At 34.8% G+C, this 60,948-nt stretch overlaps 4 protein-coding genes and 1 long non-coding RNA gene across 5 annotated transcripts; 3 read left to right on the top strand and 2 right to left on the bottom strand.

Annotated features, from left to right (window-relative positions):
• Window positions 1–5,525: 5,525 nt before the first annotated feature.
• LOC133877088 (uncharacterized) lies at window positions 5,526–6,856 on the bottom strand. The gene is made up of 2 exons (XR_009901653.1): window positions 6,217–6,856; window positions 5,526–5,903 (listed from the first exon to the last, which is right to left on the bottom strand). It is a non-coding gene; the product is annotated as an uncharacterized LOC133877088 (long non-coding RNA).
• Window positions 6,857–9,369: 2,513 nt separating this feature from the next.
• LOC133878673 (AT-hook motif nuclear-localized protein 9-like) lies at window positions 9,370–18,681 on the top strand. The gene is made up of 5 exons (XM_062317256.1): window positions 9,370–9,741; window positions 15,626–15,693; window positions 15,811–15,927; window positions 17,188–17,349; window positions 17,991–18,681. The coding sequence occupies exons 1-5, from the start codon at window positions 9,432–9,434 to the stop codon at window positions 18,165–18,167; spliced, it is 834 nt and encodes a 277-aa protein (XP_062173240.1). The 5' UTR covers window positions 9,370–9,431; the 3' UTR covers window positions 18,168–18,681.
• Window positions 18,682–19,176: 495 nt separating this feature from the next.
• Window positions 19,177–24,340, bottom strand: LOC133876672 (GABA transporter 1). The gene is made up of 7 exons (XM_062314928.1): window positions 24,033–24,340; window positions 23,607–23,837; window positions 21,795–21,892; window positions 21,501–21,687; window positions 20,914–21,044; window positions 20,600–20,833; window positions 19,177–19,654 (listed from the first exon to the last, which is right to left on the bottom strand). Exons 1-7 carry the CDS (start codon window positions 24,160–24,162, stop codon window positions 19,274–19,276), a joined length of 1,392 nt encoding a protein of 463 aa, XP_062170912.1. The 5' UTR covers window positions 24,163–24,340; the 3' UTR covers window positions 19,177–19,273.
• A 5,026-nt stretch (window positions 24,341–29,366) lies between these two features.
• Window positions 29,367–34,924, top strand: LOC133877142 (uncharacterized). The gene is made up of 2 exons (XM_062315389.1): window positions 29,367–29,653; window positions 31,817–34,924. Exon 2 carries the CDS (start codon window positions 31,834–31,836, stop codon window positions 33,742–33,744), a length of 1,911 nt encoding a protein of 636 aa, XP_062171373.1. The 5' UTR covers window positions 29,367–29,653; window positions 31,817–31,833; the 3' UTR covers window positions 33,745–34,924.
• Window positions 34,925–50,359: 15,435 nt separating this feature from the next.
• Window positions 50,360–57,202, top strand: LOC133877357 (glucomannan 4-beta-mannosyltransferase 2). Its single transcript, XM_062315628.1, has 9 exons — window positions 50,360–51,019; window positions 51,153–51,251; window positions 51,593–51,845; window positions 53,406–53,516; window positions 54,538–54,674; window positions 54,824–54,937; window positions 55,073–55,272; window positions 55,378–55,602; window positions 56,521–57,202. Exons 1-9 carry the CDS (start codon window positions 50,693–50,695, stop codon window positions 56,681–56,683), a joined length of 1,629 nt encoding a protein of 542 aa, XP_062171612.1. The 5' UTR covers window positions 50,360–50,692; the 3' UTR covers window positions 56,684–57,202.
• Window positions 57,203–60,948: the final 3,746 nt, after the last annotated feature.

Here is a 60,948-nt window from a genome sequence, read left to right as displayed (position 1 = left end):
CCCACTGAGGCATTAGCTGACTTGAACGGCATGACTAAAAACTCATAATGGCCATAACAAGTGGTAGATGTCATCTTCTGAACATTCTCACTCTTGATCTTCAGCTAATGTTCTCCCTTGTTTTACTTTTGTTACAAGACTTGCCGCTTTCCATTTGCTTTTTTGTTGTAGCATCACTGTATCGTTTTATATTATTCCCATACAATATCGTTGGTGATTGAGCCCGAAGCCACACTCTGTATTGCTTGTTTTTCTCCTCACCATGCAGCGCAATGATTTACAATTAGTAGTTGAGCAGGTATCAAGAGAGTATAAGGACATGGAGGAAAGAATGAAGAGATTCAAAATTGAGAAGTATCAAGAGAGTAGAATCGTCAGGCAGATCAGTTAGTCTGACTAGCCACAGCACGGAAGCCGATGTGGAAAAAGCCGAAAAGGTGCACCTATTGAGTACCTCGACAAGCCCGCAATAGCTTAATCAGAAAATATAATTGTTTTTGGATTAAATGGTTGAGATTTTGCCATATTAACATTTGTAACTTTTAAAATACAAAAAATATGATTCTCTTACTTATAAAAAAAAAAAAACAAAAAAACAAAAAATATGATAAATAGTAAGGTAATAGTCGTTGAGTTGTTAGAAGTGATAAATGTTTGATATGGTAAAATTCTAATTATTTGATTTGAAAATAGTGATGGTATTTTAGAAAATCTACATGATAGATTACCTAAATAATTCTAAAAGATCCTAGCTAGTAAAACTTGGCATATATGTATGATAGTAAGTTGTATGTATGGAACAAATGATGTAAATAATTTAAGAATGAAATTGAATATGTTTCAGTTTAGTGTCCTAGTTGATATTGGTACAATATATTCTGTTGCTTGATAAAGTAGTAGTAGCACCACGTGGATATTGTAAATAATATGATTATCCAAATATGGCGTTACAGAGGGTGTAGAGTTCTACTGACCACCCTTTGCGATGGTGGAAAAAATTGAGATCCACCCCAATAGAGGGTGAGGGGGATGTAGTTCCATACCTCAACACCACCCTCTGACGAGGTAGACACCAATGATAGGGAGGAGAGACCCACCTCCTGAAAGGTAGCTTCCACCTCTTATTTTCAAAATAAATAAATAAATAAAAAATTACAAGTGGCAAGACTAGTCTCCACATCTGAAAAAACGAACATGTTTTTTTAACACATTCTTATATGAAGATGAGAGATATTTTTTGAAAAACATTGTGTTTTATTTTTTATTTTGTAAAAGGGGTTAATGGTAAAAGTCACATTTGAAAACTCATTTGGATTATGCTTGATTGGCCGTTTAAACGTTGTTTTTGCTATTAAAAAAATACCACTTTTCAGATATGATCCCAAATAAAACAATTTTCAGTATTGGTTTTTGAAAACACTTTTCTAAACAAAAACCTTAAATTACCAAAAAAAAAAAAACCTTTTTTTAAAAAAACCTTTTTTAAAAAAAACTTCTTTCCACTTCCATAGAAGAATATTTCAAAACAAATGCTCAATTTTATTTTTTTTTAAAACAAAAGAAAAATGCTTTTGAAAACACAATTATTATTATTATTATAAAATTGATTAGAGTAAAAAATTAAAAAAAAAATGAAAAAGACAGAAAAGAAACAAGAAAAAGAGAAACAGAAAAAGGTTGTAGTTGTTGGGTGCCCAATGGTTAGGCATGATCCATCCGCGACCATAGCTGGGTTGACAAGCCGTTGTGGCTGGGTTGCACATCTTTTGCGATTGGGTTATACCTAGCCACTGCAGTGGCTAGATTCTCTAGTTTTGGCTACGGCTATGGCTATGTGGGACGTAAGAGTGTATAAGCGGTTACAATTAGTGGTTATTGACTAAATCCGCTAAACACCTAAAATGGTTATTTAATTTTAATAACTGCCTCCGCCTGGGCGGTTAGCGATTATTATATTTATAACCGATGATTTGAAAACCACTTTTTAATTTGAGCTTTGAGCAGGTTTTTGGGTAAGTTTTAATTTTTTCAAAAAAATAAATAAAATTGGACCTTTTGATACAAAATTAACAAATCTAAATACAAATCCAAATCTAAATATATATATATAGAGTAATGATTCACTACCACCTAAATATACAATTTTCCACCACCTTGTCTATGTGGCAAGGTGGTCCCCCACTTTAATTTATTTTTAAAAAATAAAAAAACTCAAAAAGTAGTGTGGCAAGGTGGTGAAAAGTTGTATATTTAGGTGGCATTGAATCATTATTCATATATATATATGAATAATGATTCAATGCCACCTAAATATACAACTTTTCACCACCTTGTCTATGTGGCAAGGTGGTCCCCCACTTTAATTTATTTTAAAAAAATAAAAAAAAAAACTCAAAAAGTTGTGGGGGACCACCTTGCCACATAGGCAAGGTGGTGAAAAGTTATATATTTAGGTGGCATTGAATCATTATTCATATATATATATATATATATGTGAGGGTAGGCGGTTAGCGGTTACTAACCGCCTCCACTTACCCCTGGAACCGCTAATCGCCTAAGCGGTTAACGGTTATAAGCGGTTAGCGGTTGTGGAGTGGTTATAACCACCCCATTTATACAAGCCTAGTGCGACCTAGCCACCACCATGGGCAGGTATGACTTAGTCGTCGTGACCGTCAAGTGTAAAATGAAGTTATTACTCTAAACTAAATTTAATGTCATTTATCAAATTCAAACTTATTAAACTTAACTTAGAAATGTCTAGTTTTATTGTCTTGTATATCTCTTGTTCATCTCCGTATAAGAAATGCGTAAATTCATCATTGAATTTATGAGACCACATGTAAATTTCACATATTCAACGGTGAATTTGCAAAAGAAATATGCAAAAGAATGACACTAAACACATCTCTAAATTTAATTTCACCTATAAGAGAAATGCTTATTTGATTCTGGCGTTTATCTCGTGTGCATCTTTGTTGAGTTAGCATGCTCCATTCACCCTTAATTAAAATGAAAAAAAAGAAAACACACACACACACTATAGTGGATGAAGCATGCCAACTCAACAAAAATGTATGCAAAATGAAAGCCAAAATGTAAAAAATTATTTTTTATTATACATAATGATTAAAAGTAAAGCCTTTAACGAGTAATTCTACCCGGCGCTTAATTTTCCATCAAGCGTCCATCGATGCTGACGTGGCATGGTGCCATGCCACGTCAGCACTTACTTTAAAAAAAAAAAAATTGGAAAACCTAAAACATGCGTGTGTTTAAAACCAAAAGACCCAAACCAGTTTTCCCAAAATCATTTTCCCCCCAAAAACCTCCCTCTCGTTCTCCTCCCTCAACTTTGCCGTCGACGGGCTCCATCTCACGCCGCGCCATCTCTATCCAGCTCCATCGCCACTTTTCCCCTCAAAAACCTCACTCTCTCGATCTCCTCCCTCAACGCCCCCGTCGACGGGCTCCATCTCCGACTGTTCATCTCCACGCCACCGTTGATCAGCTCCATCTTTGGTCGTTCAATCTCCACGTCCAGCTCCATCACACTCTATAAGTCACAAATCTTCCCCTTTCTCTCTTGGTGTCGCATCACAGGAAGAAGGGGAAAAAACTGAAAAAAAAAAAAAAAAAAAAAAAAAAAAAAAAAAAAAAACCCTAGAATTTTACAGTTATTGTTTCTTTCTTGATTTACTGTTTATTTCCTTTTATTTTTTTCCCCTTTATGTTATCTGCTTAATTATTATATATATATATATATATATATATATATATATATATATATATATATATATATATATATATATATATATATATATATATATATATATATGTATGTATGTATGTATGTATGTATTTTTTTTGCTTAAATGTTGGTTTATTAACTATTTTTGCTCCTCTGTCAACATTTGTCAGAAAATAATTGGAAAGGCATATTAAGATCTTCCTTCACTGTAATCCGTTTATACTATTCCTTTCTGTGGTTGGAGACAAACCCAGTTTGATCATATAAGCATATGTTGTTTTGTGTTTGAAAGTTTTTAAAAGGGGTTGCCTTTCAGGCTGGAGTTCTTGTTCTAGGATTGTTTTTTTTCATTTTTTTGGTAAGTAGTCCCTCATCATTTTTTTGATAAGTAGTGCCTTATTATTTTTATAGTGACTTTGTTTTCTTCATGCTTTGGATTTCATCAAGTGTTTATGGTTTTGTATTAACTTGCTTAAGCCAAGTTGAATTGAGATGATTCTACGAAATATCTTTTATCTATGTTGAATTGGCAAGTCTATGTATCAATCAAATTAATTTCGTTAGGATGGGGGCCAATTCAATTAGGGTCGGTTTTGAAACAATTCATTGCATTTATATTTATATTTATAAAATCCAATCTTAATAAACCATTTTTGTTTTTTTTTACCCATACACTGCAGTTCTGGTGGTGGACTGTTACGATTTTTCGTTTGCCTGTTGTGATCACTATATTTGTGTGCATGTTGAATCTTATTGAGAAAGGAAGCTAGTAATCAAGTTTGTTTGATGGATTTACAATAGAAATGGAATAGTTGGTGAAATTTCAATTGTTTAATGTAAATTCCATCGAATGTAGCATGATGTCTCTACAGTTTCATGTCTCCTTATTTTGATTGTAGCACCACTTAATTGAGCAAATTGTTATGTGAGTTTGTAATTTGTGATTTGATTGCAAATTTTATTTTGCTGTAAAAATGCTTTTATTGCAAACTGCATTGCTGCTATGGGTTTGGTTTCACGGTCAGGGAGATCTAAAGGAGACAACCATGACAACACATTCACATCCAGAGGCATCTAGTGGTTCAGATCGTGAAGGAACTAACTCTTGTTCAGATTTGATGGAATTAACTGATTGATCCAATGCTTCTCAAGGACTCATCTTATTTTCCTTTGTAGATCCTGTATTTTTTTTTCCACAAAATGTAGATATGTGGCTGTAGCTTTACCTTTTTTAATTTGTAACTAATGGAAAATCCCAACATTTGTTGTTCTCGTTTTTGCACCAGTTGTACTAGTCCTTGATTAAAATTTGAATGAAAATTGGATTTTGTTTTGGCAGCAAATCTTTCTTGTTCTCATGTAGAACAATGGATTTTGTTTTGGCCTTAAATAATTGGAGGCTACATGTACAATGAGATTAAAGGCAGTAAACCAGGCAAAGGACCCCCTCCATTTGTTATCTTTCTCTGTATTTGATTGTTTTGAATTATGAAATATATAATTTATGTTGTAAACTGGGGCCTGGAATCTGTTGCACAGTGTCCTCTTAAGCTTTCTGCTATGGTGGCATTTTTAAATATATCAGTATTATGTGATAGGGGTGAGTATCAGTATGCCCTGATGATCTCTCATTCGAAGCCAAATTATTTATGTTTCTAAATTTTTTTATATAAGGATAGTAAGATGCCCTGTTTTTTCTATAGCAAAATGCCCTGTTAAAGTACACGTTACTTCTGATCTGAGAGCATTCATGTGTTAATTTTATAAGAGGCACTTCTCAGAGGACTGATTTTCTGTTCATAAATCAAAAAAAAAAAAAAAAAAAAGAAGCTACAATCATCTGTTCTTCTGATAGACAGACTCATAATCTATCCCTGCCTCCTACACTCTCGGCCTCTGATCCCTCACATACACAACACAGAATCTACCAATCAATCCATACAAAATACAGGCTATTGTCAATACCCGAAGATTCACTTCAAATCCAATAGGTAATAATCCCAATAAGAAGGATCCAAGAACTTGAACAGAAAACATCACTTAGTTTCAGGTGAATACAAAGCGCTCCTGAAGCCCAAGAGCTCTATTGACTATTGAGTGCCTGATGCAAGATCATGCCAAGCATCTCTGCCAATCTGTTGAGGCTCCTGATCTGGTTGATGTAGCAAATCCAAGAGAAGGTATTAGAAAGAAAATTAATGAATCGAATAATTTGAAGAAAAAATGAGTTTAATTGATAAAAGCAACATGCTAATTGACAACAAAGCCTTCATATTAGAGCATAGATTTATTTCACTTTCACCAGCAAAACACCTACATAATTTCTAGACATTTCTCAGAACCTCACTTCTAAAACCATGGATACTAGAAACATGACTAACTAGGTAAAGAACAAAAGACATAAGCTGGTCATTCAAGAAATATACACTTCTCCATTCAATATTCAATGTCAATAAAGTACGTACTTGACTCCTCAGTCTCATCAGTCCCAAAAACCGGTGGCAATGGAAGTTCTACAACAATAAGCGAAAGTCAAATTAAACAAGTGGGCTACAAAGAAATAAGGGAGACATATTTCTTCATGAATGTTTATGGGCATGTCCAATTGGGAAGGGGAGCAAGAACAATTCCATCATCAGGCAAGGTCTCTCTCATCCACAATATCTATTAGCAAGAACAAATGTTGACAGAGGAGCAAAAATACAAAAATAGTTAACAAACCAACATTTAAGCAATAAAATAAAATAATTAAGCAGATAACACAAGGGGGAAAAAAATAAAAGGAAATAAACATTAAATCAAGAAAGAAACGATAACTGTAAATTTCTAGGGTTTTTTTTTAGTTTCTTTTTTTTTTCTTCTTCCTGTGATGCGATACCAAGAGAGAAAGGTGAAGATTCGTGACTTATAGAGTGAGATGGAGGTGGACGTGGACATGGAACGATCGAAGATGGAGCTGGTCGACGGTGGCGCGGAGATGAATGGCCGGAGAGGAGCCCATCGACGGGGGCGTTGAGGGAGGAGATCGAGAGATTGAGAGGGAGGTTTTTTTCGGGAAAATGATTTTGGGGAAACTGGTTTGGGTCTTTTGGTTTTCAACACACGCAGGTTTTAGGTTTTTCAATTTTTATTTTTTTTTTTAATTTTTTTTTCTAAAAGTAAGTGCTGACGTGGCACCATGTCACATCAGCATCGATGGACGCTTGATGGAAAATTAAGCGCAGTGTAGAATTACTCGCCTTTAACACATAAGTTGAGCAACTACTAAAACTTACCCATTATAGTATGACACACTCAAGCACGCCATTGCACTTTATGATAATGCCTTTCAAAAGAGTGAATATAGATAAATTATTATGGTTGATAACAAGAAAGATATACTCAGTAAATGGCATAGGAAAATGATACATATACATCTTCTACATATTTTTTAAGACATAAATTTTCTACAAATCAATTTATATGAAATTTTATACAAATCACATATAAAATTAACATGTGTCCATTTGCATGTAAGAAGCACATATTGTTTTAATAGTATGTATTTTTCACATGCTTTTTAATAGCATTAATAAAAAAAAACATGCACTTCTCACATATTTAAAAGACGCATGTTACTCTTATATGTGGGTTGTATGAAATTTCATACAAATCGATTTGTAGGAAATTTCTGTCATATTTTTTATACATCTAAATGCAATCAAGTTTAAATCTATTATTAAATTTGCGAGACTCAATGTAGGTCCATCAATCTAATGATAAATTTAAAAATAAAATGCGTAAGAAAATATATTTATATCATTTTTCAGTGGCTTAACAACTATAAAAGAATAATATAATTTAAAAATTCAAAATCAAATCTCAAAATAAGCACTAATTTGTAATTAAATAATACATATATTCCAATATTAAGGTTAATATATTTGGAAATAAAATCCCTTAAATATTAAACCAAATTAAGTCAGTGTTTATTGCCACAATTATATATTTATTAAAATATTACTAAATAAGATCAAAATACGCCCAACACCATAAATCCACCAAAACTAGCAAGCAAGACTTAAAAAAAAAAAAAAAAAAAACCAAACAAACAAACTAGCAAATTATATCGGAAATTCCTCCCCCCCCTCTCAAATTCCAAGTTCAGAAATTGTCAAAAAGGTATTATTCAGAGGGTTGGCAATTCGGGTTCACGGGTCGGGTTCGGGTCAACCCGGCTGACCCGATTATATAAACGTGTCAACCCGAACCCGACCCGATTATTAATCGGGTTGCGACACGTGACCCGATTAATAATTGGGTAACCCGAACACGACCCGACAAACCCGACAAAAAAATGTGTCACACGTTTACCCGACACGGCATCAATTTCACTGTTTTCACATGTTTCAACCTTCAATTTTTTTTTTACCTTCAATTTTTTTTTAATCGGGTTATAATCGTGTTGGCGGGTAATCGTGTTATCGGGTCAACCCGTGCAATCGGGTCATAATCGAGTTGGCGGGTCAACCCGCGAGTTGACCCGTCAAACACGATTATAATCGGGTCAACCCGATTATGACCCGAACCCGATTATAATAAACCCAAACTCAATTTTTTCGTGTCGTGTTCGTGTCGGGTTTGCGGGTCGTGTCAAAAATTACCAACCCTTAATTTATTTTATTCTTGGGATTCGAGAAAAAAAGGGTCTCTGTATAAAATACGTGCCGACCGAGCAATTCTTTACTCACCATTGCACTACTTTCCGAGAATCCCAATTGAATCGCCAAAAAAAAAAAAAAAAAAGATTTTTCTCTTCTGGCGCCTTTTGCACTGGGACGTACTTCTTCAAAATCTTTCTTCGTCTTTGTCAGAGCTGAACACGTCACTCTCCCTCTCTCTGTCTCTGTCTCTCTCTCTCTCTCGCTCTGTTAACTTGGTTCTCTTTCTTTGAGAATTCTCTTGGTTTTCTTGGTCCATGGAGGACATGACCGGCGCGGTGGTGCCTGAGGAAATGGTGGTAGGAGGGCCGGGCTTGGGCGCAGAGAGCGCTGGGCCCGTCGTGGTGGTGGGCTCAGGAGAAGAGTCCTCGGGCCCAATGGGGTTGGAAGGCGCAGTGAAGAAGAGGAAGGACATGACCGGCACGGTGGTGCCTGAGGGAATGGTGGTAGGAGGGCCGGGCTTGGGCGCAGAGAGCGCTGGGCCCGTCGTGGTTGTGGGCTCGGGAGAAGAGTCTTCGGGCCCAATGGGGTTGAAAGGCGAGGCGAAGAAGAGGAAGGGACGGCCTAGGAAGTACGAGTTCGATGGGGACAGAGTGGGCCTTTCGTCTTCAATGCCTGAGAGCCTACCCAGGCGGGGCCCAGGAAGGACTCGAGGTTCTGGTAGACGGCAATTCTTGGCTTCTATGGGTGAGTTTCTTGCGCTTCGTGCAATTTTTTTTTTTTTTTTTTTTTTTTTTTTTTTTTTTTTTTTTTAAAAAAAAAAAAAAACGAGTCTTGATATCTAATTTTGCGTTATATTCAATATTTTGTTGCATGGTATTTATCCGTTTTGAGTCTCTTTCTTGAGTTTCTTGACTCTCCTATATGGGTTATTTTGAGTTTTTGTATGGTGGGTATGGAAGTTTGATGTTACGGGCTTGGGCGCAGAGAGCGCTGGGCCCGTCGTGGTGGTGGGCTCAGGAGAAGAGTCCTCGGGCCCAATGGGGTTGGAAGGCGCAGTGAAGAAGAGGAAGCACATGACCGGCACGGTGGTGCCTGAGGGAATGGTGGTAGGAGGGCAGGGCTTGGGCGCAGAGAGCGCTGGGCCCGTCGTGGTAGTGGGCTCGGGAGAAGAGTCTTTGGGCCCAATGGGGTTGAAAGGCGCGGCGAGGAAGAGGAAGGGACGGCCTAGGAAGTACGAGTTCGATGGGGACAGAGTGGGCCTTTCGTCTTCAATGCCTGAGAGCCTACCCAAGCGGGGCCCAGGAAGGCCTCGAGGTTCTGGTAGACGGCAATTCTTGGCTTCTATGGGTGAGTTTCTTGCGCTTCGTGCAATTTTGTTTTTTTTTTGTTTTTTTTTTTTTAAAAAAAAACGAGTCTTGATATCTAATTTTGCGTTATATTCAATATTTTGTTGCATGGTATTTATCCGTTTTGAGTCTCTTTCTTGAGTTTCTTGACTCTCCTATTTGGGTTATTTTGAGTTTTTTGTATGGTGGGTATGGAAGTTTGATGTTATGGACTTAAGTTTCTAGTTAACGAATAATGTTATATACCACATTTTGAAATAGAACGGAGTGACCCACACAATAAACTGATCCAATACAAAGAAATAACAAACCAAGTGCGGGAGATATCACTGATCAATCATCCATAATCCTTTTAGTTAGAAGTTTGATGCCATGGATGATTGATTGAGCTACAAGGATGATAATTCAAAGGAAGAAAGAGTGAGACCAGAATATTGAATTTACTTTCGTAGCTTGGATTCAGATGGCTACATAACCTGGTGCATTATTATTGAAAAAAAAGGCTCAATCTTTTCCATTTAGTCTTTGCCTTTTTTTTATAGGTCTATGATGAGGCTGTCTTCTCTCATTATATTTTTAATGAATGGTCGACATGACAACACTCCAACAATCTGGAACCCTGACTGTAAATCAAGAGACCCGAATTTTGCAAGATTTTTCCTTGTTCTTGTGTAACAGGGGGTGAATGTTCAGTTATAACCCAGACCTGCCTTTTCTTGGACCAGTGATTACCCTCCATTTTAGTCAAGGTGAACTTTATTAGTTTAATGTCTTCTAGGGTTTTTCATTGCTTCACTTAGTAATTGTTGAATCAAGTGAATGGAACAAATTTTGGTCCATTTGATTTAAGTCTCAAATATTTTATTGATTTTGTTAACTTATATATTGCTTTTCAAGATCTTTTTTGGCTTGTTTTTTATTTTTCAATTTCAATAGCATTTGTATGGAATAATGAAAATTTTATTTTATTTTTTTGAACGGGGACTAGAACTTTCATTAATAAAAGCCCAAAGGCAAATACAACGGCCCGAAGGCAAATACAACAGCCCCAAAGCTAGAAACACAAGCCCGTAGGCTCAAGGTAGTGGCCAAAGATAAAGAATCCCTAACCACTAAGCTAGGAAAAAACCTAGCTTGAAGCAGCTACCTAAGCAACAAAACTAAAATTACATGAACATACAAATGAGTCCTCTTTTAACATTCAAGCACAACTCAACTAAAATAAGAGAACCTAGTCTAGCATACATGCCACCAAAAATGTCCAAGTAATTTAAAGTTTATTACAAAGGTAAGTTGTGAAAGATAAGAATATACAGAAACAACAACAAAACTGCCAGAAAACCACAAAAACAGCAGCATCAGAAAATGACGTCTTCGGAGCCGGCGCGTGCAATGCACGCGCCATCATCAGAAGCCCTCCAGCAGCGGACAACAACCATAACCACCGGTCGACACCAGCCACCACTGCACATGACAGGCAGTGGCCCTCACGCGCAAGAAACAGAAGAAAAGCACCCAGGTGCGTGCTGACCACGCGCCGAGCAGGGGGCACCACCACGGCCGTGGCTGAACACTACCCGACCGGAAGAAGCCGACGACCACCACGGAAGAGCGCGTGATGAGAGAAATCTAGCCGAAAGCTACAGATCTAGCTCTAAAGAAAATCGCAAATATTACACAGCCAACCATAACCTTCGCTAGAAAAAACTCACCAGATGACACTTCCTTCTACCAACAGCAGATGTAGTTTCTGCCAGAAACCAAGAAAAAAACAACAGAAGGAAAAACAGGAAAAAACTCTATAGCTCAAAAGCTAGGAGAAACCACAGCCACCACCGGCCAAAGCCAGGGGGAACAAAATCCACAGCCCAAGAGGCTAGGAAACAACTAGCCTCCACTGGTTCACACCAGGGAGGGCAAAAACCACCCTAGCCTAAAGCTGGGGGGACAGATCCGGGAGGAGGGAGACGAAAAGCCTCCCTCCCCCGGCACAAAGACACCAAATCTAGCTTTCTCTCTCTAGAAAAGTAAGCGAGACCCTCAAGAGAAGAGAGAGAGAGAAAAGGTATTAATAATGAAAATTTTATAAACCACTAGCATATGATGGCAATAAGCAATTTAATGCCATTATAATATTTGATATCCATTAAAGGCACTGGAACTCAAAAATCTCCTAAAGAAGTACGTACGGACTGATCATGGCACTGCACTGTATGTAGGAAATATGGGTTCAAAACTTGTACACAATTGAGTTTCATGAAGTTTTCCACCAAAAAGTAAAAATAAAAAGGAAAAAGAGAAAAGCTCACATCTCCAAAGGTTGTGCCTTGCAATTTAAATATACCTTTGGCTTGTAATTATTCCAAAAAAAAAAACGAAACTAGACATGCCTTAACTGATGCCACTGTGAGCCTGTGACCAAGATTTAGATGTCTCTTTCTTTAGGGATCACCACTGTTGAATTGGCTGTTGAAATCACATGAACTGCCTGAACCATTGACTGATCCTTTGTTGTCCTATTAATCGAAAAGGAGAGAAAAAGGTAGTAGTAATTCTAGCTATAACTTCGATTCAAAATATGAAAATTTCAATAATCTGAGTTCCTTGGAACCTTACTAGTGGCTAGAAAAAGATCTGTTGATTGATATTTTGGTGAGCAACAGTGCTTTTGTGTCTAGTTCAAATACAATAATGGAGTAGTTGATCAATCATGAATAACTGGAGCAATGTTTTATCATTCCACAAGAAGAGTTCCCCAGTGACGGTTGCCTCTTTACAATTGCCATCACTTTACAGCCATAGGATATTGCTTTGAATACATGGGAGTCACTGCATTATTAGAGATATCCTAATGTAAACAATATAATAGAGTTATTCACTGGTTAGCTCAGGAATTCAGAGTCATGCTTTTCATTCAATGAAGCCTATCTTGGCCTTTATGGCTTTATTTCAAAACTAATATAAAATCTAAGGTCATGTTTGGCAGACAGGGATAGGTCCAGGAATGGAATTACCATTCACATAGGGGCAAAATCAGAATTTTAGATTTGGGGCAAAATGACTCTTCTTCATTTTGAGGAATAGCCTTTCCTCGCAAAAAGGATTTTTGGGAGGAATGGTTATTCATGGGGAATAGAATATCCCTGATTTTTTAATTTTTTTTCCCCCTCAAAAAACCGTCTATCACATCCCCTCGTGCCAACCTCTTATTGGCTATTTTTCATTTTGAGGAATAGCCATTCCTTGCAAAAAGGATTTTTGGGAGGAATGGCTATTCATGGGGAATAGAATAAACCTAATTGTTTTTCCCCTAAACAAACCGTATGTCACCAACCCCGGTGCCAATAAGAGGTGGAGCAACCATCCCTGGTGAGCATCGAAGGTGGCCGTGACCACCTCCCACCCATGGCGCATTGGGGGTGGCCGTGACCACCCCCCATGGTACCGGGGTTCGTTGCACCACCCCCAAAGCTTTTGTTGTGGTAGCCGACCACCCTTTTGAACATTCTTCTTCTTCTTCTTCTTTTTCTTTTTTTCTTTTTTTGCGTTAAAAAAAAAAAAAAAAAATACTTTTGTTGGAATTTATTTATTTATTTATTATTATTTTTTTTAAAGCTAGGGTATTTGAGGAAATTTAAGCGAAATATGATTCAATTCTAGTTAAAAAATTTGGTCATTCTTATATTGTCACCAAACCAAAGAATAGGAATGGTTATTCTATTCCAACTTCTTATTCTTAGTAATACTCGTTCCTATTCTTAAGGAATCATCATTCCAGTGTACCAAACTTGGCCTAAAGGTTTTTCAGTTTACTAGATCAATGAAACTCAAGTAATCACTTATCAGATCCTTTTAAGACTCTTAACCCTGGGGAACTTTTCCAAGTTGATCAAGGAGATGAAACTAATGAAAATTCCCCTCACCATAAGGAGATGGAGTTGGTGTTTAATTAAAGTTTTGAGTTCCATGCCCCCTTGATTCACTGCCTCCTTCAATCAAATTGCCTCAATCCACTGATCTGCTGTGGTCTTCTCAACAAGGTTTCCTTCCGTCAAATTAACCTTTTGCTTTCATTTTTTTTATTCATCGAGTTTTAAGCATCAGCTCTTCAAACCTTGGGGTTAGGTGGAGTTAGCCCTGGTGAGGCACATTCTCGAAACTTGGTATTAGCAGAAGAAATAGAAAAACTTCATCCTGATCTTGAATTGAAAATTAGCTTTGCAAGTCGAGTCAACTTTCTCATGTGCCATCTCTCCTTCAATTGATGAGATTGAGGTTGCCGAGGTTGTATTCAAAGAAAAACTTCAGCTTAATTTTTCGGATCTACTAGACCCTCATCACATGCTTTAAATGTTGTCTCCAAATTGACATCCTCAGCTGATTCTCCATCCAGTCAACTTGCTTCTCTTCGTAAGGTCTAAATTTTTGCAGACCGTCTTTAGTGTTTGAAGCATCTAAGCAGCAACTCAAAGAGGTCAAAGTGCCTTTGTTAGAAAGATATCTGTTCTAACTGAGTTTCTTAGACAGAATAAGGCTGAATATGATTGATCCAAAGCAGGAATTGTGAAAAATGATTCTGAGATTTCTCATCTCCAGCAAGAGGTGAAAAAAAAATTTGGTAAATTACTCTGCTCAAAGGGAAGATTGCTAGTATTGAAGAGAATCACCACGTTTGGAGGAAACAATTAAAGAGAAATCTTGCAGGAAAACTAATGTCACGACTTTTCCAGTGACACATGCATATTCCAGTTAAAGATTGAAGGAAAATTTGAATCTCATCTGAATGAGAATTCGTGAGAGCAAAAAAAAAAAAAAAAAAAAGTGGTGGAACAGTGGTTGCTGAGACTGAATCAAGAGTGGATAAATCTTAAGAAACTTTTTGATTTCTAAGTGAGTTTCTTAGAAAGAATATGGTTGATCCAGATCAGAAATTGAGATAAATGATTCTGGTGGGAAACTAATATCATAGCTTTTCAAGGTATGCAATTCCAGTTAATAGAGAGAAGGAAAATGTGCAGCTTATCTGGATGAAACACCCTCATGAGAGCGAAAAAAGAAAGTGATGGAACTACAATCGGCAAGACTGGACCAAGAGTAGATAAAGCTTAAGAGCATTTTCTAAAACAATAACTAAAGGCTTATAACATAAGGTGTTGCAAAATGGCTTTTAGCTTTCTCATTAGTGTTCAATTTCAGAGGCTAGACTTGTAGGATCTGGGACATTATGACTACTGAAATTTTTTATGCTTTTGTATCATTGTTTTGTTTATGATGAACAGGCAATAAATGATTGTCCAATCTAGAAAAGAAGCATATTGATTTTCAGATGGATCATGGCAATCATCTGGCTCTGGGCAAAGCTGAACTTGTCCCTTGAATCTTTATCAATTATTGCAGTAATGGCTACTTCTTTTGCCATTTCTATTAGTGGGTCACAGTTTTGGCTTGAATTGTTGATGTACACAAATTTAGAGATCAAGTGAGTGCTTGTCAGAGTCTTGTTGATTTTAGACAAACATTCTATCTGACCATATCTTGCATCTATCTGATCAGAAAACCTTAATGTAATAACACATTGATTATTTAACTGCCCGTAAATTCTTAGAAACTGGTTCAGCAAAATTTGGTTTATCCCAGTAAACTATCTTTTAGATAGTTTAAAACAGAACCTACGTAAACCACATAACAGTTTATGAGTTTAACAAAACAAAGTAAAATTTTTATTTCACAGTAACCAGTTATTTTGCGTCTAAAAATAACTTGTAGACAGAGATGAGTTTGATTTTATCTTGATGTTTACTTATCAATTTAGGTATAATTCCTTTGGTAATATACATTTTTATCAAATAGGTTTATTTGTTTCTTACATATGGACTTTTATGCAGGTGACTTTGCTGCAGAAACAGCAGGAGGAAATTTCACCCCTCATGTATTCACTGTACGCACTGGTGAGGTAATATTAGATGGATGTGAGAGAATTTACTGGGTCATTTCCTATTATAGTTTCTTACTCGGCATATTGTCTATTCTATTAATAGTACATTAAGACGTTATGTGTTGTCATTTGCAGGATATCGTTAGTAAGATATCGTCATTTTTTCAGGGTCCTCGGATAGTTTGTATTCTTGCTGCTACTGGTGTGCTCTCCAGTGTTATAATTCACCGACTTGATCCTACAAAATATGAAGTACTTTTGAATCTTCTTTTATCATTCCTTTTTTCCTCATTTTTTCATTTTTTTCCGGACTTGTTGGATGGCTAGTTATTTTGGAATTCATGCATTTCATAAAGATGTCTTACCTTTTTCCGTTTTACTAGTTTTATAGACAATATCCTATGTCGTAGTCTATTTCTCATGTCAGTAATTTGTTGGTGATGTTGAATAGAAATGGTAAAGTCTGCCCTCACTCTACCCCTTCTTTCTTAAAGAAGGAAAGAAAAGGAAAAAGAAAAAGAACAAGATAATGTTTTGTCTATAGGACCCTGAAATTAACTTTTGCAGAATTTTATAAGCTTTTAAATAGCAGTTAAGGAGTTTGTACTATTTGTCAGTGTGTAGACACAAAAATACACGTGTATGTTTATAAATATGCACACAACCAGCACACATGCAGATACATGCATCTCTCTCTCTCTCTCTATATATATATACACCCCCACACACACACACACACATTTTGTATGTAATTATTTCTCTCTCCCTTTCTTTTGGAAGAGTACTTCCGAGATGATACCACCTGCATCTTTGGGTAAACCAGTCTCTGTGGGACATGTTCCTGATAAAAGCCATGATTGGTAAAGTGGGATGCCATCAGCACAAAAAGATTGTTATATAGATTTTTGTTACGAACAATATTTTGAATACAGTTAACACAATTCATTCAACCCCCCACCCAAGAAAAAAAAGAAAAGGAACAAGTATACAGTCGACAACATGATTACTGCATTCTGCTATCTGGTATTTCAGGTTAGACATTTTACCAACATGCTGTGAGAGAACTGTGATATTGGTATGTCTTTGTCAAGTCTTTTGTACTTGTTGTCTGAGTTTATTCTTTGTCAGTTGCTGTCTACATTTGTCAAGAACATGGTTACTATAAATTATCAAGGCTGCCTAGTCCAATGAAGTTTCAACTTATGGGTTTATCAAATTAGTGCTGCAGTTACCTTCAATCATTTTAGTTGTAATAATATTGTGTCACTGTTACCATTTGGATGAAAAGGTCCTTTGTGTTGGTGAAATGCTCCAACAGGCACGGCTTTGAAGGATGCATGTTATGATTGAAAAACTAAAAATCTGTAAAAGGGAATTGATAATTCATATGTTTAACAACTATCATTTTGAATATTTGAATCCTTTAGGTCCCACTTTGGTGCCATGCGGAAAATGAATTAACTCATATAAGACATTAGAAATTTAAAGGTTTTTGTTTGTTCTTTCATGCAGGGTCACTTTGAGATTTTGACCTTGACTGGATTATATACATTTTATGAAACGGGCGGTGTACAAGGGAGTAATGGCAGTTTAAGTATCTCAATGTCTAAAACTGATGGCGAGGTTTTTGGGGGTGGTGTCGCAGGTTCACTGATTGCGAACGGACCCATTCAAGTAATGCCTTACTTTTCTAATATTTTTAAGATTGGAATTACTGAATATTAATGTTTCTACTTGTAATTACGTATACTGATCTTAATGGTTCACTATTAGTCATTCCTTCAAGTGATTCTTTAAGTGACCAAAAGGCTACAAAAGTGGATCAGTTAGGTTCACTTTATTAGAATCAAATGAAAGATCAAAATCCCTTATTGGGTTACCACCAAAATAGATAACAATTTATTTCATTTTTACAGTTGGAACTAAAAGTTTTTACCAAGATAAAAATGGTGCTTGTGGTAACTTCAAGCCCTTACAGTGTCAAGAGGATCCTGCTTCTGTTCTTAAGACTAAAAGAAGTAGAGAGGTTAAGAATTTAGAATGTTTGATTAACTTTGACGCTAGGGGTGTTTGTTCTAGACGGGGTGAAGGCAAAAAGACTATTGATTGTACAATAGTCTTGGTTTGGGTCTTGGTTTCTCGGCTGTTTGTGGGTTTTCTCTTTTGTTTTGTTTTGTTTTGCTTGCTCGTGTTTGGTTTTCTTTTTATACTTCTTGTATGCTGAGGCGTCTTACGCTTTTTTAATATATTTATTTGCTTACCTATCAAAAAAATAATTACTGTCAGACTTATTTTGGGTTCTCTTGATCTATCAGCTCATTTTTGCCAGTTTTAAGCAAAACGTCAGTAAGGAACTCAAAAGGAGGCACTCAGCTGAGTCCTCTGCGACTGCCAGTATTCCTTGTGTTTCGGATTTGCCAAGAGTTTCCAGTCATATTTCTAAAATGACTGATGGTGATGATAGTGAGGCTACACCGACATCTACATTCTAGGAACCAGTCCGTGGAGGAGATGTTGATTTCTTTGCTTTGAATCAAACATGGACCCTCCTTCTTCTCCACGTCCATTGCATCAAATACCAGACAAAAGACCATTCCCTGACATCAACGCCAGTCTCCCTTAGATACTAAGGTCTCTCTCTCTTTGTCTGCACGTACGGGGGCCTGCGTGTGTGCGTGTGGACCAGTGTTAACACGCACACACTAGCATCACATGACGATGACAATTTTGATGTGTTAGGGTCTTAGATTAGTGGTTTACAGAGGCTAACTAGAGAAATTGAAAGCATCTTACTTCGCATTGGTGGCAGATAAAGATTCACAACTATATTTTCCAATGAGTTACTATATGTGGGATTTACTAATTTTTGTTGTTCATATCAAAGCAGATCCTATTACTTCCTCGCTTAAAGATCTCCAATGGGGGCAATTACCCCACTCAATTTTTCAGAAAATTTTGAAAATTTGGTTATTCGTGTGACGAAATTCTTGAGAATAAAGATTCCTATGAAGATTTCAATTTCCATGAAATATTAGTATTTCTATTTCTATTTCTATTTTAGGTGGGAACTGTAAATCCTACCATATCTTGTCTTCATGAGAATTACAAATATGATGTTTAAATTTGACTTTTTACAAAAAAATAACTGAACAGTTAATTTTAGATGTAAAACTGTTTATATTTCAGCAAAGACTGTTAGGGAAAATTACATTTACCACTGAAATTTGGAAATTGTAATGTTCCCTTCAAATTTTAAGAGGTTGCAATATTTTTCAAAACTATAAATTCCACCATTTTGCTTTAAACAAATGCTTTAAATTTTATCACACTAGTATAAGTATAAGTTTGAGGGGTAAATATATATATATATATATATATATATATATATATATATATATATATATATATATATATATATATTTTTGTCATAAATTTATATACCTTTTAGTGGTTTTTTGTCATTCTAGAAGACTATCCGGGCCAAATTATTAACTCTATAGCTACTAAATGAACATATAAATTGCTTTAAATAATCAAAGTATATAATTGCAAATATATGCAAATACAAGAGAGACTTGCTACAAGTTTGCTTGCGTGATCATACATTAGCAAATAACCGATAGTTTTGGGCATCAAGGCTTATTTGTCTAACTGCTGCAACCGCCGCAATAACCCCCAACGTTGAGAAAACAACTGCGATAGTGACGTTCAACCAGAAAATGAGGCTCCGCTTTGAAGGTTTAAATGTCAAGTTGAAGAACACCACCGGCAATATAAAGTCAAGGGGCATGAAACCAAATGCTCCGATCACCGCATTGATGTCCCCGAAAAATGGAAGCATTGCAGCTATAATTGTTGCTATCACAACCGATATTGACCGAGCGATTAGCCTTGGGATGGCATTTCGGGCAGAGAACTCGGAGCTTCTCGGGTCAGCAAGTGTACTTTCTAGCACTTCATTTGTGGGCTGCAAGTAAACCTGTTCCAAACCACGTCGTTTTAAACTTAAAGTAGTGGTGCAGAATTTTTAACCGTTAAAAGGGTTTTCATCTTTAACTTCAAATAATCAAAACTCTCAATGTTAGTTCCCAATTATAGGTCCCTTTTAATGTCACTCTTCCATTATAATTTTTGATTAAATCCCAATGGAGGGTGCCAAAATATTAAAATACATCATTTTCTTTTTCTAATTTTTAAAAAAGCAAATCACTTTGGACGCCGTGAGTCATCATTCTTTTAGGAAAAAATTGTATTTATATAAATTATACACAGGGTATAAAAGATATATTACTTGTTATCCGTTTGATTTAATGCAAAACCATAACGGTAAGGGTGTGACATTAAAAGGAGTTGATAATAGGGAACCTAACATTAAGAGTTTTGATAATTCGGTATTATGATTAAAAAAGATTGACAGTCCGGGTTCTCAAAATTTTTCTTAGTGAGAAAACTTCACTTACACTTTGGTTTTCAATCATCACATCGAATTATCAAAACTTTCAATGTCAAGTTCTCAATTATCAATCTCTTTTAATATCACCATTCTATTATGATTTTTGTTAAATCCTAATGGATGGTGTCAAAATATCCAAAAACCACCCGTTTTTATTTTAATTTTTTTTAAAAAAAAAAAATCAAATCACTTTGGAGGTCGTGGGTCACCAGACTCACCACCCTTTTAGGAAAAATTTGTATTTATATTAATTATATAGGGATACAAGAGACATTTCACAACTTGTTAGCCGTTTGATTTAACTCAAAACCCTAACAACGGTACGAGTGTGACATTAAAAGAGGCTGATAACTGAGAATCTAACATTGAAAGTTTTGATAATTCGAGACTCCAACTAAAAAACCTAAATAATTTGGGAGACGTAAGTAAAGTTTTCTCGAGATATAAAGAGAGGGAGAGAGATGTGCTCACCACACCGACAGCAGATAGCTGGAGAATGGTGAATATGTTGGTCATCAAAATGAACCATTTGGGCAATAAAGCCTTGCCGTTGTCCAAGAAGTTGGTGAGGATGAGGCCCTCAGCTTGGTTACCAAATGCCCAGTAGCCAGAGATGGCTACGCTGCAGAAAGTCACCGTGACTACTGCATAACAAACACACAGTCCCTTGAACATCTTCCCCTTCACTGGCGGTGCTAGCGTTGCCTGCACCCATAAACTTTCCCAACTATCAACATTCCACTGAAATTGCACTTGAATGTACACCAAATTGTAATACTTCAAACCTGAATTTCAGGAATTATTCCGTTGCCAAATGTTGTGGCAATGATGGCGATGGCATTGAAGACCCCAAAAATGCGATCCTCTGTATTGCCCGTTAGGGAATAGTCCTTCTCAGGCCCCTTGGAGGAAGATCCTAAAAAAATTAATCCACGCTTTTTAGTAAATTTTTATCAACTTCTCTTCTGTGTTTCTTGTGTGGAACTATGTGTCCCAATGAGAATTCACAGCAATTAGTTGTTCAAATTGCTAGGCAGTTATTGTGAAAAAAATTCATATGAGACTCATTTGCATACGCAGGCTGGTAGATATTGTATGGGCTCTTTCACAATAACTGTCACAAATTGTTGTAATCCTCGTCGATCTACTTTCGTTTAGGATTTACGGTAAGTAGCAATTTGGATAGCACATGTGAGAGAGTTTGCATGGGACCTAACTGCCCGAGTAGATGGCTGAGCAACCTAACATTTGTTTGGACATGTGAGTCGACTTTTATAGGCTTTCTCACAATATACTGGCCATATTGCTAGCAATTTAGACCGTTAATTGTTGTAGATCAAAATCCACCTACTTTCGGATGAATAATATTTACCAATATAAACGGAACCAGCAGTGGCACAGGCACTATAGGCCAGGCATAGAAGCAATGACACCAAATTGATGTGCCTCAGCGAGTGAAATGATGGGATTTGAGCTAAAATCAACATGAAGCACCCAAATATGATCACAAATTCATATAACTTCATAGTTCCATTCGGGTTGGTTAGCAAGTAAATTGCCTGCAATGAAAAAAAAAAACAAAAAAGCTCTCAATTAGCTATGATCACCCCCAACCTCGGCCCATAATGTAAGAGAGGGTGAAAGCCTAAAGAGTAGGAATTTTTACCTTCATGCATTGTCCTCCTAGAAGAGTACAAGCAACAACAGCACCATAGCAGACCATGAACTGAATTGGGCCTACATAATATCTGCCCCATCTGGGTCCTGCCAAATTCAATGGGTTAAATTATTGCTGCAATCTTAAGAGTTTCTTGGCAACAAGGTATTACAAGATCAGAGTGTCTGTCCTGATTGCATTGGATCCCTTATAATTGTAATAGACTTTCGATAGGATCGATCCAACTGTCTGATTAGACTTGGATACGATTCAATCCCCTACAATAGGATTGCAGGGATCAATTGCAGGGATCCGAGTAGGGTATTTTACAACGGGACACATGAACGGATTGAAATCTCTAACAATTTGAATAGAAAATTGTGAGAAAATTCATATAAAATCCACATTTCATTTCAAATATTCAGAGAAGGCATAGGAAAAGAATAAAATAAAAAAACAAAGATATGCAGATTCATGGAATGGCCTGTCGAGTGTCAAGTTGAATTTGTTTGAAGGAGAAAAGTCGAGCAAAAAAAGTTGACAAAAAGGAAATTTATTTATTTATTTATTTATTAATTTCTGTAATCGAGGAACACGTGGTCGAATTTACAACTTCACGTAGGCTGTCGTGGTGTAATGCATCACTTCTTTGAAAAATTAAGTGGACTTTCCAGAGGAACAATCAGACTATCAGAGAGATAATCTTAACGTATTAGGCCAAAATATCTTTCGTCAAAGATATTGTTTTGTTTTACTTTATTATATAAACATTTTTATTAATTTAAATTAATAATTAATAATTAAATTCAAAGAAATCGTCAATCCTAATGTGGGGGGCCTCTTGGATTCAAACTAATAAAGGCAATCCAATAAATATCTCTTTTTTAATAGGCTTCGACTGCGTGCGCGTGGAAAGAGCCACAAGACTGTGGCACACCGACAGTAAATTTACATGTCCCCTAAGCGCGTGGAATTACGCGTCACCTTATCATCAATAGTAGGAGTGTTATAATTCTCTCATGTTCATGACGTACGTGCACGCGAGAGGAGGGGGAGAGGGAGGGTTAGTCATCGGCATTTTGTGAATCTGTGATGGTTGAAACGGAGATTTTATAGGTTTAATTAATGGTCAACATGTTCTACATTAAATAATAAATTTGTTAAGACATATTTCAAATTTTTAAATAATATAGCACAACAATTTATAGAAGAAAAAAAAATTCTAACCCAAAAGATTAGTTTGGTGGTAATTTTTTTGATCTTGAGTAGGGTTGAACCGGGATTTGAAATGAGGGAGGACAATGAGAGGCGACAAAACTAAAAAATACGATCCTTGAGGGTAAAAAGTTAATTTTTGGAGGTCGAATTCATAAGAGAAAAATAAAATTTAAAAAATTTAATAAAGGTTTCTAAAAATTTTGAGGGACTTCTGTCCCCAAGCTCTCGAAAAGTTTTTTCTCTAAGTATCGGGTCTAAAGTTCGACCATCTAAAATATTACAAACAATTTTTTAGAATCATACAAGCTAACAAAAGTACGAGCTTTACCTAACTTCAGACGCTTTGTACAGCATCTCTAGAATCTAATCCAAGATACCCAGGTTATTAAAAAAAACAAAAACAAATTGACAATAAGAAATAGAATAATAATTTTTGGACAACACTCATGTATATATCGGATCTACGTGCATAATTCCTACACCAATATATCTTGGTTGTGCATTATTGTGTTGCAAACTTGCAAGTAACACTCCCCTAAGAAATATGAAAGAAGCAACAAAAGAAAAAAAAAAAAAAAAAAAAAAAACCAAAAGGTATGTTACCCAAGATATCATGAGCCATGTCTCTGAAGCGGAGATGGCGATGACCCAGCTGAGCATGGTGTTCAAGAACCAGAGATATTAAGTTGTATGAATAGAAAGTGACGAGGCCTCCAATGACGAGGCACAGAACTCCACCCGCCCATCCGAGGAAGGTAAAAGCATATGGAAGACTTAGGAGAGGTGGAGCAACAATTGAAGTTGTCAAGTGGTAACCACTGTGCACCCATGATCCTATTTTTTTTACAAAAAAGAAAAAAAAAAGTGGCAAATAATTAATGACATTTCAGCCATGCAGAGAAAATCAGATAATTGAACAAAAGTAGTACTGAGAAGATATGATGATGATGAAGGCCGGCGAGGAAATTAAAGAACAAAAAGTTTGAATTTGAAAAGGGAAAAAGAAATAATGAAAGTAGTGATCAGTACCTTTGGATTTAAGAACAAAGAGAGCACCAGCATCAAGGTCCTTCTGATCATGGTGTGCTTCTTCTTCAGGGATCTGTGCGTCGTTTCCTTCATGATCCACCGCTACAGAGCTTGATCGCAGCGCACCCATCTCTCTTACACGGTGCCGCAGATAAACAGAGAGAGAGAGAGAGAGAGAGAAGCAAAGCTAGAACAGAGAGAGCGCAAAGGTTGGATCAGAAACAAAGGCCGAAATAAATTAAGGTAATATACAATAATAATACCACACGCAGTAGAGTCAATCAGTTGCCTTCGATGCCCATTTTCTTTGACTCTTTTGTGATGAAGAAAAGGCCACTTTTTTATATATATATATATTTTTTTTTTTTCCATTCAAATGGAGAAGGGTTACAAACTTACCAAGAGGAATGGGTGACGATCCCAACAATTTTAAAGAAATGGACCAAATGGTAGAATCTCAAATTACGGTATTGAGATCATTTTTTTTACATCAAAACATTTAAAAGATGTCACATATTAAAATTGTGGCATGTTATGAGACAACCAAAAATAATTTTTTATTGAAAAAGCTTCATTTTCACTTTTACAAAGACGCTTCTTCTTCAAAAAATTAAAATAATTTTTTACTCAAAATTTTTTTACATCATAAAGGACAAGAACTTGATAAAAAAAAATATACTCACTTCAAAAACTGTAACATACCACAATTTTAATTTGACATTTTCAAAGGTTTTGATGTATCACAACTATGAATAGTATAGTGGGGTTGAAACACGATAGTGTTCGCCCTTTCTTTCAATCAAGCTATTTTTTTGGAACGCAATTCGAGATAACCGTGACCGTGTGAATATATACATATAAATATCTTAGATGCTGTCATTTTGAAATGTCTGCTTCAATCGTCACTTCACCTGCCAAAAAGCAGAGTTGGCTTGACGAGCGCAGATGTGAGGAAGCGGAAGCAATAAAATAAAAAATCTCTTTTTTGTCCTTCTACTTAAGGGGCAAAGAGAAGCGCTCCCGAGAAAGCGAACGGTCAGTGCAAAGGTTCAAAATGATGAATGGGATTGTGGCACTCCACTCGCCGCCAATGCGAAAGGATGCGGCCTAAAGAATAATGGAACGCTAAGAATATACAATTTCTTTAAAATTGTAAGATGCTAAGAAGCCACTTAACATTCCAACTACACTTTTTTAAAGCTGGCAATATGGGCCTTGGCCCACTTATTTATTTACTTGAAAAAGATTTGAAAAAGATTTTGGGTCCCATGCAGGGACTTCGTAGTAATGGGGGTATGCGTTGGACTTGAATGATGTTGCAGTGTCAAGGGCCCCAAGGGGGCGATTGGAAAGAACCTGGTGGATCTCATTAAGCTGTCCGAATTACAGTAAAGAATTGTGGGTACACCTCTTTAGGCTGTCCAAAACAAACGAGCCTCCCATATATAGCTTAATTGTAGGAAATTCTTGTTCAACAACCCTAACTACACAACATCCATCTAACGTTTGATTTAAAAAAGAGACCTCTAGGTTTTAGTTTATATTTTCAGAAACGTACAGAAGATGTAAAAAGATTATTTCTCTTTTTTATTATATAAAGAGAATCATAAGTATTTTTCTTTTTTATATATTTATTATTGAGCTATGGTAATAACTAGTAATTTTTATAGCCAAAGTGGCTAGCTAGATGAGGCTTTTTTTTTAGGATTGAAATTCATAACAATTATTTGTCGAATTACTAACAATTTGGACAGGTAATACGAGATAGTCTATATGAGACCCGTATGCCCGAATAGGTAACCGAACAACTCAAAATTTATTTAGATCCCATATAAAATCTCTCGCATTACCTATCTAAAAAGGACTTAACATATGTTTATATAACAAATTTATGATCAATCCATTCAATTCGGCCTTAACATAATAACACTTATATAATTCAAAGAGAATAACAGTAACTCGAATCTTAATAAGCATATCTGCATTCGAACTATCTAATGACAAATGAATGATAATGGGATGAAATTCAAATTTGATTTGAGCCCATTGCCCTGCCCTGTATCAATTTCTTGGGAAAGGTCCTTTTGGAAACTCCAAATTAGTAGTGAAATTGAGTGATTAGTAATAGTCTCTGTCCCTGTGATGACTTTCTTTTTTGGATGGGAAATCCATTATAACTAGACGAGACGATGTAGAATCCACTGCCCACTGCCTGCAATTCATTACTCTTTCAACCATATAAAGTGGGAACGTGAGGTGTCATATATTATATATGACATATATTTTCGAATTTCCAATAATTAGTTGAAAACGTGAGAGAGTCTTTATAGAATTTATTGTTTCAACAAGTGGGTTAGCTATCCAAAACTTGTTAAAAAATTCTCTCACATTTTTTACCTAAATTGCTAGCAATACAAACAGTAAAATTTATCACATGATTTAAAGCGTTTTATTTAGGCATATTGTTCTCTATTATTGTTGGTGTTACTAATATTATAAGAGTAATTTACAGTTATTTATTACAGTTATTTTATAATTGTGAGTATTTTTATTATTATTATTATTATGTAACCGATATAGGAAGTCACTTAAAAGTGAAATGAGTGTGAAGGATAGAATTGCTTGTATTATAATATTTATAGAGGCAAGATCAATAAATGAAGGATTATTTGAACCCAAAAAAATATCATTGCTTGATAGAGATTTAAGGAACTCGATGCCTTGGATTTGCCTGTGCTTACTAAACCAAGTAAATGTCATAATAGAGTATAATATTTAATTAAAAAATAGTTTAAATTCATGGATTAATAAATCAATGTTCTTCATAGTTCATAGTACACCATCATGCTCTCTAAAGGAGTATCATTTAAAGTCATCCTCTTGAAGAAATTGCTCTAGCTCCATAGCATTAAAAACCAAAACTAAAAAAAATAAAAAATAAATCTATGCATTTAATTGGTAACCTTGTGGGAGCAAGACAAGACTTCATACAAGATGCCCTCATTTGAAAGGATAAATATTTCCTATAAATCGATTTGAAGGAAATTTTATACAATCTACATATAAGATTGATATATGTCTTTTTACATGTGAGAAACACATATTTTAATAGCATATGCTTTTCACATACTTTTTAATAGTATTAATAAAAAAAGCATGCGCTTCTCACTTGTTTTAAGGACAAATGTTATTTTTATATGTAAGTTATATAAAAATTCCTACAAATTGGTTTGTAAGAAATTTTTATCCCATTTGAAATGCTTGTGTCTTTCATTACTACACCTCTTTTTTTTCTCTTTTTGGTTGAAAAAAAAAACTTCATCTTCAACGCAGGAGGTTGAGACTTCCTCGGAAGTTTCAAGTCTTAACCAATTATATTCTGATACGTGTCACTTGTAATAAAATAAAATTGAAAAAAGAAAAACGAAAAAAGAAAAAAGAAAGAAAGAAAAGAAGATAGATGCCCTATTTGGAAATCCCTCCACCCACTTCTCCCCCTCTTTGGGCACTGCACACTGTCCTTATGCACAATGCCCAAGTCAAAAAAGTACAACTCTAGAAAAAATAGACTTTTCACTTTCTCATTTTATCCCTAACAAGAAAAAAATGAAAAGCTATGAAGCGAGGAAATATACATATTTACAGGGGTATAAAATGGAAAAAAAAAAAAAAAAAAAAAAAAAAAGTTTATTTTGGAGCACATCATGTATAGTAGTGGTGTATAACAAGTTGCGGCTTTTATCAACTGCCGGATATCCAGTTATTTTGAACCGGATAACCGATTTTCATCATTTTCTATCCTACACCATTTTCTACATTTTCCAGTTCTGTTCTCTACACTTTTCTACATAATATATTCATCAAACTGAATAAATTGAACTAAAAAAAACAATGTAACTTCTGATATACACAAGCAGAACTCATTTTTGAACCTCCCCAAAGAAAATGGAAGAAAGGCAGCATAGACATCTTGTCAATCAGAACCACTTTCAGAACCCAACAAATTTGCAATTTGGTTCAGCATCTTCTAACACCCACTGTCTAGATTCTGTTTCCTACACTATGTTTTCAGCTGAACTACTTTGTAAGAATACAGAATCATTAACATGGACAGGCCCAAACCACAAACGAAAGATACAGGGTCAGAAGCATTGCAAAACATAAGTCACAACAAGTTCAAGGTGCAAACTTCATGTGTAGTTCAACTTTAGGTGCAATTTTCTATGAATTGTTGCTCCCCACGAAGTTGTTAGCTCCAGGGAAATTTTTTTTAAAAAAAAAAAAAGCGAAAGAAATCGGATGAAAGAGACCATTGTTGAGACAAACAACTTTTTTTTCATGATTGCTTAGGTGATATTGCTTGCATATAGTGAGAATGAACAGTGGTCGTGTTAAAAATTGTGGACAATCAAATGGGCGTGGATAAGAGAAGAAGAGGGAAAAAAGAAGAGAAGAAGAAGGAAAGAACTCACAAGATTGGAGAAGAAGAGAAGTGGGCAGGCTGGGTGACGGCGTGCTCTGAAGACAGTGAAGTGATAAGAATAAATTAGTGTAACTTACCTGGTTCCGGTTATTATATATATATATATATATATATATATATATATATATATATATATATATATATATATATATATATATATATATATATATATATATATAAAATAAAAATCGGTCGTGATTACCAGGTTATTAACCAGTTTTTCAGAATATAATAACTGGGTACTTAGTTATCCGGTTGCGGTTATTTTCGATTTCTTGTTTTCTCGGTTAGCGGTTATTAGTGGTTATCGTTTATTTTTGGTTAATAACCGTCCTGCTTATACATCCCTAAATTGTATACTCACATTTCTGACAATGAGTTTTTTACTTTCCCGTTTTACACCTGGCAAGAAAAAAAATGAAAAGCATTGAAGTGAGGAAATATGCGTCTTTTCAAGAGTAAAAAATGGAAAAAAAAAAAAAAATTTCACTTTCCCATTTTACCCCTGACAAGAAAAAAAATGAAAAAACGTTGAAGTAAAGAAATACGCATCTTGACAAGAGTAAAAAAAAAAAAAAAAAAAAGAGAAAAGAGAGTTCATTCTTAGGCACGTCATGTATACGCGCATTTTTGACAATGAATTTTTTACTTTCCTGTTTTACCCCTAATAAGAAAAAAAGAAAAACGTTGGAGTAAGGAAATATCCGTCTTGCTAGGGGTAAAAAATAGAAAAAAAAAAACAAAAAAATAAAAACAAAAGAATTTTATACATTTTTTACCTGTACAGTGCCCAAGAAGGGGGAAAAGTGGGTGGGGAAATTTCAAAACAGGGCTGGAAAGTAACGGAGGGCTGACAATCGTTAATCACTGTCTGGCAACCCCCAAACTGACACGAGCACACCATTTCTTGTATGCGCTTGCCCCACTCCTGGTTGGGCATGACATGGCCGTGTAAACAAACACTCTCTAGGGCACGGAAAAGGTAAAAAGAAACGGAAGCCCAAGAAACGGAAGCTCCCCTCGCCTCCGTAAATAGTGTTTCGAGTTTCATCAGAAAGAAACACTCACAGAAACCTATCAAAAAGAAACGCCGGTTTCGGTAAAATACGATTCAACCCTCGCAAAAATTCTCTTCGAGGTAAAGCGAATTCTCTCTTTTCCAACTGAACTTCTGATAGGATTCTCTCTTTTATTTTTCTGTTGATTTCTGATCTCCATTGATAGAATCCCTTGGTTCCTAATCAACTTCAATCTAATGTTTGGAAATATAACATGCTTTGCTATTAGTGGAGTAATCAAAATAGACATATTTAAGGTTCTGTTTGGTAGTTTTTGGCTTATGCTATGTTTTATTTTCAATATTTAATAAAGGTGAGTAGAGCAATGGAGTAATGCATTTTTCAGTGTGATAAAGAAAAAGAAGAAGGGTTTGCTAAGAAGTGGTTAGTTGAGGTGGGTTTGAACAGAGAGGCTGAAAATATTTATTAGTGGAAGTTTTGTGCCATTGCATTTGCATGTTACTTTTGTAATTGAGTGGAAAATTTTTAGAATGGTAACGACTATTCTTTGTGATTTAGAATTTTGGGGACAAGAAATGCATGTAGTGGAAATGAGGATGTTAAGATGGATGATTGACAACATAGGAAGAAGTACGATGGAAATACGAATTGACAAAAGTGGCACTTGTGTATTATAACTCGGTTTAACCATGCCCAAGAGGCTTATGGATGTGGGTGTAACAGAATCGAGGGCATCAAATGTAATGTGGGTCAAGGTGGTGAGAAAAGACTCGATTGCTTGGGATCTAATGAAGGATATGGCTTTATCTATAGCTAAACTGTCAAATTAGAATGGAAAAATAGCAATGAAATTAAGCACAGGAGCCAGCCAAAAACAGAGGTACAGATTCTGCAATATATATATATATATATATTGGAAAGTGAAAGCAAGAATTCTGGGAAAAGGAAAGTTTAGGAGGACAGTAGAAAATGTGGGAGTCTGTAGAAATTGGAGTGTAAATGAGAAAATTCTGATATAGTTGAAGATGTGTATATGGAAATTTGATGGGATTGCTGCTGGATAGTTAATCTTGTGTTGTATAGTTTTTGATTTGTTAATTGTTGATAAGATGCTCGTGAGTTGTTTTCTTTCTGGTGTATTGTTGTTTAGTTCTTTCTGGTGTATATGGGAGGAATTTTGTAGTAGAGAATGGTGTTTGATACTTTGAAGAAGTATCAAGCGGTTCAGCTGATTTGCTGAAGAGTTTGTAAAAAGTGTTGTTTGTTGAATAGATATCTCATTCATCCAAAAAAAAAAAAAAGTATGTCAAATTAAGAAACTGGGAAGAAGGCCTTGAGTTGGATTGAGTTGTACTGTGTTAAGGGCAGATAGTATTTAGCGAAAGAAAGGGCAGGTAGCATTTATTACAGGCTTGCAGAAAAAACATTATTTTTGAATTAATGTCTCTACTCAACTAGTTGATGAGGGATTCATGGAGTTTACCTGATTACTTGGATCAAGGCTTATGTGAGTTGAGTTTTCATTAGTATTTCTAGCTTTTGCTATTGTCCATGCTGCGTACCACCAATATTTGCAGTTATTATAATTGTTATTGGTATTATACGTAAATTATATGAGTTATAATTAGTAGGAGAAGAAATGCATAGAAGAGGAGTCAGCAATTGATATTCAGCTCCTTTGATTTGGATGAATAGTCTAAGAATAACAATTGGTTTATAAACACATCACTGCTTTTGGATCTATATATATCTGATTAAATGAAAATCCTTAGAAATCAACCAAGGAATCCCAAGGTCAACAGAAGCAAATCTCTGTTTTTGTAGGAGTAGAGTAGAAGATATAAGCGTTTTGTCCAACTGTAGATATGGCCTAGAAATCCAGCTTTAGTCATGTAGGAGTTGGCTTATATAGTCCATTCTACCTCAAGATGTCTATATGGGAGAGAGTTTATTAGAACCTTTTCACGGCCTTCCTATTAACTAAGTTATCAAGTTTTAGAATTCACATTTCTTTTCCTGTATTTTGAAATTGTTTAGATCTTCTATGGAAAGTCAAAGAGTAGGCACCAAACTCCTTTACCTTCATGGCTATGGTTATCTGTCATGCTCTTTATTTGATAGGAATGTCTTAAGGAGTTTACTGCATTAGATTTATAGCAAGATTGGTAATATGAGCAAGGGTTTAATAGGAAGATCTAAGTACAACATTGTAACTTGGTGTTCTCTTATTTTAACATATCCATATGTTCCTTCTTTTTTTAACCCCATTTTGTGGTATGCAGTTTTCTGGGGTAAAAGTATGCCATCGGAATCTGATAAGTGGGCATGGAAACATGTCAGTGTGTTCGGTGGGTTTGACAAGGGAAGTGGCACGAAAAAGTGGAAATGCAACCACTGTAATCTACGATATAATGGATCTTATTCACGTGTTAGAGCACACCTTCTTGGGTTTACTGGTGTTGGGGTCAAAAGCTGCCCAGCAATAGACAGGTCTTTGAGAGAAGCATTTCAGATATTAGAGGAAGAGCGCCTTGCTCGGAAGGAAGAGCGCCTTGCCCGGAAGGAAGAGCGCCTTGCTCGGAAAGAGAAAAGGACTTCTGGAAGTGGGAAGCCTGGCAAACACATTTGGACTTCACAACCAAGTCATACCTGTGTCACCGTAGGAGATGTTGATCGGACTTCGCGACCAAGTCATACCTGTGTCACCAAAGAAGATGTAGATGACATTGTGGCAAGATTTTTCTATGCCAATGGATTGAATATCAAAGTCGTCAGCTCTCCATACTTTCTTGAAATGACAAAAGCAATTGCTGCTTTTGGACCTGGGTATGAACCCCCAACAAAAGATGAACTGTCTGATTCTTTTTTAAGTAAAGAGAAAGCAAGGATTGAAAAATCTGTGGCTCTAGTTAGGGAGTCCTGGCCTCACACAGGATGCACATTACTGTGTGTTGGCTGCTTAGATGGCTCGTTGGGCTGCTTCCGCATTGATATATTTGTCTCTAGTCCAAGGGGACTAATGTTTTTGAAAGCAGTAGATATAGATGTTACTGATGGAGTGGACAATGTGTTCACTGGTGTTCTTAGTGATTTAATTGTGGAAATTGGGCCCACAAATGTTGTTCAGATAAACTCACATCTAGGCCAAGCCTGTAAATCTTCTGAATCCCTTATATTGTCAAAGTTCCCTCACATATTCTGGTCTTCTTGTGCATCGCATTCTATATGCATGCTAATGGAAGAAATAGCTGAATTGGATTGGATTAAATCTGTTTTCTTGTGTGCTAAGGAAATTGAGCAAATTATCATGACATATCAGCGTTCTTGTCCAGGTATCTTGATTCAAAATTTGAAAGGGAGCTCTGACCCACTTTCTACTAAGTTTTTTCCATCCTATGGCATTGTCCAGAGGATTCTTCAGCTAAAGCAATCACTTCAACAGGTAGTTGTTAGTGAAGACTGGAAGCAATGGAAGCTTTGTACTCCGGAGGACATTGCAAGTATCGAGGCTGCCATTTTAGGGGATGAATTCTGGAGCAGGGCTCATTTATTCTTGCAGTTATGTGAGCCTTTCTTAAGGTTCCTTGCTATACTTAATATAGATCGATCTGTCATGGGCGATGTTTATGATTGGCGGGTTCAGGCTCTTGAAGCTGTGAGAAGCAAGGGAATTGATGAAAGTGCATTGAACCAATTGGAAGAGTTGATAGAGAACAGATGGGATGTGTTATTTTCTCCTCTTCATGCTGCAGGTTATATACTAAATCCTAAATATTTTGGGAAAGGTCAAACAAAGGATAGAACTGTAATGCGGGGATGGAAAGCCACTCTAGAAAGATATGAGGGTGACAGTGCATCGAGAAGGGTTCTTAGAGAGCAGCTTAGCTCTTACTGGAGATTAGAAGGACCCTTAGGAGAGGAGGATGCTGTGGATTGTAGAGGTAAAATGGATCCTGTTGCTTGGTGGGAGAATTTCGGTTTCGAAACACCCCACTTACAGACACTAGCCATGAAAGTTCTGAGTCAGGTTTCAAGTGTTGGAATGTGTGAAGAGATACTCCAAGATAATGATTTTCCATGCCGAGAAACAGCCAACAGGTTAGGAGTGGAGAGAGTAGAAGATCTTGTTTTTGTCCGAAACAACCTTAGACTTCATAGCCAAAGAAATGGAATTTCAAGCTCCTCATCTGTTCAAAGAAATCTAATCTGAAGCAGCCCATCCGAAATTAAAACGTGGGAGGGCACTCTTCTTGATCAAACGAAGGCAATATATAGTGTTTATGACACATTGTGATAGATTGTGTGCCTCTTCTGTTTTGCTGCCGCTGAAGTGTTGGAATGTGTGAAGAGATACTCCAAGATAATGATTTTCCATGTCGAGAAACAGCCAACAGGTTAGGAGTGGAGAGAGTAGAAGATCTTGTTTTTGTCCGAAACAACCTTAGACTTCATAGCCAAAGAAATGGAATTTCAAGCTCCTCATCTGTTCAAAGAAATCTAATCTGAAGCAGCCCATCCAAAATTAAAAAGTGGGAGGGCACTCTTCGTGATCAAACGAAGGCAATATATAGTGTTTATGACACATTGTGATAGATTGTGTGCCTCTTCTGTTTTGCTGCTGCTTAAGGTATTGGAGCCTGAGACTAGAGCCACTACAGAAGCTTGTTGAAGATAATGCTGGAGTAGCAATGAATTCCAAAGTCTTGAAAAGGTGAGTGGGATCTTTTCCTATGCCTCCAGCTTGAGAAAAAATGTTGACTTGTGAAACTTGTCTTTAGAAATGCCTTCATCCTGAATTTGTTTATAGCTTTTCCTGAATATGTTTGTAACTTGAGAAATTAGTGACAAACATGTTATACAGGTTCTCATAACTAGAAAATTTTTGTAGAAAAAATAATTGATTTGAGAGTGGGTGGCATGACACATCAGGGTTGTAATTCTTTTGTAGTAAACTATGTGGTACTTCCAAACATTTGTCTGTGCCTTCTTATTTCCTTCATAGATTTGTATCCATTGAAGAAGAATGGAATTACTTGTATAAAAGGACTAATCAATGTCGCATCAAAGTTGTTCTTACATTATCAATGTGGGAGTCGATGGGATCTCACTTGCATGCATGTCGGCTTCTTGCTACTTTGCCTGAAACTATTTGACATCATTTGCTGAAACAAACCTTTGACCAATCCTTTTGAAATGGGCAGTACCCTTTGAATCTTATAGTCTTTGAATCTTTGGAAAAGGCAATGATCAAGGTTCATTCTCAAAAGACAGTCATTATATCACCGGACTGGACCCCAAAGATATTAATGCAAGGGCTCCTTTTAGTGGCAATCAAATTGGTTTTCGGACTGTAGTTTAAGATACCCAGAAGAATTTTAAATTGGTAGCTGACATGTGGAAATATGTTTGTTGAAATAATAGATGGTCAATTCTCATGAAAATATGTGATGGAACATTGATGTGTCTGTATACCTGATTTCTTCTTTTACACTATTTGGAATTGAGCTTATTTACGTAACATATATTATGATAAACGTGGCTCCGCCTGAAAATTCTCCTCCCCTCTCCTTATATCTCCTTAGATTTTCTTTTTTGATTGATTGAAATATATGATTGATGTGATATAAAGTTGAAATAATTTATATGAAAAGTAAAAATAAAAAGAAAAAAAAAATGTATTGTAGTGAGTTTTTTATTTAAAAAGTAATAAAAAAATGTTGATGTGATATAAAAAGTGAAAAAAATAAATAAATAAAAAATAAAAAATTACGAATGTTTTGAAGTTGATGTCTTTTGAGAGAAGTGAAAATAAGAGGAGGGGAAGGGAAGAGAAATTTCAAACGGGCCCATATATATGTTTTAGAGAAAGCGCTTACTCTGACATGGGTCACGTGGCAGTGAAAAGCCAAGGATATATTATATATTAACTCGTCTAAACTTCAATATAAGGGATGAAATTCATCATTGATATGATAAATCAATGATAATTTTCACTGTCACACATCAAGAAGTAAACGCTTAAAAATATATGTAGCGTTTTTAAGTACTCACTCACTAACGTGACAGTAAAAATTATCATTAAATACTATATATATATATACTTTCATTTACTGTTTTATCTGACAGTGAATTTTACATCTACGCCAGTGTGAATACTCGGAGTGTGCAGCACACCCCTTCTCTAAAACATTTAACTGTACTAGTGGGAATGGAAAGTGGTTCTCGTAGCTTGTTGTAGCTACATGGGGAGATATCTGCTTTGCGTATGCATTACGAAAAGCAAAATTGTCTGGTAAAGATCTTCATTTGAAAAAATAAATAAATAAAAAACTGGAAAGAAAGATGTTATTAGAACATTGAAAAAAGTGCAATCACAAGAAAAATAAAATAAAAATAAAAAGGATTGGAGGAAGAACCAAATCAAAGGAGTAGGGAGACATTCAGTACAAGTCAAATTAAGGGAGGTTCAAAATCAAGGCTAACTTGCTTTGTCAATGGAAATAAAAGTAGAAGCACTCATAAAGCATATAAAGCATACAAGCCGGCTAGTGTGACAAAAACAAAAGAGAAAAGAGTGAAGGGAATTTTTTTTTTTTTAATAAAAAAAAAAAACAAGGTTTCTCCAAAGAGATTTATCAAATCAAAGGTGATCTAAAGGTGGGTAGCCCGTATCCCGGTGTCTTTGTTCTTCTATTTGGATCAATCAGGGCTCTATGATAAATGGAAAAAAAAAAAATTGTTAGTGGCTCTTTAATCAGATTATAATTTGACCAAAGAGGTTTCCTTTACCTCTTATTCCCCATCATTAGAGTTTTGTCCAAGTTGTTCAATTTAAAATAAGGAACAACATCACAAAATACAAAAACCAAAAAAAAAAAAAAATCCAGAGATTGAATAATGAAGCATTGTCGGTTGGGGAGGCAAAGTCCTGACTTGTTCAGAAAAGTAAAGGTCATAAAAAAAAGAGTTGTTGGTAGAAGCTTCACCACCATCTATAATCTTATTTATGCCATATTTTACTTTGATTTTTTTGTTTAATAAACACACGCAATATTTATATTACAAAATTAATTGTTGGCAATGCCTTTTCTTTTAGACCAAAAAGAAGATATGCTTCTTCTTTTTGCTCTTTGCCTCATATTTTTGCTAAGTATTTTCCAAACATTTACTGAAAAAGAAAAAGAAGGAAAAAAAAAAATCAAAGAAAGAAATAAAGAAGAGGTAGGTTCCACGAGGCACACTAGAAATGTTGTAGGCCACCCACCAGGCGTCACTTTTTGGCACAACCCCCACCCAACTATTGTACAACCCCAAGGTACATTAGGGTTGTGCAATAATTGGGTGGGGGTTATATGTGTATCAAGATCCTTATCCTTATGATTACGCTCTCAGTCACTCGCTCACCTTCCCCAATCCCCAATTTAGCGTTGGAAGAATTCAGAAAAAGCAGCTAAAAAAAAAAGACAAAGGACACATTAATGCTAAAATCATGCTTAACGTCTTATGTTGTGCTGCTCCACTGCTCATAACCCGCTTCCTTAGCAGTTGTGTGGTGTTAGCGGGTCCGAGATCTTCAACAATTTGCTGCTTGGATTGTTATTAATTCAGGTAACAAATATGAGAGCTCAAAATTTACTCAAATAGGTGGACGGATAGTTGAAAAATTTTCTTATATTTACTGCTTGAATTATTAACGATGTGAACCGTCTCTTTCTTAGAATTTATATTCCCTGAAATTCTCTAAAATTTGGACAGGAATGAGAAATTGGATTGTGGGTCCAGGGCGCCCAAGCTGGTCCGGTTTCCAATCCTTTTCTCATTTTCTGCTCAAATTCCGAAATATTTCAGAGAATTCTGGTGTTGAAGTATAGCTCTCAATTTTGAGTCAGCCACGGAAGTTCAGCCTCAAAGTGTGCAGCTAGTTATGGAATGTGAGCCATCTTTATCTGGGAAATGTCACTCACAAACCATTGAATCAGTGGCCTTTCAAACTCTCACCATTATTTTTTTTTCTCTGGGCTTTGACCTCTCACCCAGATTTTATTAATGTTGGCGCTAATCATGGAAACATTTATTGCTGCAAAAGTTGAAATACCTTCATTATTTATAAGCAATGAATAAAAAAAAGAAAAGAAAAGAAAATTGAGAAAATGATAGACATGACCCCCTAGATCCTAAAACCTTTAGCAGACTCCTGGGTCAAAAATTAGGTTGCAAATTAGGGTTTTGGGGAGGGAGCAAAAAACAAACACGTTTAAAATGGGGAGTCTATGGAATATTCCCTTTTTGAGTCATACATGTGACATGTCTGATGCCTATTAAGAACGGAATTTCTGCTTTACACACTTGTACCTCTGAAATGAGATTATTTATAATTGAAAGAAAAATATGTGAGGAAAAGCATCAAAGGAAAAAAAAAAAAAAAAAAAAAAAAATTATGTGCAAGATTACAAATTTTTTTACTCTATGCTTGAGTAATGTTAGAGATCATTTTTTTATCTTCGTTTTATCATTTTAAAGTTGAAGTGAGTTTTAAAATCACCGTTTGATCAAAATCCAATAAAAATTGATTACAAATCTAATAATAATTTTAAGAGCCATATCAATTTAGAATGATAAAAATATAGTTTCTAGCCAAGTATTTTTTATTCTCATTTTATCCTTCCAAAGTTGATATGACTTTTAAAATTATCAAAATTTAATAAGAATCTATCGTAAATCTAATAATGATTTTAAATGCTACATCAATTTGAAACGATAAAAATATGATTTCTAGAATTATTCTGCTCTCCTCAAAAAAAAAAAAAAAAAAAAAAAAGACATAATTATTTGTTTTCATCTTTTAATAAAATAAAATGAAATGTATTTGCCGCATCTTTTCATCTTTTGTGTGCAACAATTTTTTTTTTTCCCTCTTTATTTTTTCAGGAAAAGATAAGAAGAAAATCTAAAAGAGGAATATCCCTTGCCTGGAGACATAATCAAGTCTTAGTGGCCGTGCCAATAAAGTTGACACAGGGCTCCAGGCAGTGACGGAGAGAGGGGGGGGCCGGTGGGGGCCATGGCCCCCCCTCAACTCTTAAGGGAAAAAAATAATAATAAAAAAAATTAAGGTAAAAAAAAAAAAAATTAAATTAAGGTTTTTTTTTTTTTTTTTAAGATGAATCAAATTAAGGTTTTTTTTGTTTATTGGCCCCTAGCAAGATTTTTTTTTTCCTTGCCCCCTTCCCTTTTATCATTTTTTCAACTATTGTCAAAACTTTTTCCTTTAATATTTCACTGGTAGCAAGGGACATGTCTAAGATTCTAACAATAGAAAGATCTTTACAAAGTTGTAGAGACTGTGATCAAAGTAAACGAAAAGAGTTTAGTAAAGTAGTGCATTGGAAGAAGACAGGTGTAGATTTGAGGAGTCACAAGCTTAACCAAGCTCGATTTCCTAAGAATGTGTGGAAAAAATAACTAAGACCTTTTTTATTTTTTATTTTCTGAATCTTTGGCCAGTGGTTTTCTTTACTTTTTTTTTTTTTTTTTTTTTTTTATAAAAACTCTTTTTTACTTTTGCTTATTGATTTTTAATTTGAATGGAATAATAAAAATATTAAAACTAGGTTATGTTTAATTTACTTAAAATTTGCCTTTATACATATACTTTAATCCCTACTTAAGAAAAAAAATTATTTGGCCCCCTCCCATTAAAATTTCTGGCTCCGTCCCTGGCTCCAGGCTTTCACTCTCCCCGAGTTTGTTTGTTTGTTTGCTTTCTTTTTTTTTTTCTTTTTTTTTTCTTTTTTTTTTTTGTTAAATGTCAATATCATCCACTCTCATTTAATCCTTAAAATATTATTAAAAAAAATTTAAAAAAAAAATAAAAGAAAAAAGAAAAAGAAGGAGACAGATTTGTAGGACTAAATTAATTGATGAGATTTCCTATATATTTTTTGTTTACACATCATTCATAGTGTCTGAGCTTAATTATATGTGCCTGTATAACATCAAGTTAGGTAATGCAATGAATTTAAAATATTCAAAAATAGAATAAAGGGTAAAATATAAAAGAACCCTTCTGAATTGACGGCCGATTTTAAATTAGCTCTTTAAATTTTCAATTGTACTAATGTGATCTATCAAAGTGTGTCAAAAAGATAACTTTTATCGAAATATTTTTATAATACCACTATTTTGTTATAAAAATTTTAAAAATAAATAAATAAACTAAATTATTTTTAAAAAATAATAATAATAATAAATGCAAAATCAATTTACATGTTTGGCCTAAATTACAAATTGCTCACTGCAGAATAAAAAATAATTCAAAGGTCTTCAAGGTAGGCAAAAAAAAATAACAATTTAATTATTGTAGTCAAATTTCGTCAAAATGTTTGAAGGATTCTGTTAGCGTCATTGTCAACACCAATAAAATGATGGCATGTGTCACTCATACTATAAGATATATCAATATATTAAAAATATAAATTTATAAAACTAAATTACACTCTACAGTCAAATTCCGTAAAAAAAATACTTGACGGATTCCGTTAATGTGCCACGTTAGCATCAATAAGATGATGACACTTGTCACTGTTAATAATATATATATATAAATAAATTAAAACTTAAAACATTAAAATTTTAAATGATATCAGCCACCCCTTTTCTTCTTGTTTCTTCTTTTTTTTTTTTTAATTAAAAATTTAATTTTTTTTAACTTTCTTAATTTCTTTAACTTTTTAGTTTTATATTAGTAGTTTTTTAAAATTTCTTTTTTTTAAAAAAAATTATTAATTTTTTATTTTAGGTTTTAAGAGAATACGGGTATTATAAGAATATTTCGATAAATGTGGCATTTTTGACCCACTTTGATAGTTTGATAGGTCACATTAGTGCAATTGAAAATTCAATGGGCTATTCTGAAATCGGCTATTAGTTCAAGGTTTTTTTTTTTTTTTCCCTAGAATAAATATTTCAAAAATAGCTGGTATGGATAATTGATTGAAAATGAAAAATTTATTCTGAATAGCTTCCGGTCATGATCAGTACGGCATATAAAAAAGAAGCTAATAAAACAGCACACAAATTAGCAAAGGTGGCTATTCATATGCCCTTAGAACAAGTCTGAATAGATAATTTTTCAGTATTTATTCATTGTACTTGAAATCTAGGAGACTTATTTAAAAAAAAATTAAAAATTAAAAATTAAAAAAATAAATTAAGGGTTAAAAAAGTTGATAACGTGCCATTATATATATTTGATCTTTAGATTGTTTTTGACACGTGTGATATCTGGAAAAAAAAAATGAGAAGGAAAGGAAGAAGCCACTCTCAACTTTATAAAATGATACGTATTTAAGAAAATAAAATAAATATAATAATTTTTTAAATATACTCTTGGGTATAAGATAATATATATATATATATATATATATATATATATATATATATATATATATATAATCATCCTGCAGATGCTGGAGTCTAGGCTGTCTAGCTGGACATTGCAGTGGACTTACCAATAAGGTCAACCGGAAAACTACTATTCTTAATACCACCATATATTTTAATGCTGACAGTAAAATTTATAGTGTAATTCCTGTAAGAGAAGTTTGTTTATAAGGTTCATTTGGACTTTGCACGCAATATTATATGAGGGTAGGAAGAGAATATGCCCACTTCGGTAAAGATACTTCAAAAATACTGCCATGCCTTTTTTTCTTTCTTTCTTCTTTTTTTTTCTTTTTTTTTTTTTTTTTTGTGTGTGTTTGGCACTACCAAGAATCTTGATAAAAATAAGGGTTAAACACTTTTTTAGTCCATGAGTTTTGAAAATTTTATTTTTTAGTCCCTAAATTTCAATTTACATCACAGATGATACTTCAGTTTTAGGAAATGACCGAATAAGTACCTCAGTTAACTTCTTCGTCCAAAAACTAACAGACCGCCACGTGTTAACCTCAGACGTGACACTATATAAAAAAAATTAAAAATTAAAAATCTTTAAAAATGAATTAAAAAAAGATAATATTAAAAAAAATTAAAAAAAATTTGAAAAAAAAAAAAAAAAAGGTGTGGCTGCCACCCCCCTTGGCCGGTATGGGGTGGCCGAACCACCCCATGGGGGTGGTTCGACCACCACTTGACAAATAAATAAAAAATAAAAAAAAAAATCAAGATTGGTTTTGGCCCTTGGGGGTGGCCGAACCACCCCATGGGGGGTGGCCCTTGTTTTTTTTTTTTTTTTTTTTCAATTTTTTTCTAATATTATTATTTTTTAATTCATTTTTTAAAATTTTTAATTTTTAAAGATTTTTAATTTTTAATTTTTTTATATAGTGCCACGTGTCAACCTCTGAGGTTAACATGTGGCGATCCGTTAGTTTTTTGACGAAGAAGTTAACCGAGGTACTTATTCGGTCATTTCCCAAAACTAAGGTATCATTTGTGATGCAAATTGAAACTTAGGGACTAAAAAATAAAGTTTCCAAAATTCAAGAACTAGAGGAGTACTTAACCTTAAAAATAAAAATATTTTCAATTGACTAAAAAAACCTCTTTCAAGCGGCATAAAATGGTTTCCTTTTATTTTTTGTAAACTATTTTTTCGAGTTTGAAATTTTTCTTCTTGCATTCATTCTCTCTTGCAATTAATCTCCGTTGCTGCCGCTGCCATTGGAGTTTGTATGCCGTTCCGATCGATGTTGTCACTGTTGCCGTCGTTGATTTTTCATACAAATCAAATGCGCACCGAAAAATGTTTTCAATTGAAATCATTTTCTTCACTGAAAATATTTTCCAATAAAAAACCTTTTACATCGAAACAACATAACCTTAGTAAGATATTTTAAAGATGATGTTATCTCTCAAATCAAGTCTACTTTTAATAAGGACCAAGCCTAATTTTTAAGTGGTCGTTGTGAGAAAATTTATTGGGAGAAAAAAAAAAAAGAAAAAAAAAAAGAAAAAGAAGAATACTTTTCGTGAACATGTTATTTTTTACAAAAGGATTTATGTTTTCAAAGTGACTAAGAATTTTTTACAATTCTTAAGTAATTCATTCATATGTTGCTTATACATACTTTTAGGTGTTTCTTAAATCTAATATATCTTCAGAAGATTTTATAGATCATATAATTCAAGACTCAAGGTTGAAGTACTAGCTTTTGCATCTCTAAAGAAATAGAAATTTATTAATCTTAGTTTGCAGAGCCATTCTATTATTAGTAGAATAGGTTGTATCTAATATGTTTTGCTAGTTGATTGTTAAATATATTTTATTATCTATCTAATAACAGATGGGGGACACTCTTAGTGATGCAACCAACCCTCTTATAGTAGAGGACAATCCTGGAACACCTTCCTCTACAAATGTGGGAAGCCTTGCACCTTCCCTCCAATCACAACAGTCACAATATAAAAAACCACATGTGAATAAATTCATTGTATGGAATCAATTTAAAAAAGTGGATTTGTTTGACAAGGAGAACCCTAAAGCTATGTACAATGACTGCAATAAGTTAATAGGGTGTCACTATAAAATAAATGGCACTTCACCCATGATAACCCACCTTACATCTAACTGCCCAAACTCTCCACTTAAGAAATCGAAACTACCCAAAAACCAAACATTGATGCAAATGTCATTTAAGAAAACAGTAGAAGGCGCTAGTGGTAACCAAATGGGATTCATAAAGTATGATTCGATCAATGTAAGAAATTTGGTTAGTCGATATTTCATTAAAAGTGAGTTGCCATTTAGGCATATGGAGACTGATGGGTTTAGAGAATTAATAAATGGAATTAAACCCACGTTCAAAGTATCATGTCATATTACTTTACAAAAAGATTGCATAAAATTATATGAAGAAGAAAAGCTTAAACTAAAGGCTTTTTTGAGCGGTAAAAGGGTTTGCATCACTGTCGATACATGGACATCCCTGCAAAATATAAACTACATGTGTGTTTCCGCAAGCTTCATAGATTTTGATTAGACAATGTATAAAAAAAATACTCAAGTTTGGCCTAATTTCCAATCATATGGATGAAACTATTGAAAGAATGATAGAGAGTTCGTTCATGGAGTGTGAGATTGATAGTGTGGTCACTATTACAGACGATAATGCATCAGCCAATGATGTGGGAATTGAGTATATGAGAAGGATGATGAACAGCAAGAGTTCTACTGTTTTGGGAGGAGAATTTCTTCACATGCGGTGTGCTACTCATATTTTAAACCTTGTTGTAAATGAAGGCTTGAAAGACTTAGGTGACTGTGTTTCTAATATAAGGAACACAGTGAGATATGTGAGGTATTCATCGGAGAGAATGGGAAAAGTTAAAGATTGTATGGAGCGTAAAAATATTCAATGTATGAAGATGGTGTGTCAGATGTACCAACTACATGGAACTCTACATATTTAATGTTGAGCACCGCTGAGAAGTACCAAAAAGCTTTTGACCTATTGGGGGAGGATGAGCATAATCATTTTGTTGTTCTTCAAACTATTGATTGGGAAAATATTAGGGCATTTGTGACTTTTTTGCCAACTTTTTATGATGCCACATTGATGTTCGTTGGTTCAACTTATGTCATCTCCAATTTATATTTCTTGCAACTTTGTATTATTTAACATACCTTGAATGATGGTTGTCTCAATCTTGATCAGGTCATGAGTTTGTGAGTTTTAATATAAAAAATAAATATGAAAAGTATTGGGGGACTATGGATATGATCAACTTAATATTGTATATTGCTTTTGTTCTTGACTCGCATTCCAAGATGAAAGCGTTGGCATTTTAGTTGAGAAAATGCAATGGGCCTGTGTGGGCAAATCAAATAGAGGCAAAAGTGAGATACCTCTTAAATTGTTTAATTGGAGAGTACAATAAGTTTCATGGAGGAAGAGGAAGGTCATCTAACATTGTTGTAGATATTGGAAGATAAAATGTCAATCATTTGAATGTTTGTAGTGCTGGTAGTAATGAAGATAGAGAGAGAGAGAGACAAATTAGGAAGATATTCTCCCAACATCTTGTGGAAAATAATGACTTGAAATGTAGGTCGGAAGTGGATCGATATTTATTGGATGGGTGTGAAGCAAATATCATAGATTTTGATATCTTAACTTGGTGGAAGGTTAATGTACCAAAATATCATACTCTCACAGAGATAGCCCGTGATGTATTAGCCATCTCTATTTCCACCGTTGCCTTTGAGTCCGCTTTTAGCAACAAAGGATGTGTATTGGAGCCCTTTATGAGTTTATTGTCTCCACTTACCGTTGAGACCTTGATTTGCATACAAGACTGGTTAAAGAACCGTTCAATCAACAATGAGGAAGAGTTGAAGGATTTTATGGAAAGTTATGATGAGCATGGTAAATGTTTATGAATTAGTCATTTACAAATTCATTTCACTTACTTTTCATTATTTATTTATTTAACTCAAACTTTTTCTATTGTAGATGGATCTCACAATCAACTTTCAAATTCAAGGACCGAAACATCTTATGCCTAGAAGAAGGTTATCATTTTTTGACTTGTCATGATATTTATATTACAATACAATTGCTTAGTTTGTCAATTTTTTGAAGTTTATAATATTTCTTAGTGTTATCTCCATAGGATTTTACTAGAAGACCAAATGGGAGTTGTGTTGTCGCTTTTTCATTGTTATTGTCTTATTATTTGAATTTCTATATTTATAAACTTCATTTGTTTGAATCCACTTGAGTGTAAATAGAAGTTGATAGAAGTAGAAGTGGAAATTGATAGAAGTGGAAATGGAAGTGATGGCTGGAAATAGAAGTGGGAGCATGGGTGGCTCGAGCCTTAGGCGACCGCCTAAGGCCTCCAATTGAATAAGGCCTAGAACTAATAATTATACAATAAATATATATTTAAAAAAGTTAAGGTTTTAATATGGTAAAAAGTTTATAAAATACTTTTTAATTAAGGCCTCCACTTAATAATTGTACAATCAATGTTATTTCCAAAACAAATTTTAAGACTCTAATATGGAAAAATATAATAAATAGTTTCTAATTAAGACCCTCAATCATGTTAAAAGTAATTACAAATTGAAAGTCTCATTATTCATATTCAAGAAAAGAAAAAAAAATACATCCATAAATTATTAGAAAGTCTCACTTATTTACTATTTTTAAAGCCCCATTTTTACATTCATGAAATTAATCAAATGTTTATTTGAATTGAATGTTTAGAGAAATATAAAAAGTCCTAAAAGTATATAAATTCTCATTGTTTGTGTTGTGCATAATAGATAGAATTACACACTCGGTGAGTCTTCAATATCCAACAATTTTTTCTGCATTATTTTTTATTACAAATCAATCTTTATATAACTTATTTCCATTTTTTTATTTATTTTTCTTTAAATCTTATTATTTCATATCTTTGAATCAAGTGATAAGTCTTTCTATACCTAATAAGTTATATACAAAAAAATAAAAAAAAATAAAAATAAAAAAGTTTTAAAATACATTTTACAAATAGAAGAAAATGCTCTAATTGACAAATTAAATAATAATAATAATAATAAAAACATGATATAAATATTAAAATAAATTTAATTTAATTAATATTTAAATATAAGAAAATGGTTTCACTTAAACTTGTTGCCTTAGGCCTCAAAATTTATCGAGTCATCCATGTGGAAGTGGAAATGAATATGTTTATGTTGGGTTTGAATATTTGAATTTTCATTTATATGTTGAGTGTGGACTATGGATATAATTGTTTTGGATTGTTAATTTTTTGATGTTGTGAATTTTAATTTATATGATTGTCTTGGACTATGAATTTTCATTTGTATGATTGTCAAGTAAATAATCCAATATTAACACTCATAATAGACACTTTGACACCAAGAAAAAAATATGTATCATATATTTAAAGCCTTGAAAATGAAGAAAAAAAGGGGCAAAAAAAGAAGTCCAAAACAGGTCCAACAGCCAAAGGGCTATATATATATATAGTTGTTGATTTCCGATAACCACCTAGGCGATTATCTGCGGTTAGCGGTTTTAGCCAATAACCGTTAACCTTAATCGCCTTTTTACCTCTAATCTCTGAAGTGGAAGTAAACAAACGTCAAATATTCTTAAATTATCTATTTATTTAATGATGGGAACACCATATTTCCAGCGAAATTGATGGTGCACGTAATAGATCCTAATGAAGATCTGTTTTATAAAAAAAATCATGGCCTCAATCAAATCTTACCTAATCTTTTAGCAGTGTAGGGTTATGAGATTATCTCAACCATTTTGAAAAAGATATATATAAATGATTAATTTTGATTCCCCCAACCCCAACATTTCTCTTTTTGGCATAACTATTAAGTAGTGGCTAAGCTAGTGCCCAGTGGGTAGAGTACTCAAATCCTGGAAAGTCTTCATGGATACAGATTCTAGGAATCTCTATCCCCATCCCTAACCCTATTCCCCTCCCTCTCTCTCTCTCTCTCTCTCTCGTGAGTCTCTTTGTTGGAGGTTCGTTGGGGGTCATTGTGCCCAAAAGGATATAAATTAGCTATAAATTAATTTGTAATAATTAGTTATAAATTGGTCTAATAAAGTGACACGTGTTTCTTAGCATGTAAAAATAACATATTTTTTTAATAATATGTATTTCTCACATGTTTTTTTTTTATTAATGCTATTAATAAAAAAATATACACTTCTCACATGCTTTAGAAACACGTGTTATTTTATTAAACTGGTTTGTAGCTAATTTTTGCTATTTAAGTCATGATAAAAAGGAAGACCCATGTCCTTCTTGAGTCCTTCCAAAATTGATGTCGCTTTTAAAAACACGATTAAAAGTGTGATAAGTCATTATTGAATTTTGATCCAATGACAATTCTAAAAACCACATAAGTTTTTGGAAGACTCAAATCTTCCTTTTAGCATTATTATTTTTTCAATAAAAAATCCGCAGAGAGGAAAGGTTGATAAATATTTTATCCATATTGGGAGTGGATTCCATTTATTGAGAATTAGGGTTTATTTTTTATTTTTTAAATGAATCTCTTTTTATTATTAAAATCACAATTGAGCATTGAACTCAACATCAAAGGAAAGAACCTTCCCTACAAACAATATCATAGATTATTGGGGGAATATCTTCCAACCAAATTGAATCTATGACATGGGTAATAACCTCCTTTGCCGGGCCGTGAGCTGCTTAATTTGTATTTATTTTCACATGTGCCACATGAAAAGAACGCAAAGAAGACAGAACTTTCCTGATATCATCCACTGAATGCACGTATCTGCTTAACTAAGGAGATTCTGAGTTGATCTGCCTAACTATTTGTAAGACATCTCCTTCTAGTATGATCCGAGTAAAACCTATCTCCTTGCAAAAAAAAAATACTGCATGAAGAGCAGCCAATGCTTCAGCAAAAATAGGTTCCACAATGAACTGTCAAGTAGTGCTTCGGGCTGCTAGGACGTGCCCCTCACAATCACGGGCAATAATGTCAAGGCCAATTTGACCATGCATGCTTGATATCCACTGCAGCATTCTAATTGACGTTGATCAGAACGGAAGGCGGCACCAGCCAAATTGACGAATAACTACCTAGATAATCTGTCCATATAAAATAAATGAAAAGAAAAATTGGGTTGATAGTGATTAGTGAAACTTTTAAAGCACGAAATTGTTTGTAGTTGACAAATTCATTGAACTCTGCGGTCTATTCTATCTGAAACGATGGGGCAGAACAAAATTAAAAGCGGGAACTTCACGTTTATTGTAATTACATTCAATCACTCCGCGTGTGGTGGCATTTCTTAAGTTGCGGTATTCCCGGAGGCCGGAGGTGCGTTGTCTCTAAATATTACAATTGAGTCAAAAGTGGTGTACCCCAATGTTTTGTGGCGGATGTTTAGATTTGGATCGCATTTTATTCTATTTTATCACCTTATTATATATTATATGAAGTATAAATTCCGTAAATAATGAAAGGATAAATGTTGATGTGACAAAAATTTTCACCATTTAATTTTAAATCATGGTTGAAATTTGAGAAAATTTACTTTTTTTTTTTTTTTTTTTTTAACGAAGGTACATTAATTAAAACTTCAAAATTAACATTGTAGAATAATTATGGAATACAAATGTAATTTATAAAATTATTCTAAACTTAAATGTGATTGGAGTTGGAATATATATATATATATACGGAACAAATCAATTTCGAATATTTAACACAGTACAAATAATATAAGAGCATTATCAGCAGCTTTTTTAAATCTCATCATTTTTCATAGATGTAGGAAAAACTCATTCTTACTTGAATAGGTACAAAAAGGGAGCAGTGACATGCTTAGCATAAGCTTCTTTTTTTTTTTTTTTTAAGGAAAAGAAATTGTGTAGGTACAACTAATCACATAATTATATTAAGCTAATATACTCGAATAAATTCCAAACACTTGAATTGTTTCTTATACAAACCCTAGGTGGGTGAAGAAATGACCCCAAATATATCTTTGTAAATGGTGTAGGTCCAATCCTAGAATCCCATTCAAGAAACAAAATTTAATTACTATTCATTTGAAGGGAAAAACACATACATCTGCATTTTTATCTCTAAAAACTCAAATTACGAAGGATTGTTTGTAAACTGTTCTCATTGTGCAATTCATTAGCGAATAATTAAAAAAGGAAAGAAAATCCGAACCGAGTTTCTATGGACCTTCTAGACCATTTTATTTATTTATTTACAAATCAACTATTAAATCGGTGGATCTTAAAAATTCAATAGTTGATTTGTAAAAGAGATGAAGCAGAGGAACGTGTATTAGGTCTCATTGGAAAAAGTCCAAGCGTACATTTCCATTCTAAGATGTAATTTTGGACAACAACTTTTGATTCGAGAAGAGTTACGAAACACATGGGTCCTAAAATTAAAACTCTCGACGAAAGCAAACAATGCCAACAAGAAAATCAGCCAAACAAGGGATCCATTTCTATACTTAGACTCAATCACATTAATGGAATTGATGTAATCACGGAATTTGTCTCCTAATTTTTTGCGTATAAATAAACGACTTGTAATTCAACATACAAAATACAAAAATCATTTTTAGCCTCCTTTTGTTTTCTTTCCTTTTCATCTCTCAACGTTCTCGTCTCGTCTCTCATTTTTCACAAGACGCCCTCCAAACCAGAAGTATTTATGTTTTCTTGATCGTTTTATAAATCATCATCATATTTTTTTTTTTTTGTCCTTTTTAAACAACGTGGCAATATATATATATATATATATATATATATATATATATATATATATATATATATATATATATATAATTAGATATATAAAATCTAATTCTATCGTTCTCTTGCCTGAAGGGAAATTTTTTATTTCCCTTCAGGCCCTCTTGACAGATGCCCTTAAAATCAAGCAATCCCTGAAATTGCAAAGTCCAGATTCCATATGCTTTGGCTTCTTAGTTCTTACCACACCCAGAAGATGCCACTTCATTCACATGCAACATGCTTGGTCCACTGATATAATTTCATAGGGTTTTTTTTTTTTTTTTTCAAGTTATTGAAATTTTTTTCCTTACTGAAATGACAATAATGCCCCTCACATCCTTTTTATATTATAGCTACGAGTAATGCTGCGAAACTGTTTCTAAAAAGGCTTCCAAATATTTTAGTTTTTAAAGAGAAAAAAAAATGGTGATGAGAAAAAGTCATTAAATTCCAAAAATCCTACCCAAGAAAGAAATAAAATATTGCCAACAGTAAAAATAGAATAGCACCAAAACTGACTATAAAAGAACCCCTCTGTCTCTCTCTCTCTGTCTGTGTATCCATTGCTCATCTCTCTGTCTCTCTCCGACAATGCCCCAATACTGCTCTGTCTCTGCTTAATTTCGTAGGAAGAAACAGTGAGTATTGGCCGGCACAGTTTGTGAGAGAGGAGGCCCTCAGAGAGAAGAAAGTTGATATTTTTCTGTACTTGCCATTTCTGGGAAGATAGAGGTCAGGACGATCAGTACTACCTACTCTTGTCTGCATTTCCTTATAAATCCATATTTTGGGATTTATATAATAAACCCAAATTAGAGGGAGAAAGAGAGAGAGAGAGAGAGAGAGAGAGAGGGGGGATCTTTTGAGAGTGAGAGATGGCTGAGATTTCACAGAAGATATTTCCGGGAACATTTCAGGGGGTGAGAGATGAGCTTGCAGGGCAAATTGGGATGATGTGGGAGCTGATAAAAGCGCCATTGATAGTGCCCCTTCTTAAACTTGGGGTGTACGCTTGCTTGATCATGTCGCTGATGCTCTTCATGGAGAGGGTCTACATGGGGATTGTCATAATCCTCGTTAAGCTCTTCTGGAAGAAACCAGAAAAGCGTTACAAATTCGAGCCATTACAAGAAGACCTTGAAATGGGCAGCTCCAATTTCCCTGTGGTCCTCATCCAAATCCCAATGTTCAATGAAAGAGAGGTCGGTTTTGGTCTTTTTTGATCTTTACCGTTGCGGTTTTCGTTTTGGCGGTATTCATATTTCTTCTGGGTTTCTGAGAAAAAGTCTAAATGTTGATGCTTTTTGTCTTGTGTTTCACGGGCGTTTGGTTCAGGTTTACAAGGTCTCCATCGGAGCGGCATGCGGACTTTCGTGGCCGTCGGATCGTCTCGTGATCCAAGTCCTCGACGATTCAACTGACCCTGCCGTCAAGGTACTCCATTTACCAAACCCATCAAATCACTCCCTAAAATGATACTTCTCCCACAATTTTGCTTTCTTTTTTATTTATTTTTTGTTTTTTTTAAGTTTCTTTGCATGAACCAATTCTGCATTTCTCTGTTTTGATACATATAATTTGCTGATCTGGGTCTATTTGGCTTTTGGATTTTAGTTCACTTGGCAGCATTTTCACTATTTTCCGTAACAGATTTCTGCCTTTTTTTTTACATACCCAAATTATCATCAACTTCTTTTTTACAAAATAAAATTCCTGATCTGGGTTCTTCTACTAGAAATTTGTTTCATTTTTCGCATTACATCATGATAATGCAGCAAATGGTTGAGACGGAATGCCAGAGATGGGCAAGCAAGGGCATCAACATAACGTACCAAATCAGAGAGAACAGGACGGGCTACAAAGCCGGCGCTCTCAAAGAAGGGCTCAAGCGAAGCTACGTCAAACACTGCGAGTACGTAGCCATTTTTGACGCCGATTTCCGGCCTGAACCGGACTATCTCCGGCGAGCCATCCCCTTCTTGGTCCACAACCCCCAGATTGCCTTGGTTCAAGGACGCTGGCGATTTGGTAAGTTCCAGAATTAACAAACATATAATCCCAGTAGTCCCATCGGCCACTAATTACGCTCATTAATGACCCTTATTATCCTTGTTTGTTTTTAGAAAGTGTCGGTGGTCTTTGCTTGTTTCTTTTTTTATTGTTTTGTAAAAAAAAATTGGGATTTTCTTTTCTCTCTCTCTCTCATCGTCGGCGGGACTTGTTGCAGACTGCATGGCGTGGTGGGGTCGCCTAAAGTGAACCCATCAATTACGGGATTGGGTCCACGTAGCAGCCCTCCTAGATTTCGACATTTGGTTGAGTTTAAGCCGTACATCACAAAGCTATTCCAGACAAAAATGTGATTAGTTGGGGAATTCCATATTATAAATCCCTATTAATTTTCCAAATTTTTTAATGGCCATTAATATGATGATTTGTGGCGAAATTTATGAACCGTCAATTTCTAGGGACACCAATGTCCCCAATTATTGGGTTTTTCGATTTCATACTTCATTGAATTGAAATGTTTGAAATCACATTCGTAGTGCTTGAAATGACGCAAGTGTCCTAGCCTTAGTCTGAGAGTCAGTGAGTCACTTTCATTTTCCTCAGATTCACGGGGCGTGGACAATTCCAGAAATCGGGGTAGGTTTGTCATTTTGTTGGAAAAGAGCCACCATAGTAGCTTTCACTGCCTTGTTGGCTTTAATCATCGACACGGACTGTACGGTATCAGACGGTCAACGCTTTTAGGTACGGTGAAAAGTTAAAGGGCAAATAGGTCATTTCAGATTCCTGCACCCAATTTAGCAGCTCCACTAGGCACGTGTCCTTGCAATTTCTTTTTTAGCTTTTTGGTTAAAATAATTGAACGAAAACTGGGTCCTCAAAGGAAAGATAGGAAGCGGACAGGACCAGAGGTCCAATGGTGGACGTCAGTCTGGCTGCCGACACTTGGGACTTTTGGAGCTCTCCCCCACTCGTGCTCGTCGTGACGTGGCAAATATTTTTGTCTGAGTCACGTGAGGACAAATCTTAAATGGGTCCTGTACTTCTACTTCATGTGAGGATTTTCCTCCTTTTTATCACTTTGTCTAGAATCGAATGGGACGTCGCCTCGCCAGCTCATCGATCAGTCACAGGGGATTTGTGAGGGTGGGGCTTTGTTTAATTCAGCTTTGATCCTACTTCTTAGCATCACACATTCATGTGGCTGCGCACATGGACAACAAAACTTGTTCCGCAAGTAAAAACATTTTTATCCAATTTATTAATGCTTCAAGCACAAAAGTACAAGTACTTTCAACCGTGCCTATCTATGCTTCTTGATGTCAAATTTGGATTAACATTTTGAATATGTACCATTTTATCTAACGAAATAAAATTAGTAATACTATTTTGAATAATAACTAGACGACGTGACAGTAAAAATTAGTCATTCGATCAACACTTGTAAAAAAGAAAAAGAAAAAGTGATGATCCAATGGCTGATTTATACTACTATATTAATCCAGTTGTATGTCAGTTGTACATGAGTGAGTTAATTCATTGCTTGAGGTGGTGATGGATTTTGGAGTGGTTTTGCAGTGAATTCTGATGAGTGCTTGTTGACAAGGATGCAAGAGATGTCATTGGATTACCATTTCACAGTTGAGCAAGAAGTTGGTTCTTCAACACACGCCTTCTTTGGTTTCAATGGTAATCATGCTTACTCAAAACCCAATATTCAGTATGAACTAGACTAAGTATACTTGTTCAATACATACTAGCTACACCACATCATCATTCAATGCACACGAGCTATACTATATCAATTCTGCCTTCAAACAGGTAATAATAATTGATAAAAAAAAAAAGAAAGACATTGGCTGACATGAGACAGAACTGCTTTAAAGTTTGACAACTTAAGGGAACCTAGTTGGACAACTACGTATATTAATGGCATGTGAGGGTTATTGGAGCTGGTGAGAAGTTTAGGTGAAGATAATTTCACTGACTCTACAAGATTGTTAATAGGTTTAGTCCAATTTTCAGGATATGCAGTGATGTTCTTATAAACAGTCACCATCGTCACTTTTATGATTTAAAATATTCATTATGACTCTCTCTCTCAAAATACTTTATTTGAAAAAAATTTCACCACCAATGTTTCTTAAAATTAAGGTATTTAGTTCAAATTGAAACCGTTGCTATGATTTGTTATTTTAAAAGGGTGAGAAAAAGTCATGATGATCAGCGGGTGAAAGAATTAAATGTAGGTCCAACTCATCAGTCACAATGATTGTTCTCAAACATTGTTGACTTTCAGCCTTTCCCAAGCAATGAAAGTTAATTTTGACTGCAAATCCAGGAGTACATAAGGATTTTTTATTTTTATTTTTTTTTTTAAAAAAGAAAAGAAATAAATAAAGAAACTGCATATATTAGCAATTCCAAATTTTCAAAGTGATTGCTTATCAAATGTCTTCTTACTTTATTGTTAATGTTACATGGTAAAGCACTAGAAAATTAATTTCTAGCATTCAAATTACATTAGAAGAATCTCAAGCAATGAAACTTATACCCAAGGCATTTGCTAGGCCAAAAAACCTGTGTTTTAGAAGCTATATCCAAATCAATAAACATAAAAATAATAACCATCACCGCAACCTTTCAAATATGTGCAAATTTTTACTTCGTATAGAAGTAATGAATTATTTTTTATGTATGAATTAATAAGGGACTGCTGGTGTCTGGAGAATTGCTGCTATCAATGAGGCAGGCGGTTGGAAGGACCGAACAACTGTGGAGGATATGGATCTTGCTGTCCGCGCTAGTCTTAGGGGTTGGAAATTTTTGTACCTTGGTGACCTCCAGGTATCTAGTGTGGCAAAGTTGAAGTGGTTGTTCCATTAGTTTGTCTTTAGCTAAGTCACAAATAGCAACTCTGGGTTTAATGTACCTCAGTCATAACTTACATGTATGTGGATTATGGCATTTACTAATCATAGACATGTATATGATAGGTGAAAAGTGAACTTCCTAGTACTTTTAACGCCTTCCGTTTCCAGCAGCATCGGTGGTCTTGTGGTCCTTCTAATCTGTTCAGGAAAATGGTGATGGAAATCATTAGAAATAAGGTTGGTTTATTTTTAAGATATGCTGTAGAGTACGAGACTTGTAAATTTATGAACTTTAGTTGGCAATCAACTTATTCCCTGAATTATTGGAGCTTCTAAGTTCTAATGTTATTTAGTTTGTAAATATTTCTGCAGAAAGTAACACTGTGGAAGAAAGTATATGTCATTTACAGTTTCTTCGTCGTTCGGAAGATTGTAGCCCATTGGGTCACATTCATGTTTTACTGTGTTGTACTTCCCCTGACCATATTGGTTCCTGAAGTTCATGTTCCTATCTGGGGAGCTGTCTATATTCCGTCCGTCATCACCATTCTTAATTCAGTGGGAACTCCAAGGTCTGCTATTTGTTATAAATTTCTTTTACTCTTCCATTTTCTTGGATATTTATTCGCCTTGCCTGGGCAAGAAATCCATTTGCTTAGGTAGTCTCAAACTTGCAGGTCAATTCACTTACTTTTCTACTGGATTCTTTTTGAGAATGTGATGTCTTTGCACCGGACCAAGGCAACATTCATCGGTCTGCTAGAAGCTGGGAGAGCCAATGAGTGGGTTGTCACTGAAAAACTTGGAGATTCTGCTACCAAAAACAAAGCAGGAGATGCTTCCAAGAACAAGACAAATACCAAAGCACCTTCTAAAAGACCACGATCTAAATTTACAGATAGGTAAATTTTTGCTTAAACTCTTAACTCTATCTGCATAGGCTACCATCAGCATGATTATTGATGTGTATAAAATTTAAGAGTGTCCAACTATTAGTAAGTTGGAGTTCTTGGTAAACTAATAGTACTTCTGCCCTTTCCATCTGGTTGCTTTGAGACACATGAACACTGGCAGCAGGGGCACGGAGCTAGGATTTTAGATGTCGGGGACAAAATTAAAATAAATAAATAAAATTGGGTGGAAAAAATTTGTTTTTGAAAGAATTATAAGGGCATTTTTTAAAAAATAAAAATGAAATTGGAAAACAATTTGAGGCTTGGGGGGGCTTACTGGCAGAGAGAGAGAGATATGTAGTTCCCACAAAATGGTGGGAGGCCATACAAGAAATCCCATGTATTACAAGAAAATAATAATATTTGTCAATACTGTCAACTCCCAGTCTCCCCACAAGTCCTAGAAAAGTAATTTGTTGTGTTTGGATTTCTTTATTACAGTGGTTGAGAATCCTGCATCATTAGATTAGTAATGAGCAAAGAAGCTAGAGATTCTATTTTAGTAGGAACTCTTTTTTATCCTTCAGTAGTTCAGTTGTAAATGGACGTCCTGCTCTACCTAAACTTTAGGTAAGTATACTGAAAGCACATGGCAATGGATGAGTTGAGAGACTCACATGCCTTTGCAGTGGACTGAGAATTTTAAAACAATCTATAAGCTTAAGAAAATACTAGTTGTCAGTGGCATGATGACAAAACCAAGAGGGTATTTATGTTATTTTCTGCAGTTGTTAGATTCCAGATTGATGTAGACATGTAGGTGCATCTTAGTTTTTTATGCAATTGTGAGTGTTTGAAGGTGAAGGTGAAGGATATATTACCTAATATGCATTTTTTTGTTGCTTCTTCTTGGTTAAATGTGAACAGGATCCATACATTGGAACTGGGATTTGGAGTTTTCCTTTTCTTCTGTGGATGCTATGACTTTGTCCACGGGAAGAACAACTACTTTATATACCTCTTCCTCCAAACCCTTAGCTTCCTCGTCGCAGGATTCGGCTACGTTGGCACCATCATCCCCAGCTCTTAGTGGCAGTATGCCTAAGTTATATAACATTAAATTGGCATATTATCCTAGTGTTTTTCATGCCATTTTCGTATCTTTCTCATCTGCAACGAATTATATATAGGGGGGAGGGGGGGGTTCCATGAGCAACATGGATTGCAATTTGTACTATTTCAACATATTCAATGAGAGGTCATTCGTCATATTGGGCAAAAAAAAGTTCTTGCCGTGATTTCATCGGAATTTGTCACGGGACTGCTCAAGTGATCTTGGAAAATAACAGAAAGAAAATGGGAAAATACATCATACAGAACCAAGTACAAGGAAGAAGCTGAAACAGCCTATTGTTTAGACAACAAGGAGATGATGTTATTTAATTTGTTTGAATAGATTGTAATTGTGAGATTTTATTCTTCCTTTTTGGGTTTCCTATTCGTTAGTTTTCCTTAGTTTTGGTGAATAATTTGATCAATCAAAAAGGGTGAACTTGTAATCAAAGTATTTGTAATTTTTAAGCCTTTCCTGTGCTGCTTTTGTTCTCAATGTTTCAAAATTCATAGATAAGGAGGAGAATGTGCCTACTTTTGCAACCGTTGCTATTTAGAATTCCTTTGCAAGACTGCAGCGATATATACATAATTGCATGTTTATCTGTTCATCAAAATCTCAAAATTTACTAGATTTGCTTCTACCAGATAAATGCTCTGCTGCACACACCATAACCTTTGATGGTCATTCTCCCTAGAACTTCAGGAAAACCGAAATTTAAAGCACGAATACTAATTAGAGGTAATCTTTTCAATTACATATTTTTCATGATAAATCACTCCATATCTCAAAAGTTTAATCGTTTAATTTCGATATTCGATTACATGGACCCCTTAACCATGCGAATCATTGTAATATGTCCATTAAGTGCAATTTTAAGCATAAGCTCTCATGAGTAGGATTTGTGTCAAAAATTAATTAATTAGTATAATATATTGAAATTAAAAGGTAGCAGAGGGCATTGGGGAACAGTTTCAAGTATCTTTTCATGCTTTGTCCCAATCATATATAGCTGTGATGGCATGAATTTCGTCTTATTATTCCATGTTACAGGTGGACACCTCTTGCTTCTTTGTTGTTACCATTTTGTCACGTTAATGGTAACATGGTTTACTTGAGGTTTATGCATTGCTTCTAGTACAAGTCTCATTATCTTTCCCAATCTTTTTCTTTACTTTATTAAACCTATGAGTGAGAGAGAGAGAGAGAGAGAGAGAGAGAGAGAGAGAGAGAGAGAGAGATGGGCACAACTATAATGTCTAATGGAGGTACTGTATTAATATATTAATTACTATAGTTAATAAAATTGATGGCACGTTAAAGTAACTCTAGACCCATTGGGAAGGGCAACAACATTTTTAATCTAAATTTCGAAAGATACCAATAATTGGCCTATGAGAAATAAATAAGTATTTAATGCATGCCATGCCATGCCATAGATTATGGAAACTTCCAAAGCAAGTTGTTCTGATGGCCTTGTCATGATGTAAAAGATAATGGCAGAAACGATGGGCTCGGAGAGCAACTTGCTATACCATGTATTATCATCCTTGGAAACCATTGAGGTACTCAACTTTTATTATAATTTTTTTAAAAAATTATGTGACACTCTACGTGAATGCCAAGTGGCACAATATGTGTGAAAAAAAAATGAAGTAATAAAATTTTACAAATAAATTTAATTGGTTAGTTGTTGACGTAGTAAGTATTACCTGTCAGCAGTCGCGTCGGTTAAAAGAAACTTGTAGTCAAAATTGTAGTACTCTTAATAACACTCCGCCAATCTTTTGCGTTATTGAATTAGAATGTCTAATCGAAAATATTTTCGGTTGACCAGAAAAACTTTCTTTAATATCTATAAAATAGTTTCATTTTTTAAAGAAAGAAAAAAAGGAAAAAGGAAAGAGTAAATAATTTTTCGAGCTTTTCTTTTTCACGCACTCTCTTGTAGTTCATTCTTCAACACCGTCAAAGTTCACCGTAAGTATCTTAAATCTGCCACCAAAAATTGCCGGAAGTCAGCCGTCATCACTAATTTTTCGTACCAACCAAACAAACTAGTGTAAGAAATTACATAAATGTCCCTTATGTCATATTTAATTTGATGTAACGGTTACGGTTTTTAATTACTGTAACGGTAATTATAATAAATGTATTCAATATGATTTAAACGGTTTTTATATTCCACATTATGGTTTATGAAAATAACGGTTTTTATATTAAATTTTCTGATTTATTCTCCTTGATGGGAGGAGAATAATCAGCTATCTATTGATGATGAGGGTCCCTAGCCTACCTATATATAGAGCCCTGTGTATCCATCTATTGGCACACTTATAGGCACAGGCCAGAAGAACTCTCTAAATTTTGTTTCTTTTCAGACTTTAGTGTTGCAGAAAATTTATTCGTTCTTCGTTCTTCATCAAGCTTGAACAAAATATGGCTGGAAGTATTTATAATTCCGCTGCTTATTATTTTAAAGCATTTTATTTATATATTATGCTTACATGTGGTATCAGAGCACGCCGTAGCCATAGTGACCCCACCCACAATATTGTCCTCTTTGGTATCTTGGGACTACTCGAACCCTCAACCTCAAGGCTTTGTTCCTTACACCCAACCATTTGGGCTCTAGACGCGTTGTTGTGTATTCAGATTCAGATTTTGATGTAACGGTTACGGTTTTTAATTACTGTAACGGTAATTATAATAAATGTATTCAATATGATTTAAACGGTTTTTATATTCCACATTATGGTTTATGAAAATAACGGTTTTTATATTAAATTTTCTGATTTATTCTCCTTGATGGGAGGAGAATAATCAGCTATCTATTGATGATGAGGGTCCCTAGCCTACCTATATATAGAGCCCTGTGTATCCATCTATTGGCACACTTATAGGCACAGGCCAGAAGAACTCTCTAAATTTTGTTTCTTTTCAGACTTTAGTGTTGCAGAAAATTTATTCGTTCTTCGTTCTTCATCAAGCTTGAACAAAATATGGCTGGAGGTATTTATAATTCCGCTGCTTATTATTTTAAAGCATTTTATTTATATATTATGCTTACAACTAGATCTATGGTAAAAGAGCAAGTTGGTCCATCCGTCCACGGAGGAATGTAGAGTTGCACATGCTGAAATATATATTTTATAATCACATAAGATCGGCATGCTTGTTGCTGTCAACGCTGTGTATGTATGTATATAGGGTACGGTTGAGCTGTCTTTTTCAACGTCCATTTTATTTTGCATTTTTTAATTAATAACACGTGAAATTGAATTTTAAATATTGTTGCGTGAGTAAAACATAAAAAGAAGAAAATGAATAAACTTGGATAAATTAAAGAGATTCTCTCGGAATAATTTCAGTGCCCAGATGGATTGGTAACATGTTTTTCAATCCTTTAAGGGTAACTGGATTTTTCCAACGCTCGGTCCCACGATGATTCATCACCGACAGACGACAATCACAGCAACGTTGGGCAAGGCCTCATGCAAAGGCGGTGGGTATGTTTCAGTTTCACCAATGCGACCGGTCATGACAAATTTAGCGTTCGCTGGCTATAGAGTAAAATCCAGCAAGGCTTGGTTTGATTTGTACCACACGCACAGAGGTAGGCACGTGGCGCCAGCCCACATAGAAAGAGTTGTTTGAGAGGCTACAGAATGTGTGTGTCAGCTGAGGGGGGGTCCTCTCACATGGTTCCATTTTCGTTGCTCCAATTCCGATTTAATGAATTGCGTCCACTCTGACACTGACACGTCAGGTTTTTGTGTCGGTTCGTTTCTCAATAATTTTTATGGAGCATTGAGGCCCATTCTCTGCAACAATGGGGTCGCCCTCTTCAATGTAATGATATTTCGGCACTTTCTTTTGTAATATTCTCTGCTTCAGTGCTTCTCTTCTCATACATTGAAGTGAGCCACCCAACATCTTTCCTCCATTCCAAATTGCATAAATGTTGGTTTTTGAAGTCTTGTTGGTGATGTTTTTATTCGGTTTAGCATTTTTAGGAGTGTTTTGTATTTGAATTGTTTGTTAATATTTTTATTTTTATAAAATAATAAAAAATATATATAATTTCATATCCCGAAAGTTCTTAACCCGACTCGACCAAAGGTCTTGTTGTAACACTATCTACAAGTGTATAGCAAACATTGTGGCCAATCGGATGAATGAGGTTTTCTTAACGATCAATGGATTGAATTGTCAATGCGTGAAAGTTATTATGTGTTAGA

Source organism: Alnus glutinosa, chromosome 9, assembly GCF_958979055.1.
Source record: "Alnus glutinosa chromosome 9, dhAlnGlut1.1, whole genome shotgun sequence".
Classification (NCBI taxonomy): domain Eukaryota; kingdom Viridiplantae; phylum Streptophyta; class Magnoliopsida; order Fagales; family Betulaceae; genus Alnus; species Alnus glutinosa.
This window is presented reverse-complemented; position numbering and strand designations above follow the sequence as displayed.

Coding starts and splice junctions, on each gene's coding strand:
- LOC133877357 (XM_062315628.1), top strand. CDS start 50,693: ATGGCTGAGATTTCACAGAAGATATTTCCGGGAACATTTCAGGGGGTG. Junction 51,846..53,405: donor TCAAGGACGCTGGCGATTTG/GTAAGTTCCAGA, acceptor GTGGTTTTGCAG/TGAATTCTGATGAGTGCTTG. Junction 53,517..54,537: donor CGCCTTCTTTGGTTTCAATG/GTAATCATGCTT, acceptor TGAATTAATAAG/GGACTGCTGGTGTCTGGAGA.
- LOC133876672 (XM_062314928.1), bottom strand. CDS start 24,162: ATGGGTGCGCTGCGATCAAGCTCTGTAGCGGTGGATCATGAAGGAAAC. Junction 21,893..23,606: donor CATGGCTCATGATATCTTGG/GTAACATACCTT, acceptor TGAATTTGGCAG/GACCCAGATGGGGCAGATAT. Junction 21,688..21,794: donor TAGGAGGACAATGCATGAAG/GTAAAAATTCCT, acceptor TTTTCATTGCAG/GCAATTTACTTGCTAACCAA.
- LOC133878673 (XM_062317256.1), top strand. CDS start 9,432: ATGGGGTTGGAAGGCGCAGTGAAGAAGAGGAAGCACATGACCGGCACG. Junction 15,694..15,810: donor TCACTGTACGCACTGGTGAG/GTAATATTAGAT, acceptor TGTCATTTGCAG/GATATCGTTAGTAAGATATC. Junction 15,928..17,187: donor TTGATCCTACAAAATATGAA/GTACTTTTGAAT, acceptor TCTTTCATGCAG/GGTCACTTTGAGATTTTGAC.
- LOC133877142 (XM_062315389.1), top strand. CDS start 31,834: ATGCCATCGGAATCTGATAAGTGGGCATGGAAACATGTCAGTGTGTTC.